The sequence below is a fragment of the Ptychodera flava genome, chromosome 12, assembly GCF_041260155.1.
Source record: "Ptychodera flava strain L36383 chromosome 12, AS_Pfla_20210202, whole genome shotgun sequence".
Lineage (NCBI taxonomy): Eukaryota > Metazoa > Hemichordata > Enteropneusta > Ptychoderidae > Ptychodera > Ptychodera flava.
This window is the reverse complement of record NC_091939.1, coordinates 39523014-39595102: the sequence shown is the minus strand read 5'-3', so window position 1 is coordinate 39595102 and position 72089 is coordinate 39523014. Positions and strand designations below refer to the sequence as shown.

The 72089-nt window shown below is 37.4% G+C and overlaps 1 protein-coding gene across 1 annotated transcript; it reads left to right on the top strand.

Moving 5' to 3' along the window:
* The first annotated feature begins 12321 nt into the window (after positions 1-12321).
* Positions 12322-51777, top strand: LOC139146365 (uncharacterized). Its single transcript, XM_070717757.1, has 5 exons — positions 12322-12719; positions 13407-13617; positions 19231-19525; positions 45074-45248; positions 51610-51777. The coding sequence occupies exons 1-3, from the start codon at positions 12628-12630 to the stop codon at positions 19252-19254; spliced, it is 327 nt and encodes a 108-aa protein (XP_070573858.1). The 5' UTR covers positions 12322-12627; the 3' UTR covers positions 19255-19525; positions 45074-45248; positions 51610-51777.
* The last annotated feature ends 20312 nt before the right edge of the window (positions 51778-72089 follow it).

Genomic DNA, 72089 nt, shown 5'->3' with positions numbered 1-72089 from the left:
CCTGGGATTGCCTTTGTTGTTATGGAGGTGTGATAGCTTTTTGTTTTCCATTGAAATTGTCATCTGGTGGGTAAGGGGTTGCCCATTTGGTTTCGGGGGGGAGGGGGGATTTTCAAAAATAAAACTGTTGCTGGCCAAATGTTGGAAAAAATTTCTCTGCAGAAAGAAAAGAAAAAAAATTGCTTCAAGGAAGGCTGCAAAAAATTTGCTGTTATGCACCCCAGGGTGGGAAAACAGCATTCAAGGTTTCTGGCAGTTTTGAACAAGAATATTTGAAAACAGAATTATATTGTTTTTGGAGCTGCCGCCTATGGTGCCATTTTTGAATTTCTATCTATAGAAGCAGAAACCTCTTCTCAGTAGCATGAATCACAATCACTCTGTGTGGAGTGACCGTGCATACAGAGTGACCATACATAGATGTATACTTGTATTCTGCTGCTGCACTCCCTACTGTACCGTGCAATTAATGCAATGCTGCCATTGTTAGAATAAACATGAGAATGTTTGTCAAGTCTATAAAAGTGATTGAAATCAATAAACAAATCCCATCATAAAGCTGTAACTCTTTATTAATAGATGTATGTCTATTAAAGTTTAACATTTGTCTCAAATTTTACTAGAAAACAAAAAACCTGGTGAATGTCAATGTCATGTTTTATGCCATCTGATCAGATATTTCATGATGAAGAAAAGTATATAGATCTGCCAATCATGTCTCAGTAAATATGTATGATTAGTCATATTCATTTGGTGTGTAATTGCTTCAACTTAGTCTTCAGTCGTATACTATTTGTTGACATTGCCTTGGTGGTGTACTTAAAAAAAATGACTGGAAATGTACAGATAAGATTTGTAATCTTCCTGATATGATCAAAATACTGAAGAAAACAAAACTAAAGAAAACGACAAAATAATGAAAAATAGACATTGCAAGATATCAGCTCAAAAGTAAGCAACACATATAAGGTCTAGCTAATATACCATTCACATGTGGCACCTAATTTGCATAACAATAAGGCAATCTTTATGGTAATGGCGCTATTGTTTACCAAAAATTAAAAATTAAATATTAAAAAAGGCTCAATCTTGCCCAAATTATCTTGTAATTCGAAAAACAAATTTGCTTTGACTCTACTCGTAAAAGCTTGCTTTGAAGCAACCTCTTGAAAAAAAGTTTGCTGCCACTGTGCCAGGGTTGGTAAAAAACAAAATTGTCGCCATAGGCCTACCCATTTCCTCCAGCTCCCCTCCCCAGAAATCAAATCGGCCACCCCTAAATTTTCTGAAGAGACAATCTGTTTACAGACGGACAGATGGACAGACATTTTAGCGACACGGGATACCGTATTGGCCTCTAGTCGACAATCGAAAAGGGGGCAGCATGCCACTTGCGATACTTCATTCATGTGCCCTGTGCCTGCCCCACACAAAATACGTAATACATACAGGCAAGCAGACATAGAAACTTAACGCATTCGTATCGGGTATTCGTATACAATCACTAAGATAGACGGTAATAAACTCACTTCTACTATTAAGATTAAAAGGAACTCCCTCAGCAACACAAGCTGAAAAAAGTTGGCGCGTTTGCATTTCGCGGCACAGATGTCATGGTGGCAATGCTATTGTCAGTGACGTACGTGAAATACGACGTATGTTAGGTAGATATCGTCCGCGAGCATATCGACAAATGAACGTGACCCACACTTGGTAAATGACAAATGCTATTTCTGCAAAGGGTTTCAACGATTGAAAGGGTCGCTTACCTCAATGTTGTCATGTTTCCGACGATAGTCTGTTTTGAATTTCGCGGGCCGTATAATCAGTCCGGGTCAGCTCCAAAATTGGAGCGCTATACCATAATATTTTCCCCCTCTCATTAGCCAATCAGCGGCCAGCGCGCCATCAGTAAAAATTGTATTTCCTGGCAACCTCCACATGCGTCCTTCGTTACGTACGCCATACTGTGTCGAACTCCCGCGCCGTATTCTGTCATAATGTCGAACAGTTGTGTGGCCACTCTGTCAAAACACAATTTCAAAATCGCGTACCAGTTTTATTCTGGCTAAGACAACCAAACCCCATATATCGCTGTGATTCCTAGACTCTGGCTTGAAGTCCTGCGAAATATAAATCGTGTACCTTCACAGATCGTTCAGAATACCCCATTTGTGTCGGAGATGGCATGGCAGCGATACAAATTCTACCGTATGGGGAACAGTTGTGTGGCCACTCTGTCAACACATTTTCAAAATCGCGTACCATTTTTAGTCTGCGTTTGACAACTACAAAACAGGTATCGTTTTAAAGCTCTGACATTGCTCTTCTTTCTTGCAAAATGTTATACGCGTACCTACACAAATAACCTTTATAACAGTATTTCTAATAGAGATGACGAACATCCACAAAATGATTCTCGGTACTTGAGCGAAATCGATAAACTTGGGGTAGAAATGAATCGTCCATATTTCGAATATTTGTTCACTAATCGGACTCCTTGTTGGACATGACCTTCTGCAGAGAACATGGATTATGTTGACTGTCGAAATTCGTCGAAATTCACAAGACAGGGGCTTAATAAGCGGCCCAAAACTGCCGATCACACTTGGTGGGTAATTTGTGACCCAGCGTGACCTGTACTTTATTAATGATGTAATCTGGTCGATGATTGGCTGAATGCCGGAATACATTATCATAATGAGTCTCCAATTTTGGAGCTGACCCGGCGTGATAATCTTTGTTACGCACAGAATGCCATTTTGAAGCACCCTATCTTTGCCAAAAAATGTACAGGTATCCCCAGGGACAAGATCGCGTGCATTACAGTGCATGCCCACAAGGAACAGAGTAATTTCGGTGTTTAATGGTCACATGTTGTCGTTTTTGTAGACGATTTATGCTGTTTAGTGTAGTTAAATTGAAGATCCCAAGTTTTTTCTTTACGGTGATTTATTTGCTGTCTTATCCCACAATCGCTTGTTTGCGCTAAATCCGTTTTGCTCCTTCACGCCCCATAGATGTGTGATATACCGCCATGCACTACACCGTTACGTGTATATACATACGTCTATGAGGCGCGTAGGCGCAGGGAGGAATTGGAGCAAACGAGCGACTGTGGTTAAGCTTTTAAATAAGTGAAACAAGAAATTTATAAGCTGCCAAAGCTTTGAGATGACAAGATGATAGGAGTGCAGCGTCGTGTTCGTTCCTCTGGGGTCTACAGACAGCACCGGTGTCTATCCCTTCATGTCTACACACACAGTCGGTGTGTAGGCCTATATAGGCCTATATCCTGTAGGCCTATAGAAAAGAATTTACCGGCAAGAGAGACATCGTGTAAAATTTTAGCAATCTACTTGCTCTAGCGAGCCAAATGGCTACGTTTCCAAATCAAGTATTAGAAATGTCATTCATGCAATTCTCCAAGCGAGTTGCCCAATTTAGATCGCCTTGGCTGTAAATTGAGGAACCTTCTGATGAGATGTAAACCATACAAAGAATGATGTCACTGGGCTGATTAAAAGCTTCTTTTTTAAACAAAAGAAAAAGCACCATCAACATTACAAATTTTCTCAGCATTATACTAACGCCCCCCCCCCCTGAAAATTTACCAACATTTACAGTGCGCTTTTGAAATGTTGAGAAGATGTGATATCCGGGGAGAAACGAAACAAAGTCTGGCATAGAGGTTGCGAATGTTTCACAGATACCAACTATATCAAAACTCCACCATCTGAAATTTTTAAAGACCATTTGCATTCCAAGAAACTGTCGACAATGATGCATTTGCTTCTTTTGAACGCCCATTGCTTGGCAAACCTGTTGTGGGCCGGCCGAATTCTTAGATATTTACAAGAAATATAGATAGTTTCATCTAACTTAAACCCTTCCCCCTCAATGAGAAGAGTGTCGTATATCAATGTTGCCGTCTTGTTCTCTTCTTTCGCTCGCTGCAAATACGGAAAAAGATATCATAGCTTTTTACGTACCAATGTCGAAAAATCTTCTGTAACTTTGAATCCAGAGTCTTTCAGCAAACTTCTTTGCTCTCTGCAGGATGACAAAACGAATTTTGTACGATAAAAACTTGACAATCACCCTCCTTGGCTTGTTAGGCCTATTTGTAGTTCTGTCCGGTGATCTGCGGGCTCGCTCGTCATCAGCATTTTCCATGTTCAGTTTTTCTTTCAAAAAGTTTCCTACTTTCAGTTCATACTCATGCCAGGATTCGCTTCCATTCTCGTTTTCCGGATTCCTTGTATAAGCTGAATTAAATTGTTTCTTCCACTCTGTCCCCGTAGTTTGGCGCACTAATCCACAAGCTGTCCTAATGTTTTACGTAACTGACTATTGTCCTCAAGATTCTTCTGGTCATTTTCTTGAAGATTAATGACGGATTCATTGCGATTACCGATATCACTTTTAACCATTGTCAGCTCCGACGGCCTTTATTTATAGATCTCTTCTAATTTTCTTTTTGTGTGTCCTTCAGTATTGCCATTGTCGATTCTCTACGACAGTTTCATCAACTTGGCTGAGAGCGGCAGGAGGTATACGGCAGATTGCTTGCCTTCTTGGTCCTGGATTAAGTTCCACGTCACCACTTACTTGAAGGAGACGAGATATGTAGGGATTCGAAAAAGTTATAACTTGATAAATCGTGATGCTGTCTACATTTCGGTATGAAACTTGTCATGAGGTGTAGAAATCGAGTCGACAGCAGAGACAAAATTCAGTGTTGGTGAGAACCATCCTCTCGAATCTGCACACTGCACACACTGATTGAACCCAGCAATGCATACGTGGAAAGTATGACATAGCTGATCACCGTGCAGGAGAAAGTACGCCTGTACAAGTGTTCATTGAACGACGAAGACATGTTGTACGCGACTGTAATGATCAGGTGGTTCTGAAAGCCTGCCTAGCCTGCTTGATCTTTGCAGGTGCACTAAATATCTACTATTTACATGAGAAACGTGTTGCTTATAACAAACCTACGCTGTTGTTAATGAACAATTCCCACAAAGATGAAAAATGGAGATGTGTACATGTATTCAGTGACTGTTAGTGATGATCGGCTTGGCTAATTGAATATCTGGTTTGGCGAATAATTTTTTAGGGCTTCTAGCCAAAGCTTACACTGCCGCCCCACGAGACTCTATTTAATCTTCACTGGAAAATATGGTTCTAAAACAGCAGCCCATATTTTGGCCTTAGTTTGTAAATTGTCAATTTGACACTGTTACATGTGTGTCGGTCTAGAGCACACCGTATGCGAAACGTCGCTTCACGATCGGTGCCGGTCTGTTTCTATCAGTGGTCATGAGAGTATCGCTGGGTGTCGCGACACGTCGCCGTTTCAATTTTACAATCAGTGAATCTGTCGAGTATCGCCTCAGTCGTTTATTTTAAGTCATGAAGAATCGCTTTTACGTGTAACTGAAGTTGATTTTGGTTTCGAAAGCGAAATAGCGCACGAAAAACCCGGTATCATTCCTGATGGTGAGCAAAAAGACTGCAGCAGATCACATGTGAAAACTACAAAAACAAGTGCGACTTACTCGCATTCCTTTAACTTTTCAACTACAAAATGTTTTAGAGCATCGAGAGTTGGTCGTCTCGTATTCGAAAGCAAGCAAGCAAGTGGCGTCCTGTACTATAGGCACAAAAATCGGCGCTAAAAGACCTGTAAACCATTCCGGCTGTATTTTTTAAAGCTTTTCTAGTCTTGTAACCAGACTCTAACCGTTACCAAACAGTGTACCGTTAATATGATCGATTATAAGCTAGATACGTATTTGACAAACAGATTATGCCCTGAATTATCTTTCTAGTGTTTATCTTGTAAGTAGTACCCACCGCTTACGCTGACCAGCCTCACGTTTCTACGCACAATTTTCATCATTTTTAGGTGAATTAATGTTCAGGACTTGTCAGAAATTATCCAATCTGATGCCCAATATTTAACCTAGACCCAGATCGAATGAATATTTTTTAAAGGCACAAAAATCTGACTTTTTCGGCCATTTTGTGTGAAAAATGGGACGTTTACACAAATCGTCGATTTTCTCAGTTCCGATTGTTGCTATGTATGCGCACCTTCAAATGAGTGTAAGTCGGCGACGCGTGCGGATTTCCCCAATTCTTCGCATGCTAACACTTCATGATTAGACCTGAAAAACCGAGTTTTAGATTTTTGATAACCCCCCCCCCCTGAAGTGACGATAACTTGACAAACGTGAACAACAGACGACAATTTATGCGAAAATCCGACAGTTCACACTTCGAAGGCTCACTGTGCGGGAACAAAAGTGAATTTCAAAAATCCCCTAGTATATCCAGCTGTCTAGTGCCGTTAACAGATCACTCCAGGGGTCTTGCCAATTCTTACTTATACTTTTTTAAGTGAAAAAACTCAAAATCACACGTTTTTGACTTATACAAACATACGGATGCATGTTTTGACAACTTAACAAAATTTTTACCTTCTTCAAATATAGACCTAACAGAAAATGTACCACATGTTAGGTGTGAGACCCCGTTTTTTATGTAAAACTGTTGATTGAAAATATGTGTCCACGAACCTGAGTCACTACCATTTGAAAAATGAACGGAATGAGTGTATGTGTATATATTGTTACATGTTGTATATCAAGCATTTTACTCAGTGCGAAGGCTCCCTAAGTGAACTGTATACCATGTAAACGGTACGGCGAGAAAACGATGGTCGCGTGTCAAGTCGCATGCCAATGATGAAACGTTGACCTTAAATGAACTGTGCATGTCGTTCACTGCAAACAATACCAGCCGAAGCTTCTTCGCTTGTTTGAAGGGCTCTTCAAACTGGACCATGCGTACGGATATGGAAGTTGTCCGAAGAGCAGATATTCATGAAATTCCAGCGCTAACTTTGTACTTTTTGTCTATCAATTCTTAAGTTCTGCCATTATCATGACGATATTTTGAAGGGAGAGGGTTGCAGAAAATTGAAGAAGTAAGTTAGTACTTATCAGATAAACGTCGTTAACCTTGTTTCGGAAAACTAAACACAGCCACTACGCGACGATGGTCAGTGATTGCACTGGTGATCAAAAAAACTGTGTCAAGTCGTTGAACAATGTCTAGGTCAGTCTCGTACATCAATTCCATTGTCAATGCTAGATGAGCCTTTCGAATTAGCAAACTCGCTCGTTTCTCTTCGGATTGCGTGAAGTCTGTAAGTTTGAACTTGGGTCATACACCAGATGAGTAGAGCTGGTTATCTACATGCATTATTCACTGATCTCTGACTTGATGCCAGTGCGCATGCGTCGATTTGACTCATTCGTACCTCCTGCTCTTGACGAGGTTACAATGTCATCGTTCATCGCCTTCGTCTACCTGTTGCTCGGACCAAATTCCCTCAAAGATTTTGAGGCAGACTCATCTCGTGCGAGTTTTGTTACGTACTTGACGGTGTCGCTCCAGCAGACTTCAGACATGTACCTGTCAAGCCTCTTCTCAGGAAAACATCCTTGAATCATGACATTCTCAAAAAATTGTCCTGTGTAAAATTTGTTGTTTTTAATAAAGGTATTGGAATTGGATAACATTGTTGGTAGTAGGTTGGCAAATCATGTTAGCCTTTCATTGGGTGATCCATCACAATTTGCAGATAGAGACGGCTACAATTGACACTAGCACTGGACGCAAAACATAATGTTTTCCTAGTAGTTTTACTTGATCTTTACAGCGTTTGATACTGTGAATCACACTATTCTACTAATTTCGTCTAAGGGACCGTCTAAGTATTTCAGGTAATGCTCTCAGCTGGTTTCAATCGATCTTATCTTTCAAATCGCACCCAGTGTGTTGTTGTTAATTCTACCAAACCATCGTTCTAGTCACTTGATACTGGAGTACCCCGAGGATCAGTTCTTGGTCCAATGATTGTCAATGTGTACCCATTTTGAAATGTTTACACTTTTATATTCTTTCCTTTAGCTGTTCTGTACTTGTGAACATTTCTCATTGTACTTGCGTCTTTTGCATTATACATGTATACATGGAGCCCACAATTGAATTGTGACAAGTATGGTCATTCTGTACTGAGACTATACACTTCGGCCAAAACCCGATGTTTTGCGGCCTAAACCCAATAGTGATTGAGGACCAGCTTGCAGGGCATGGACGTGAACACATTAAATTTTATGAACGTGGTGTGACCCAGCAGCATCATCTGTTATTCTCTCTCTCTCTCTCTCTCTCTCTCTCTCTCTCTCTCTCTCTCTCTCTCTCTCTCATCACTGAGACGGAAGCTGGGTTGTTGTTTATTATTACACCTCATGTATTATCTAGGTACTGTGATTAGCTGAGCATCACTCTCGTGAAGTAGAACAAAAAATGATAGAACATGACTTAGGTGATATAGCCCTGTCGCGTGCACTGATATAGCCGGCTACCACGTTTTGGAATACCGCGCGTCCTTTCTGCGCGTACCACATCATATTTATAGTTTAAACAGTCATGTGTTTTAATGAAATTGTTGACTTGTCAGTTTTAAGATAGGAATTTCAAAGTGTCAATTTTAAAGTTTGAATGAGCTATGAATGTATTTCACACCTTCTATGTTTAACCAGATGTTCAGAACTGTTGTACAGAAATGGATGTTAATAATTAATATCAAAGAGGAAAATGCAGTAAATCAAAAACTTTTGATTGGTTTTTTGACTTGCAAGCCATCCAATTAAATCTCCTGAGAAGCCATAGAGAGCTATTTTACCAAATCTGATGTGTGCAGTGTCTGAGAGGACCTTTTAACATTGAAACCATAAAAGCACAGCTTATAATGGCGAAAACTGCCTTTGGCGAACTGTTATTTTAGTCATTAAAAAGCATCTTTTTTATTTGTGCATGTTGCTTTCTCATACTGAATTCTCATAGAGAAAACAGAAAAGTATCAGGAATTTGCCATGCTTTCCATATGAACTGCAGATTTTATAATAGTACTCTTTCACTTAGCAAACATCGAGATATCTCTGACATATATCTCTGATTTATATGTATGATGGCGTCCGAAGGGCGCGCCGAAAAATGTGAAACATCTTGATATCTCTGATATGGGCCTATATGTCTGATATATTAAAGTCATGCACCGGAAGGGCGTGCTGAAAAATGTCTGATATGATAAAGTAATGCGCTCGAAGAGCGCACTGAAAATTATTGAACATACATATATCTCTGATATATGTGTGACTGATATACTTAAAACCAGAGCTTCTATCTGCCTAGCAATTATTTCAGACTGATAACTGTTGCTGCAGGTAAGCGGCATCGAACACTGCGCCATTTATGTTGCAACCTGTAGTTTTGGTCGTAGCCTAAGTAAATTTACGCAATCGCACAGTAGCTGCAATAATTGTCGCCTACAGACAGTGCGCCGGCATTTCTGCCGTGTTGGCTGTTTACCGCCGGCCCGTACCAAAGGCCGGCGCAACACAAATTAATTTGCGAAAAACCGAGGCATTGCCCGTGGGTTACAATATTGCAGCTAATTAAAAGAGTTGTGTTTTCGAAGTTGCGTTATTTCACAAAATTTAATTTAAGGGAGCCGTCATTATTTACGGTCTGGGTCGGAGGAATGTGGGGGGGGGGGAAGAGGTCACTCAAAATTTAAAAAAACTTGAAGGGAGGTTGTTCAAAATGTAGAAAGGAAGAAGGTGGTACTCATTTTTCATGCGAAATAAATTGAACACCTCTGAGATTGCACCACTTCACACATCAATTTCTCAAAATTTTCGTGCTCTCCTCTTGGGGTGTTCTAACAGTTTTACTACTTCAAAGGACAATTTGAAGACACCTCTAAGATTGCACCAGAGTGCAGCATTGCACACATCAGTCTCTCAATTTTTTCACAGGGTCAAGGAAAAAAATAACTGTTGAATTCATCCTTCATTATCACAGAAACATATACTTCAGTTCAATAACCATTTCGACAACTAACCATACCCTATTCAGGCTTTAGAAGTTGGCTGCTGGAGAAATAACACAAGGAGGTCACAGATTTTTCATTCCTGCATATTCTTTTGTCTTCAATCTCTGGAAAAGTGAGAACTGTTTTTCACAAAATGTGTTGTCATTGTTTGGTAGTTGAGTATTGTGACTCAAACACTGATTATGCAAAAAACGTGACCAACAATTTTAGTGTTCAATGTAATTTACAGAGTGCAAAATAAATTGACACACCTTTCAGACTGCACCATTACACATTTCAATTTCTCAAAATTTTCATTACCAGAGGGGGAAATCACCCTCTCGTGCTCTCCCCTTTGGATGTTTTAGCAATTTTACTGAGGAAAAAAAGTAAAAACACCTCTCAGATTGCAACATACTGCAGCACTGCACATATCAATTTCTCAACATTGTCCATGCAAGATAAGGACAGCCCCCTCTGACGCTTCCCCCCTCAGCATCTCGCATGTTCTCCCTCTGCTGGTTTTATTTTTGTAAATTTTACAAATACATGTGTTGGTATTTAACTTTTCTAAGGGACTGGTCAGTTTCTTTGGCCTTGGGGGCGGTGGATTATTTTTTGCCGACGTCAAAAAGTGGCTGACCCTCCTATTCCAAATTTTGAAAACAGGGGGTCCCCCTGCGTGCGACAACGGTAAAACAATATATATATATATATATATATATATATATATATATATATATATATATATATATATATATATATATATATATATATATATATATATATATATATATTTTACATACATTCATACTTTAACGGTCATTCTGTGTTTTAATGAAATTGTTGACATGTCAGTTGTAAGATAGGAATTTCAAAGTGTCAATCTTAAAGTTTGAATACAGTACATTTTGAATGAGCTGTGAATGTATTTCACACTTTCTATGCTTAACCAGATGTCCTGAACTGTTGTCCAGAAATGGATGTCAATCATTAATATCAAAGAGGAAAAAGCAGTAAATCAAAAATTTTCACTTGCCAGCCATCTAATTAAATCTCCTGAGAAGCCATAGAGAGCTATTTCAGCCAAATCTGATGTGTGCAGTGTCTGAGAGGACCTTTTCTTGTAACATTGAAACCATAAAAGCAATGACGAAATAATGACGAAAACTGCCTTTTTTAACCGTTATTTTATCCATAAAAAGCATCTTTTTAGAGAAAACCTGAGACACAAAGGAAAATAGTTGCATCAATAAGAACGAAAGATATCTTGTCATTTTTCTCTCTAAAATAAGTCACTGTATCAAATATATATATTGTGAAATATTTGTGCATAATATGCTTTCTCATACTGAATTCTCATCATAGAGACTACAGAAAAGTATCAGAAATTTGTCGTGCTTTCCATATGAACTGTAGATTTCATAATGGTACACTTTCACTTAGCAAACATCGAGATATCTCTGACATATATCTCTGATTTATTAAAGTATGGCGCCCGAAGAACGCACCGAAAATATGAAACATCCTGATATCCCTGATTTATATGTCTTTCATATTAAAGTCATGCACCGGAAGGGCGTGCTGAATTATGTCTGATATAGGCCCTATTAAAGTAATGCGCTTGAAGAGCACACTGAAAAATATTGAACAAACAGATATCTCTGATATATGTGTGCCTGTTATGTTAAAGTCGGGTGTGCTGAAAAATATCTCTGATTATTAAAGTTACGCGCCCGAAGGGCGCGATGAAAAATGCAACTGAATGATATGTGGCTGACGCAATGCATTTTAGGCAATGATGAGCCTGTGTCAAAATTCAAAACCCACTGACCCCCCCCCCCCCATTGGGCATTTCAAAAACATGGTGACCCCCCTATCACCAAAGTCAAAAACAGGGTGACACCCCCATGAATCCACCGCCCCCCGGCGAAGAAACTGACCAGTCCCTAATGCGCCCGAAGAGCCCATTGTAAAATATTGAATATACAATATCTCTGATATATGTAGGTCTGAAAAATATGTCTGATTATTAAAGTAACACGCCCCAAGGGCGCACCGAAAAATGCAACTGAATGATGAAATTTGCTGCTGACACGATGCATTTTAGAAAAGTATGGGCCCGTGTGGAAATTCAAAAACACTCTGACCTCTATTGGGCGTTTCAAAGACATGGTGACCCCAACACCAAAGTAAAAAAAGGGTGACCCCCCCATGAATTCACCGCTCCCAGGCGAAAGAAACTGACCAGTTCCTCAGTTCCTACTGGTACACAGGACGACTGCATTCATACGGCGAGATGCACTTTCGTTAAGATATAGAGGGCGCTAAAGAATACCATTGGTGTAAATTTTTCCAAGGCGTCAGACATAGTAATTACCGTCCACAAGCAAAACTTACGCGATGTATGGCCCTAGGGCTCGATGTGAACGTCGTTTATCTTTCAGAGTCAGTGATTACTGTTAAGTTGGAACGTATCACTGAAAGTATCCACGGAACATTTCTCTGTGAAGGATAATTGTTTTCTGAGCCAGAGACTTGCAAGGAACTGACGAAAACTGCAGGCTTCATCAGATCCACTGCCGGGCTACCTCTGTACTGTGAGTGACGGACAAGATGGCGGTGCATATTGACGATATTCAAGTGTATATACAGTGCACTGCGTTTCGGATATGGCTAGGAACGATCCAAGTTACCTCCCGAACATATTTCATTTAATGTGGAATCATTTTAGATATATCGTGCGACCAAACAGGAGTCGAAGGTGAGTCACAATAACAGTTTCCTGTGTGGCAATATAATGGCATGCTCAGTTTAAAATTAATATCTGGGCCATCGCTCTCAGAGTTAGACACTGAGACAGTAAAATTTCACAGCAGATGCTCCTGACGCAGCCGCTTATCGGCTAGTTAGTCTACTCCCCTCAAACGCGTACTCTGTGCTTTAGGCTTTAAAGTAATATTTAGTTAGGACAGAGGGCAGAATACCGAGTTCAAGATCGATTGATGGAGCAGACGATCAATCAAGCAGACTTCCATACCCACAGAGTAGCTATGGTTCCTCGGCGTATGCTTGTTGAGAATACTGCAGCTCGCCTTAGCACTCCAGTTATACTGAATACAGCTTACTGACGGCCGTGCTTAGCTTGGACTCCAATCATTCTGCACAGCTGACTGATGGGAAATTGTAAGCTGCAACAAAGTAGAGTCAGAAGTGATAAATGAATGAAAATGTGTTTTTTAATAGTTATAAAAAATATGAGAGAAAAATATCTGTAAGATGCTGTAAATGGTAATTATTGCATTCTTCTACTTCATGTATGCTTTTTTTCTTTATTAATTCTGTTTTGTTTTTGACTTTATACTGATTTTGCCTGTCTCTTACCTAGGCTTAAAACTCCTCATTTTCCAATGCCAAATTAAATTTCATACATTTAATTTCTGTTTGATAGGAGTTGCACCAGACCATTCTATGACAGCAATCAACCCTTACATTGTATAACATGTACTGACTTTGTGAAGAACTCAACCTCTCAACAGAGAGCTGAGACTTTGAAACGTGACCTTGACGATCTGATGCAGAGTTGGACTAAAGTCATCTCACCAGTCAAAGAAATGAAAGACACACTGGACAAATCTGTGGATGATGTCAAACAATGGCAGGTAAGAGGTTTAACCCTTTCACAGCCACATACATTAGCTATGGTAAAAGATGGGAAATACATAACACCTCAGGAGTGATAAACTATTCCAAGTATATGTGCAGGGTTATTATATATCATTGAGTTTGTCTATTCATGCCCCTTCATAATATGTAGTAAAGCCCCCCAAAATATGCAAATGTATGCAAAATATTTGCAAATATTTATGCAAATCATTCCAAAATGGCCACCATTTTTACCTGAATTTTGGAAAAAGACATTTTTACACATTTTCTACATGTTATTTCAATCAAAAGTGATCTATGATAAAATTTATGCAGATCACGAAATAATTCGGAGAAAATTTGAGAAGAAACTGTTAAATAAAGTAAAAGTTACAGGTAATTTTTGAAACATATAAAAGCAGGGCAAAAGTGGATGTCGAGCATTCTTGGCCAACTGCGACATGTTTTTGACAAGACAGTTTGCTTTTTTCTGTGACATAGTGCCCCATTTGAATAATTTATCATAAAAAATTTCTCAAGAGTTGTATTTGTTTCACATTCTGTCCTTTTAATATGCACTTTAAATTATTCTATGCAAATTATATGCAAATTTGTTTTGCACTCTTTGAGGAATAGGTTGGGATGCAGTCGCCCTTTCCACGAGAGCATCTCGATATCAAAGAGTATAGGTTTTGTTTGTTTAGGCAAATGCTTATATGACATCACAAAAATTTAAGCACAGTTATGTCAACTCACAAACCCTATAAATACACAAAAAACATTTGTACATATACATGTACACATATATACATACACAGACTATGGTATACATTTTATAAACGGAGAAAGATAAGTTTAATCAGGGATTACCCTGGCTCAAGAACGGCATGAGATAAAATCGCACATGAAAAAAAACAGTGGGAGAATATCAAAGTCTGTGGGAACCGGACCCAACTTTCCCTGATTTTCTGCATACTGGAGCGATTTCATTCAAAACTTGGTACAAATATTACTTTATATGTCATACAGATGCACTTTGATTTGTTTTGTGGTATGATCCAATATGGCTGCCAGGTGGCCATTTAATTACGATTTTTTCATGTACAGACAGGGCTTGACAATTTTTTTTCCAGTTCACTTGTCCATCGGACAAGTGGATTTTCAATTTCACTTGTCCTCTCAAAAATTTTACTTGTCCTCCATTTGTAATAATCAAGACCAAAATGCTTGCGACGAAGTCCGTAGCGGCTTTCAGGGCTTTCTTATCTTGGTAATTTTCGCCGATGTTGACGCCGATTTTTTTCAAAAGTTTACATTGAAATAGGCCTGCGTACGGTCTGTGTGTTTCCGGCGTCATACGGCCTCCACCACAAGAGGCCGTATAACGCCGGGAACTCACAGACCTGTACGCAGAGCTAACATTGAATTTGAAGGTACATATCATACATCGGCTTCCCGTTTTTGACAAGCATAAATGCCGTCGTAAAAAGATTGGTCAGTTTCTATCGCTGGTCGTCGTCATTCGGTTCACGCATTGCGAGTGCATGCGATCGGATTGTTGGCAAGTGAAACCGTACTATCGGGCTCAGCGGGACCCAAAAAATTTCCACAATCATTGTCCCTGTCACGATCTCATCTGCGATGCGCCAAACAGTCCAAATACGGTTGACTAAACTCGTGAGACCTTATCGATTCAACGCGAAACATGTCGTATCTGTCAAGAAAAGCATTTCGCTTGGTTTGGTCATGGAGGTAGTCTCTTCCTACTTCCATGCTTTGGCAATGGTGGGGTATTTGAGACACGACGTACTGAACACTTTGGAACCGTCATATTTCAACCAAGGCCACTGTGCTTTCCAAATTCCATTTCAGGAGATAACGTCTACGGCGTTTTTCCTCATCATAACGATTATGTTAAGATCTTTTGTCAGAAACATCGATCATCACATCGAGTCGTCGATTCTCAGACGATCCCACTCACGCTGGCCCTCGTGGCGCCGTCGTAAATCATCACAATGTCGTTTCTCAGAGTTACACAATGCCCATCGTCGTAAACTACGTGCCTCTTTACGGCAACAACTTTGCTTGGTTTTGCGTAGGTCTGCGGAGCGGAAATTACGCTCTGGCTCGCGAAAATGCACAATGCCTTGTTTGCATTAGTGGAAATATTACCGTAAAATACTCATATTTACAGCGATCACTCCACAAACTATCTGCCAACAATGTTCGTCTACCTCGCGAGGCCGCATAAATAATTTTGAAGTACTGCACGGTCGATTGCAAATAAGCACTATGGCATTGGGTTTTGCAATTTTTTACCTAATTTGTTGGGGCGGAGCAGTCAGCATACAACAAAGAAATGCTGTTTACGCCAAGTTTTAAGCAACTTTTTAATTGGACGATGAAACAATTTCATGTCGATCATCGAAAAATTGCAACATTGTGTGAGTCGGCAAATGAATCGCAGAAGAACGTCACAATTGTATCTAAAAAAGTCAGTGATTGACATTTATTTTGTGTGAACGACAACGCAAATCGGGCGACACCGCAACTTAGGTTCGCGTTGATTGTGCAAGAAGTTGTATAAACAACTTGTCCGGCGGGCGACCAGATTTTATTTTTGACTTGCCCGAACGTAAATTTCACTTGTCCCGGGCGTCGGGCGATAGGAATTGTCAAGCCCTGTACAGAGCCATAACTCAGGCATATCTCAACTGAATTTATTCAAAGTTGATACAAGGACATTGACCTATGTCATAGCTATGCACATCAATTTGTTTTGTGATACAATCCGATATGGTCGCTGTGCGGCCATTTTGTTACAATTTTTTCATGTACGGAGCCATAACTCAGGCATATCTCAACCGATTTTAATCAAAGTCTGTACAAGGACATTGACCTATGTCATATGCACATTGATTTGTTTTGTGATACGATCCAATATGGCTGCCGTGTGGCCATTTTATTACGATTTTTTCATGTCCTTAACCAGTGATCGAAATAATCGGTGGCAATGGTGGCATTTGCCACCAAAAACTGTCAATCTGCCACCAAAATTTTTTTCTGGTGGTATTTTTCTGCCACTAAATTTTGGGTCATCATGTCATCGATCCTACGGCTTGAATGAAGGAACACTGAAGGAACACGCATTGTCTGACGGCGGAAAAACTCACTAGCCAAAAAAAACCCAAACTAATTGCGACATTTTGGCATGTATGAAAACACAGCGTGAATCCAAACTTGTGATTGGCTAATCTCCATATCGATGACAGCAGCTTTTGTACACTTGACATGTTGTTGCCCTCTGTGATAGCCGCATATGCAGTCATAAGGCACAAGATAAAAGCATGTTGTGACATTTTGAAAACAAAGCCAAACTGCAGCCTACATGAATTAAATAACAATAAATACTTGCAATTCATTAGCCAGTACAGGGCTCAAAAATTCCTATCGCCCGACGCCCGTGGCCGTGGCTAGTGAATTTTGCGTTCGGGCAAGTAAAATCAATATGCTTCCCGTCCGACGGGCAAGTGCACCAGCGGTTGAATTACTAAGCTCTGGACAATTCAAGCTTGAAAACCTATTCATTAGGTCTGTACACGCCTACAATCATTGTAAGTCCTTCAACTCTCAGAAGTTTTTTTTCTGAAAACCCTTGAAAATCCGCCCGACATCGCAAAATAATCGTTCTTGCTGTTGTAAACACAAAAAGTTGTAAAAATAGAGTTTTGAGACATGTTCTCTCCGACGGCACGGAGTGAACTCACTGTTTTGTATGTGTGCCGTAAAGTTGTATGCTCTTGACAGTGGTTGCCATTCTCTTTGTGCAAGTGTATGAGTCGTATGACAGTCGATCGGCTTCACGCGATAGTGTAATTGCACCATGTGCTTGGTAAATGGATGTAAACTTATTCGAAGCCATGCATGGATCTCGGCAATGCTTACTGTTCAACGTAAATCAACCCCCAGTTGAAAAAGTACAAGTTTACATCATAGTCGAAACGGGCTCAGTCGAGTCGTTGCAGCTACGTATTGCGTGAGATGCAGACAGTTTCAAATTTCGTGACCTTGGTTGTTAGGGATCGGCTCTCACTTACAGAAAACAAATCTGCACTGAAGAGTAACGAAAACGAAACTTGAATCTGCTCTCTTGACGAATACATTTATCAAAATAAAACTTTGAAAGACGGCTGTGCTCAGTGAGTAAACATGTAAACTTTAACAGTACATGTGCGTATGCATTGGCAGATAAACACTAGCAGAGCAGTTGTTTGTGATCTCAGCTTGATAATAAAGAGCAGCAGCCAGCCATGCACATTGTAAATCACACAATCTTATTAATCTTATGCAAAAATTTTAATTTGGATTAGGTTGTGGAAAAATTCCAAATTCAAAGATGTTTTCTAGATGGCCAAATCTACAGAAAAAAAACTAAAGTATTCTCACATTTCTTCTGTGACATTTCAGATTTGGTAATAGTCCTTCATTTTAACAAGAATGTAGTTCATGTTTGAATCTGTTTTTCCCTCTTTGAATTCACTTCATATGGCCAAACTCTTGCTCTCTGTTACAAATTACTAGTACAGTTATTAGAAATTTAGGGCAAGTAATTTTTCCTCTCGGGCAAGTAAAAATGAAATTCACGTGTCCCACGGTTAGTAAGTTTGAAAAATTTTTTTCGAGGCCTGCAGTATGGGTTGATTATTTGTGACGTGTACTCACCATATTTTCAAGAATTTATAAATTAGAATGAGTATGTGGCAATGACAAAATGTTGTATTATACCGATCACATGATGTGTTAAACTGCCACCAGATTTTTCATAATTGCCACCTGATTTTATATCTGGTGGCAAACTTTTGCCACGAGAAATAAAAAAGTATTTCTATCCCTGTCCTTAACTACAACTCAGACATGTATCAAGCAAATTTATTCAAAAGTATTTTTATCGCAGACCTAATGAAGAGGACTCTATCCTCTCTGAGGACCTGTAATCAAAGTACCCATTTACAAGTGGGGACTATTTGTACAGGATTGGAAAAAGTTGAAGATGGGACTTGCAAAAAACATTAACATAGGGGTAATCTTCTTTGAGATGAAATATCCAATATGTCGCCGGGTGTAATTTAAATGTGTCAAAGCTAAAACTGCAGTCACGTTGTCCATGATACACATGGCACCATTCTGTGTTGATGTTTCATTAAGTTTTTGAATACATGTACACTGCGACCAGGTTCATGCTGTGGTGTACACATTGTATATTGTACTTATCCAGACCTGTGGTTCATGTTCTATGTTTTTAACATACATTGATCTCTGTCAATACCCATGCAATTGTAAAATATTTTGAAGAAACCTCAATCTATACTTCTTGGTTGTTACTGATTAACAACTATCACCCTGAGATATGACGCACTGACTGCAAAAGGGGCACACAAATTTGATTTACACTTCGTCTTGCTCTGAACTTCATGAAAGTCTTTTCAACCATTTTCAGAGTATGTTATCAATAACAGAATATCAACTTAATGAAAGAATTGCAAAATCTGTTTTTTTGTTTTAAAACTAAATGTAAATTTGCTGTGTACAATCGACTTTCATATTCATAAGTTCCATATACTTATTTTCAGATGAAAATGCCAACTACAACTTAAATACCAGTAAGATTTAAGGGGAAATCCTGTGACGACTAATCCATCTCTAACACGTGGTGGACCCTAACACAGCTAATACTAAGTATGATTTAAGGGGATATCCTGTGACTAATCCATCTCTAACACGTGGTGGACCCTAACACCAGTTGTGAACCAAAGCTTGGATATCTCAAAGATGTTGATAAAAGGACGTATAACTGCATCATCCACATTGCATTGAGAAGTTAGAGAACTCATGGAGATTCACTTCCTACAGATGTATTTGCTGAAGGTAAGAATTAATCTGAATGTGCTTGAAGCAAAAATTCGAATTCCAAAAAATTGTGTTTGACATTACAAAGGTCTAGGAGATTTGGGTGTTGACCTTTGTCAGATTTAAAATAATTTTCATTAATTATAAGTCATTTAAAACCGAGGTACCCAACTGATCACAGATCACTAGATATTCACGACTGTATCACAATTCACTGTGACATAGATGACTGTGATACAGTCTCTAGGACAATGACTTCATAGTTACAGTTTTCCTGTCTTCAATGACAGGATCTCGGGAAATTTGAATTCATTGCTGTCAATGGAGTAGCCACTATAGTGTTCTTGCAACAGAACGTCTTTTGTTAAAGTACAAGTTGTTGATTCTGGTCTTGGTTTGTCTTATATGCTGTGAACATTTAGGGTATTCTGTTATGTAAGTGTTTAGGTGTTCATTTCATTAACCCTTTGAATGCTGTAATTTTTCCCACCAAAATTTATTGTAACATTTTTCCAATTTTTATTATTTTTTCTGTCATATTTTGATAATTTTGGACCAAGTATATATCACATTTCATTGTCTACAGTTTTTTATCAAAATTTTGGCAAAAATCTGCAAAAAATTGACTGTGGTATATTTTATAAAGGCAACAAATATTGACTTTGGTGCTCAAAGGATTAAAATGGATGGTGTTGAGAGCCTTTACTCAGTGTAATGTTTAATCATGTCTAACAACCTAAGTAAATTCAACATAACCCAATTTCTCTTACAGAAACATAATGTATGTGTTCAGTGTTCTCACCAGAAAAAAAATTTTGTGGGACATTTTGTCCCGCTGACCAAAAAAAAGCGGGACAACGGATGATTTTTGTGAGACAATATATAAATATGTTAAAAAAGTCAAACTGCAAATACGAACCTTATTCTATGCATGGAAAAAATAAAGGACTCAACAACTCATTCAACTTAACAACTTTTTTGTAAACATTCGGTGAAAATATCAACTGATATTGAATATCAGTGCCTTTTAATGACAAGTCTATGGGACTTTCGTTCTTTCCAGTGTGAAAGAATCCATTTCGGGGCCCTCTACAATAACAGTAGTTGCTGGAGTGTCCAGTCGTTCAGCTCCCAGTTGATTCCTGTCATGAGTTACTTTTTTTTCGCACACTAAACCCCCTTTCACAACCAGCAGAAGGAATAGGCCAAGTCAGCATTTATTTAGATCAGGAAACATATCCCTATGATGTTTGTAACAATCATCAACTTTTGACGTGAAATTTTGGTCGCCAGCCAAGGCTACAAATTTCGTCAATTGATTGAAGCATGGAAAAAGACGCCCATGTTCTCACGTATAAGTTCGCCTGGAATAATATACTTATCACATGCGCAAGCCAAGAATTGATAATTGTTTGCATAATAAGAGAACTTTCCTCCAACTATTCCACATTTAAACCTCGGAACTACTTTTGGAATAATATCATCAATCGGCAGTGGGCCAGTTGTCGATCATTTCCAGTCGTAGGTACTAGGTCACGTGGGCGAGGAACGGAGCAAATGCCTGATAACATCACACAACACGTATCTCCCGCGAAGTTTATACATGATTCCAAAGATAGCAAAGACCTAAAAATTATCTCAGCAAAGTTGCGTTATTTTTCGAGAACAAAAATTCACTGAATCTCAACGGCACGAACACTATAACGTCGTTCCCGTCAAGACCCTGGTTGCCATGCGGAACTCACAGTATAATGCTACCAGTTCGAGTTCGTTGTTTTCGAAAAATGTTCATGTAATTCCTTAGGGATATACAAGCTTTACATTCTTGTGTTTTCATAGTTCGGATTATCGTTGTCGTAGCCTATGAAAATATTTATCGTGCCCATGACGCCTCCAGCTTCCGCGAATTCCGTGGACATGTACCGGTATGCATGCAAGGCGAACACCACGTCCAGTGCGTCAGACTACCACAGTCTCGTGTGGTTCAATACACGACGGCCGCTGTGTGGTATACGTAATGATAATGCATCCACACATCGGCCATCATGTATCGAATCACAAGTGACTGTGGCTTAAGTACGCCCTCTGACGGGTATTGCCTCCAGATTGCCTCGGTTTCAACCAGGAAGTGTAATTACTCGCGTCAATCATTTACGTCCATGTTGAGAAGTATTGGCTGTATGATACGGCCGGCCGCGCCGTACGGCTGGCATCACGAAAGTTTATAATTTCAAAGGCGCGCCACTATTGGCGCGCACGCCCAAGAAATCCGCGACAAAACAGAAAAAATACGCGAGAATGTCGCGGAATCGCGGCCTGGTGAGAACGCTGTGTGTTTATACTGCTCTGATCAGTGTTTATGTGTAATTTTGAATTGAAATCCAACTAGTCAACAGTGGAGTTATAATACTGCAAATATTTGAGATTAGCAACAACCATTTACAACATCTCAATGCCAGTGTAGTACCTTCAATCTCCAAATAGAAGTTGAAGTGCTATAGAGGGCGCCCTTCAATGAAAATTGGCAAGAGAAAATGCTGTTTCAATAATGTGTACTGTTTGAAAATTCAGTTTGTTTACAAGAAGTTTCTATGGTATTCTGAAGTGTAATGACATGGTTATTGTAACTATATAGCATTTAAAAAACTAGTACTTTCAATCTCCAAGTAGAAGTTTGCTGAAGTGCTATATTTCTTCAAAGAAATTGGCAAGAGAAAATGCTATATTTCAATAGTGTCTAGTGTTTTGTTTGATAGTTTTCAGAAACAAGTGGAAGATATTTGCCAACAATATTCAAAGTTTATACATTTAACAGAATCTCTTGCACCAACACAGGTACACCACATGCAACTACCAAAATAACAATTATGATAGCAGGAATCTGTACAGCCTTGATGTCATGGTTACTAGCATAATTATGATGGCTTTCTACAAGACAACAAAATCTGGCGAATTGTAATTGGTGTACAATTTTACAGCCATCACATATTTCCCATGATTTGGCTAGATATTATAAATCAATGTCTATATGTAACGTAATAGTGCAACAAATTCACCCAACAGACCAAAAAAATAAAAAATTGTTTCCAGTCTGCATGTGTATCTCTTCAAAACCCCTGCATTAACTCCCATTAGGGTGTTTCCAAAGGTTCAAAGTTTACCAGCAGTTCCATTAAACCAATTTCCAAAAATATTAGTTGGATACTTTGTGCAACTCATTGCACACCAAGGAGAGGGTACTGCCACAGCAAGGGTATGTGATTTTGTAAAGCAGATTTGAAACTCCACTTTTTTCATCATGTAGCTTACAGGGATAGAAATACTTTTTTATTTCTCGTGGCAAAAGTTTGCCACCAGATATAAAATCAGGTGGCAATTATGAAAAATCTGGTGGCAGTTTAACACATCATGTGATCGGTATAATACAACATTTTGTCATTGCCACATACTCATTCTAATTTATAAATTCTTGAAAATATGGTGAGTACACGTCACAAAAAATCAACCCATACTGCAGGCCTCGAAAAAAATTTTTCAAACTTACTAACCGTGGGACACGTGAATTTCATTTTTACTTGCCCGAGAGGAAAAATTACTTGCCCTAAATTTCTAATAACTGTACTAGTAATTTGTAACAGAGAGCAAGAGTTTGGCCATATGAAGTGAATTCAAAGAGGGAAAAACAGATTCAAACATGAACTACATTCTTGTTAAAATGAAGGACTATTACCAAATCTGAAATGTCACAGAAGAAATGTGAGAATACTTTAGTTTTTTCTGTAGATTTGGCCATCTAGAAAACATCTTTGAATTTGGAATTTTTCCACAACCTAATCCAAATTAAAATTTTTGCATAAGATTAATAAGATTGTGTGATTTACAATGTGCATGGCTGGCTGCTGCTCTTTATTATCAAGCTGAGATCACAAACAACTGCTCTGCTAGTGTTTATCTGCCAATGCATACGCACATGTACTGTTAAAGTTTACATGTTTACTCACTGAGCACAGCCGTCTTTCAAAGTTTTATTTTGATAAATGTATTCGTCAAGAGAGCAGATTCAAGTTTCGTTTTCGTTACTCTTCAGTGCAGATTTGTTTTCTGTAAGTGAGAGCCGATCCCTAACAACCAAGGTCACGAAATTTGAAACTGTCTGCATCTCACGCAATACGTAGCTGCAACGACTCGACTGAGCCCGTTTCGACTATGATGTAAACTTGTACTTTTTCAACTGGGGGTTGATTTACGTTGAACAGTAAGCATTGCCGAGATCCATGCATGGCTTCGAATAAGTTTACATCCATTTACCAAGCACATGGTGCAATTACACTATCGCGTGAAGCCGATCGACTGTCATACGACTCATACACTTGCACAAAGAGAATGGCAACCACTGTCAAGAGCATACAACTTTACGGCACACATACAAAACAGTGAGTTCACTCCGTGCCGTCGGAGAGAACATGTCTCAAAACTCTATTTTTACGACTTTTTGTGTTTTACAACAGCAAGAACGATTATTTTGCGATGTCGGGCGGATTTTCAAGGGTTTTCAGAAAAAAAACTTCTGAGAGTTGAAGGACTTACAATGATTGTAGGCGTGTACAGACCTAATGAAATAGGTTTTCAAGCTTGAATTGTCCAGAGCTTAGTTAATTCAACCGCTGGTGCACTTGCCCGTCGGACGGGAAGCATATTGATTTTACTTGCCCGAACGCAAAATTCACTAGCCACGGGCGGGCGTCGGGCGATAGGAATTTTTGAGCCCTGTACTGGCTAATGAATTGCAAGTATTTATTGTTATTTAATTCATGTAGGCTGCAGTTTGGCTTTGTTTTCAAAATGTCACAACATGCTTTTATCTTGTGCCTTATGACTGCATATGCGGCTATCACAGAGGGCAACAACATGTCAAGTGTACAAAAGCTGCTGTCATCGATATGGAGATTAGCCAATCACAAGTTTGGATTCACGCTGTGTTTTCATACATGCCAAAATGTCGCAATTAGTTTGGGTTTTTTTTTGGCTAATGAGTTTTTCCGCCGTCAGACAATGCGTGTTCCTTCAGTGTTCCTTCATTCAAGCCGTAGGATCGATGACATGATGACCCAAAATTTAGTGGCAGAAAAATACCACCAGAAAAAAATTTTGGTGGCAGATTGACAGTTTTTGGTGGCAAATGCCACCATTGCCACCGATTATTTCGATCACTGATGTAGGTAGACTTATTGACCAAGGAAATGTTGATAAAATGCTGACTTTTGACCCCTATTATTCCTCAAGGATGATGTTGACCAAAAATTTTGTAGAAAATGTAAAGTTATATTGCCAGTATTTGGACTTTTAAGTAGACTTTTACCCAAGACTTAAAGTAGAACATGCCTCAGGCACAGATATTCAGGCTCTCAAACTTTTACATTTCTTTTCTGATCTACCACTGGGGGTGGTGGGGGGCCTCTTTTTAAAGCTCTTGGTGTAAGAAAATGTTTCAGTGTCTTAGATTTTCGAAAATTGATAATTTTATTTTTCTCCATAGAGTTAACACAGGGATGTTGGCCATTTTGAATTTGAAACGTTGATAAATTTAGGTAATTTGTTTATGTGATACCAAACTTTGCACGGTGACCCCTGATTTTTATTCTGGATTTGGTGAGAGAAAGGTCAAAAGTTTCATTGAAGAAAGTTTAAGCAAAAGTTTAAGTCTTTCACTTTTGAGGCACATACTACCTTAAAGAAAAGTTGAAGAGTTTGTGCTTCATAGTCCACTGGGCACACCTCTACCTGATTTCAAGGGTGGATGCCCTAACACCAGAATTGCACATTTGTTATTATAAGTGAAATTGTCTGCCCTAACATTACTCATGTGCCAAACTACAAGCAAAGTGTATACCTTCCCTCTTGAAAGCATTGCACATAATGGTGACCGTTTGCAACCTATCTAAACTAATTGCTGCAGGGTAAACATATAATCAGTAGCATGTAAAACAGCATGTAAAAAGTGCAGAGAGTGCTATGATGTCAGTGGTTTATGCTTGATACTGTATACTGGTATTAAAGGCCCATGAGCTACAACTCTGTTAAATTTGTCTAACCTGAAGGTACCTCCAACTTCCTCAGATATTTAGGGACTGGTCAGTTTCTTCGGCGGGGGGGGGGGGGGGGTGGGGGGGGTGTCACCCTTTAATATATCAGACATATATATATCTGAGATACCTGTATGTTTAAAATTTTTTGGCGCGCCCTTCAGGCACATTTCTTTAAAATATCAAACAATATTTTTCAGCATGCCCTTCAGCTGCATGACTTTCATATATCAGATATGTATATATATCAGATATACCTGGATGTTTAATATTTTTTGGCGCGCCCTTTGGCACAGTAAATTAATATATCAGAGATATATGTCAGATATATCTTATTGTCTGTAAATTGAAAGTCTGTTTTGCAAAGTGTACTAATCATTATGAAATCTGCAGTTCATATGAAAAGCATGACAAGTTCCTGATACTTTTCTGTTTCCTCCATGAGAATTCAGTATTAAAAAGCAACATGCACTAATATTTCACAATCACATTTTTCTTACAACAGTTCTGGACATCTGCTTATGCATAAAATGAGTGGAGTACATTCACAGCTCATTTAAAATACTGTATTCAAACTTTAGAATTGACACTTTTAAGTTCCTATCTTAAAACTGACATGGCAACAATTTCATTAAAACACAGAATGACTGAATGTTTAAATTATATATATATATATATATATATATATATATATATATATATATATATGCAAATTATCCTTAATTATGCAAGCCACGCCCACCATTTTCTTATCTAGATTTTTCTCTGAAGATGTCATATACAAAATAGCATCACATTTGGTTCACGTGTTATAAAGTAACAGCATCTAGTATTGTGCAATATGCAAGTTAGGCTACATTCACAAATAACGGGGGGGGGGGGGGGCTGGAGGAATCATGATTGAAATCTTATTTTTTTTCAGATCCCCCCCTCAATACCCTCAAAAAATTTCAAGTCCCCCCCCGTCTATATGATAAAATATTTTCAAGTCCCCCCCCCACCCCAGTTATCATCAATGTTCTTCCTAGGATTCTCTGGTAGAGTCGAGACTAATTTGCATAACAATAAATGTAATTGTAATGGTAATAAGTTTCTATCGTTTACCAAACATTAAAGAATGGTGGCCACCACTCTATAATTGCTCAGTGGTTAACACTGATCATATAGCTGCATACGTATTAGGGATGCACGCAAAGAAAATATAAACATCTATGGGGCAGTCCTGCTCGGAAATGTTCAACACTACCTGTTATTAGCAGTTTGTAGAGCCATATTCCCAGGCAAGTTCTTCAATTGATTCATTTTTAAAGACATCAGTGGACTTGTTTGATTTATCAGTCAAAGCCAACTTTAGTTCATCCAACTCGATCTGGCCACACCAATGGCACCTGCTGAATAGCACACAAAATAATGACCATGAAAGGGTATGCAAATTGTGAATTCCTGGCTACATTAAATGCTAGTTATAAGTTGTACAAAACTGACAATGTCAATAAGGAAGGATAAAATATTCCATCAAATAAATGTCTTAATTGTTGAAATTTTTGGTGAAATAATGGTAAATTTGGTAAAAATTAAAATAATTCCATCTTGTCACACATTTTTCATTTAAATTAGAGTCTTTACTGTACTAGTCAACATACAAAGTTGTACTTTTCAGTGTTATTTTACAATGAGAATATGAAAATTAAGTAAATCAATTGAATTTAATATTTGAAATATTGATTTAATTTAATATTTGAAATATTTGATTATTCTCATATGCTAGAATTCAAACATCCAATATAACTTTCAAGTCTCTTGGTCTTCCATGTGTTGCCCTCAGGCCTGATCCTGTGTACAAATATGTTTCACCGTCATGAGTGTCACATTACCTGAACCTACTACCTACCTTCAGCTACTTCATAGTCAGAGCTATCTCTGTCACTGCCAGTATGCAGTGACAGTGACACTGCCCTTAGACAGTAGCAGGGCAGTATCTGTATTAACTTTGATTATTTTGACAATAATTTTGTTCAGTTTATACAACTGCATTCTTGTTCTACTCCCTACAGTGTGTTGAACTATCCAGTATTCAGCTTTCCAACACAGCCTGTGAATATGTATCCCGCACTTGAATCATTTACAAATGACTTTCAGTCTGGACTCTGATTCAATTATCACTCAGTAATTTCATTGAATTTTAAACCAAACCTTGCAATCGTAAAAAACGGGAATAAAAAAATGTTCAAGTCCCCCCCACCTGTAGGTAGAGCAAAATTTTCAAGTCTCCTCCTCTACTGCCCTCAAAATTTTTGAATCCCCCCTGAATTCCTCCAGCACCCCCCCCCCCTAACTGCTTTTTGTGAACACAGCCTAAGAATACTTAAGGTTTGGTGCGCCTTTTATTTCTCACCAATAGATTTCAACTAAAATTTCTGGAATGACCAAGGACCCTATATAGATTTATATTGTCAACAAAAATTAGGGTGTCACCATGATTTTTTTTGAGATATCCAATCATTAAAATTTATGATTTTCATATTTCTGCATAGGGAAACAATGGACTGAATAATTAAGAAATAACATGGCAGAATTCAGTATTTCCTGCTGATAGATTTTGATGAAACTTTCTCAATCGAGGGATAAGTGACCAAAAAGTATATCAATAGAAAAAAAATGGGGGTCACCACCTTAGTTCTGTAGATATAGCCAAAAGTTCTAAAACCAAGAGACTTTGTTGTTGAAGTGCGCCCCCTGGAGGCAAAGATGAGAAATTATGTTTCATAATTTATGGCAATATTAACATGATATACTCCAAAATTGTGAAATTCTTGACAACTTACAACAATAAAATATGTGACATGACAAGTAAATAAATCAATAAAGCCTTTAAATCAAGTTCACTTCAGCTTTTGAATGTTACTCAACCGTGACAATCATGCATACAATGTTTTTTTGTATTAGTGCTGTGAGATTGCTGTAAAATTATTTGGACTGAATAATGATAAGATGTGGGTATCACTTTGCTTTAATATGTTGAATGGAAACATGTTCAAATACAATGGGGCATTAGTGAGGGTATTTTCCTATCTTGAACTCAAAAACTGCCAGACAACATTGGAAGACTGATATACCATCAGTTTTGTATAGGTGAATGAATGAAATTTTATTTATTTTGAAAAATAAACTACTAGACAAGTCTATAATGTGTAAGAAAAAGCTCTCTTTATTCAAAATACACTGTTATCATATTAGGTACCACTGAAGTGATCAAACAATGAATCAATAATTTTTTTGTTTTTAGTTACTCTTGGTTTGCTATTGACATTTTCACTCAAAACAGCAATTATACCATCACACCCATTTCTGTTGAATGACATTTGCAAATGATGATATTTTAATCCAGATGCTGCAATTTTCTCAGCCATAGACTTTGAAATAACTTTGTTGTGAGTACAGGAGAGAATTGAAAGTGTAGAGAGACATTGATTTTCAGACAATAGATACTGTATTGCTGCAGAGTATCCATTGAATGCACATCATAGGTAAACTTAGACAGGATACTCAGTGGCATGTTGGCCTTGCATACTATTTTTGACAGTGCAATCACATCTACTAGTGAGTTATGGACATCATATTTTTCTCCAACAATATCAGTAAACAGTGGCTCTTGAGAGTAGCTGTTTCTCCCTGGTATGAAATCCTTCAAAGCTCAGGTAGTGTGTCACCAAAATCACAAACAACATTTACAAATCTGCCAAACAGACCATACTTATATAGGGCTCTGATGAGATAATTATAATCAAATATACATGCATTGTGACCAATCAGTATGCATTTCATACACAGTTTGCTACCCCCTGTACAATTGATATCATTATTACTTACAGACTGTAACCAGTCTATAAATGATGCAATTGCTTCTTGTTCTGTTACAGTGGGTACTTCTTTCCCATTATAAAATAACTGATGATTTCCTCTCTTTGTCATAACAGTAAGTCCTGTAATTTTACCAATAATTCTACTTATATTGCCATTGGGCATTATGTACTTGTCAAATATCTTACTGCCGTCACTTGTTACAGCAGAAATTTGTACAATTTCAGCACTGTCCCCAGGGGTTGATGTTTCAAGGTCAAAGTACACAATTTGATCATATGATTGAATATTTTGAACCCTTTCCTTTTCTGGTCTTACAACAGGTGGTGATATGCATTCTAAGTTTTCATCATTGTGCAAACCTATGTCACTTTGGTACACAACTCCTTCTCTGGTTTCTTTACTAGTCATATCTGAAAGTCTGTGTCTTTTGAGTTCCCTTCTTCTTTTCTTTCCTTCTCTTGTTTGTGACTTCTGTACTGAGGACAACCTTCTGGTTGAACTTCATACAAAACCCCCAGGACTGAGTTCAAGTGTTCTTAAGACTTCAGATACGTAAATTCTCCCTGTGTTGTGTTGTACCACACCAGCAGCAACTCTAAAGTCATTAGATTCACTGCCCCCAAAGTGCAATGACTTTGGGGCTTTGCTTGCTATTGTGTGATTTAAAGATTCATTGGGCTGTGTAGAGCCGAGTGGGGCTAATTTCTCTGCATGATCAGAGAATGATTTCATCACTCCCTGAATTACTTGTCTTGTAAAATAAGGAGGCACCGTGGACCAGTGGTTAGGGCAACGGATTCACTATCAGAGGATGGTGGGTTCGAGACCCGGTTCAAGACCTGGTAGGTCCAGAGTAATGTACTCACTGTCGGAGGATGGTGAGTTCACGACTCTAGCACGGTGTTGTGCCCTTGAGCAAGGCACTTTACTCCTCAGTGCTCCATTAGGGGTTAGTGGGTTATGTGTATACCTCATCCTGTAATTGGGCTAACGCCTGTTGGATGCTGGAAAAAAAAAATTGTGTTTTCATCCTGTAGGTCTTTGCCACATGGTAAGCCTCTGTGTTTGTAGTTATCCCCATACTTATGATATACACCATTGTCCACACTGAGTGTGGTTGCCATAAGCATGCGGAACATTGTTGAGAATGGCTTTTTTCATACCATCAACATTGTTTTTATTCTGAGACAGTGCATATGCAAACATTCTTTGAAAATAATTTATGGTTGTTGTGGTCAGTTCCTTATGTGTTCCTTTGAGTTTGTACAGATGGTTTCCAAGGCTTTTTTGCACGTGGTTTATGTCTGACCATTTCCTAACATCATACTTCAAAGAGTCACAAATATTTCTCCATGTTTTGTGGAGTCCTCGTCCCCCACTAGGGTTCAATATCGGACATCATTTTCCATGGCTCTATTGAATAACTCAACTAGTGACTCCATTGATTTGCTGGATGAACTCCAGTTTTGCGACAGTCATATAGAGAACTAAGTGGCTCCCTTTGATTCCGTGTTGCGTGTTCACATACTTGGCATCTCTTATTGCAGGTACCGCGCCGTAGTCTAAAATTTTCTTTGACTTGACACTGATTACAGAACCATGACCTATGAAAAATGAACATTACCGATAACTGGTTAGTCCCTCACAAATAAAGTATAACAATTGTCTCAGTCTTTGAATAAACATGTAAATCTAAGTTTCAAAGCTCTGACATACTTAGATACATGAACATACAATGTGGTGTACTCTGTCACACTTCTGGACATTGCTACCAATATAATATAGTATACAGTAAGAAATAATAGATGTATTATAATATACAACAGAACTATGTGTACTGCTGTATACAGTGGAACCTCAAATATCTGTATTCATGATTGGGTTGTTTTGCACTGCATTTTCACTTGCTATGGTTATGAAAACATAGCCAGCATATTGACCAGATGCCAGTGTAGTTCAAGTATCGACATTTTCCTCTACAGCGGAAAATGTCAATACAAATTACACACTCTTCTAATCAATTTATTGGCTAGTTAAGGATGAGATACACCTTTAATTATACTTTTTGAATCCAGTATTTCTCAGTGAGGGTGATGTTTTGGACCCCATAAAGTATGTGTTATCTGTTAGTTCTATACCTGAAAATTAGAGATAACGTGTTTATTTTCCAAAATATTTGTGTTTGTTTGTCAAAAACATCACCTTCACTGAGAAATACTGGATTCAAAATAAGTATCATTAAAGGTTATCTCATTTTTAAAACATCACTACAGGGCAAAATCCAATCAGTTTTTCAAATATATTAGCAGTGTGCTAAACTTGGGTCATTGTGTTGTGGGGTGCTTTTATACTGCTATAGTGTACTTGTGCGATGTACCTGTGAGACTATTGTATTGTCGGCCAGTACCAAGTTTTTGCCAACCCATGTCATAGGAAACAGCTAAACTGGTTAATGATGAGTCCACATCATCACTATCTTTGTTCTTCTCCTCCTCAACTGCTGCTTTCTCTTCATTCACTGCCTCCTTGCATAGACGTTTTGCCACTCTTTCCAGATGTAACCCAGCCTAAATCCTTTGGACCACAGGGTTCAAAGGACTAAAAGCAGTTTTCTCCACTTTCTGAGACAACGCTACAATATTTATGGTTGAGATTTGTACCAAGAATAGCCTTTGTTATTCTCAAAAAGGTGTCTACGATTTCTCGAATCTATTTTAGTTTTAAAGATACAGTAAAACCTATCTAATTAACAGAACCCTTCAGGGACTGAGAAAATTGTTCAGTTTGGAGAGGTGTTTGGTTTATAAAGGTCCTTTTAATGTAGAGTTCTATTGGAAGTGGACTTTGAAAATTGACGGGTTTAGACAGGTTTCCAGCTGCCATTGTATCTGATCCAGTTTACACTGTAGGGTAATCAAGATTTATTTACTTCTCAAATCTTGTAAAGACATTTTGCAAATTTTGTGAAGGTGTGTCACTAATGTCTTATGACTTTTGTCAATTTACCAACAGGAAAACTACAGCCCCAAAGACAGTAGCAGTGATGCAATCAGCACATTGTTGTCTATTGTGTACGGCTGAGCAGCATGTCACCCAATTAGAAGGTGCAGATGCCAATCCTGCTGATTGTAACCTGTGTGATATCCAACACATGGATACCACAAACTGCAGTAAAATCCAGTAAAGGTATGTGGTATCTTTAAAAATATAAAATCTAGTATTTTGTGGATAACCTTATTGTCATGCTCTTCCCTCATTTGTACGGGAAAGTATTTGATGTCATGTATTGAACATGATGAGTAATAGAATGCTACACTGATCATTCGGAGCGTTATTACCTATCATTAGAAAGGGGTTCTAGAATTTTTGTTGAAAAAATGTATACATTGATATTACAGAGTTTTGCACTCACTTCTTTTCTCTGCAGGCAAAAGTTAATATTGCTGGTGTTTCAAATAAGGGACTGGTGAGTTTCTTCGGCCCTGGGGGGGGGTGGATTATTTTTTGCCGACGTCAAAAAGTGGCTGACCCCCCCTATTCCAAATTTTGAAAACAGGGTAACTCCCCATTCCAAATTTCGAAAATAGGGTGAAACCCCCCCCCCCCCCCCCCCCGGCGCGACAAAGGTAAAAAAAGGTGGACATAAATTTATATATATATATATATATAATATATATATATATATATTATATATATATATCAGTGTTGTCCTTATATTTAAAAGTAGCCGGGTAATTTAAGAAAGTAGACGGGTGGACTGCGAGGAAGCGAAGCGACCGAGCGGCGAGTGAGCGTAGCGAACGAGGGGGAGAGCGCGAGAGGGGTGTCCCCCCTCTCGCAAGGCGAAAAATGAAATTTTGGAGTGGAAATGGTGTTCTCTGGTGGCATCTGAGGTGACATTTAGCTGAGACTGAAACAGTACTTTTGTTGTGTGTCTTAGACGTGGCTCACATACAACAAAACAAACATGATTTTGTTTTGTTTGTATTATTTATGACACACTTATGGTTTTATTTGCAGTGAAGATGTAACATTTAATCTTAAATCACCCGCTGTCTGCTTATTTCATTGCTCATTTCCCATTCTTCATTATCACATAGTAGTTTCCCCAAAACCATCAAACTCAGTTCTAATCAAAACACATTCGCTTTTGTTAAGAAAAACATCAGTAAGATAATTCACTGTAACAGTGTTCGCATTTACGAAAAAAATGCGTATATAGCAAACTCATAACAATGAAAAAATGCGTAGAGAGTCGATCCAATGCGTAATTACGCATTGGATTGAGTCTCTACGCATTTTTTCATTGTTATGAGTTTTCTATACGCAAACGATAATAGTAAAATGTTTGCGAAAGCACTCTCCGCGACTTAGCTTAGGCGACAACCAGACGAGATGAGTGCCCGCTTATTATTAAATTTGTTGCAACATTTCTGCCAATCACTCATTTTGTGTGGAAAGTTTCGGATTCTCTGAGTGTAGTCTGAAAAGTCGGCATCGTCGAGTCAGAGGCACGTTACCATGTCAGCTGTGCCTACGAACTTACTACGTTGCTAATTTTCAGGCGAGCGATAGTTTCTGAAACTTATGACACAAAGTGAGTGATTGACAGGAATGTTGCAACAAATTAAATGCAAACCGCGCACGATCATTGAGTCTCGCTGTCCCCAAATTTGATCAAAGCAGATATGCAGTATTGCGTCGGAAGGAAACAACTCTATTTTCTTTCAAATTTGCTCCATGAGTCCGTGAAAAAATTATTCAGAGGGTCCGTCGAAATACACTATCGGGCAACCCAACATGGAGAACATGGAGAAGCGCGGTGAAATTGAACGCATGCCGGAATCCACGACGTACTGCCCTGTTGCCTATAAGCAACAGGGGATCAGCGCCACGGTGAAGCCATGAACCGTGACGATGATGTGCCGGTCGGCAACGGTCGGCAACACACATACCTGTGACCGTGGATTCTAGTACGTAAAAATAATCAATGAAAAAAAATACCCATTCAAATAAACAGTTGCTTCTAAAAAAATCAGTTCTAGCTCAGTTTTTTAAATCTAGAAAATGCGTCGGTATTGCTCTGAGAATAACTTGATTTGTTGAGAAGATCATACTCGTAGTGACCGTGAGGTTTGCAGCCAGCGCGGCGGCGGAAAGCTAGCTGCAGTCTCATGAACTCCGAATCGTCGATCAAAATCACATCTTTTCGGCGCTTTTTTCTCACAAATTCAGCGAAATTGAAGTTTTTCATACATAAACGAAATATATTTTTGGAATCAAGTATACCTTCGAACGGGCTTTCTTCGGGAAAAAATATTCCATCGGCAAGGTGCCGGTTGCCGACGCCACATTTCTTTTTGACGTCATCGTTAAAAATCATGACGTAAGATGACCTTCATACTAATCAAACCAATTACACTGCTCGTAACAAAGACAACACCATGGGCGCGTCCATCAGCCAATCACAATATTTAACAAATAAAAGATCTGGCTCAAAAAGCCACAAACGGGTATTTAGAAACTGTTTTATATTTGTGCAGTTCCATGCGGGGAAAGGGGTCGTGAAACTGCTAATCGTATGTGTGCCGTCTAACACAGCTGGCAGTGCAATCCCGAAAATACAGGTCTATAAAAATAATCTAATGACGTTAAAAGTAGCCGGGAAAAAATGCAAAACAGCCGGGTTATTTACCCGGCACCCGGCTTCTAAGGACAACACTGTACATATATACATATATATGTATTTTACATTTTACATGTATTTATATTTTAAATAGTCATTCTATGTTTTCATGAAATTGTTGACATGTCAGTTGTAAGATAGGAATTTCAAAGTGTCAATCTTAAAGTTTGAATACAGTACATTTTGAATGAGCTGTATTTTGAATGAGCTGTGAATGTATTTCACACTTTCTATTCTTAACCAGATGTCCTGAACTGTTGTACAGAAATGGATGTCAATCATTAATATCAAAGAGGAAAAAGCAGTGAATCAAAAACTTTTATGGGTGTTATGACTTGCCAACCATCCAATTAAATCTCCTGAGGAGCCATAGAGAGCTTTTTTAGCCAAATCTGATGTGTACAGTGTCTGAGAGGACCTTTTCTTGTAACATTGAAACTATAAAAGCACAGCTAATAATGACAAAAACTGCCTTTTTTAACTGCTATTTTGTTCATAAAAAAGCATCTTTCTACAGAAAACCTGTGTCACAAAGGAAAATAATTGCATCAATAAGAAGGAAAGATATCTTGTCATTTTTCTATCTCTAAAATAAGTCACTGTATCAAATATATATTGTGAAATATTTGTGCATGTTGCTTTCTCATACTGAATTCTCATAGAGAGAACAGAAAAGTATCAGGAATTTGTCATCCTTTTCATATGAAATGCAGATTTCATAATGGTACACTTTCACTTAGCAAACATCAAGATATCTCTGATTTATTAAAATATGGTGCCCGAAGGGTGCGCCGAAAAATATGAAACATCCTGATATCTCTGATATATATGCCTTGTATATTAAAATCATGCACCTGAAGGGCATGCTGAAAAATGTCTGATATATCAAAGTAATGAGCTCGAAGAGCACGCTGAAAAATATTGAACATACAGATATCTCTGATGTATGTATGCTTGAAGGGCGCGCCGAAAAATACAACTGAATGATGAAATTTGTGACTGACACTAGCATTTTAGGCAATGATGAGCCTGAAACACACTGACCCCCCCTATTGGACATTTCAAAAACATGGTGACCCCCCTATCACCAAAGTCAAAAACAGGGTGACCCCCCATGAATCCACTGCCCCCCCCCCCAGGCTGAAGAAACTGACCAGTCCCTAAAGTGCACTTTAACCAGATGAATTGAAAATAGTGGTTATGTTGGCAAAGCAGAAATAAAATGTGCATATGCTTATAGACATGTCAGTCCCAGAGATGCCTGTAGTGAGATTGTAGATGGTGTGCAACATCTTTAAAAAATGATCACAGTTACTATTACCAAGTACAAAGACAAATGGGAATCTGTGGTGTGTCATGGTGTGACTTCATTGTATATACTGATGAAGAATTGCTTGTTGAGAGAATTAAATTTGATGTTTCTTTCTGGGAGTCAATGATGAGAAAACTTGTGTATTTTATTAGTCCCCACGGACACCGTCCGGGGGGACTTATAGGTTTGGTCATGTCCGTGCGTGCGTGCGTCCGTCCGTCCGTTCACGCAGATATCTCAGAGATGCCTGGAGAGATTTCATTCAAACTTGGTACAAGGATTACTTCATACGTCATACAGATGCACGTTGATTTGTTTTGTGATGCGATCCAATATGGCTGCCAGGCGGCCATTTTATTACGATTTTTTCATGTACAGAGCCATAACTCAGGCGTGTTTCAACTGATTTTATTCAAAGTTGGTACAAGGACATTGACTAATGTCATAGATATGCACGTCAATTTTTTTTGTGATACGATCCAATATGGCCGCCAGGCGGCCATTTTATCATGATTTTTTCATGTACACAGCCATAACTCAGACATGTCTCAACCGATTTTATTCAAAGTTGGTACAAGGACATTGACCAATGCCATAGATATGCACGTCAATTTGTTTTGTGATACGATCCAATATGGCCCCAAGGCGGCCATTTTGTTACGATTTTTTCATGTAAAGAGCCATAACTCAGGCATAACTCAACCGATTTTATTAAAACTTGGTACAAGGATATTGACCTATGTCATGCACATGCACATTGATTTGTTATGTGATACAATCCAATATGGCTGCCGTGTGGCCATTTTATCACATTTTTTTCATGTCCAGAACCATAACTCAGACATGTATCAAGTGAATTTATTCAAAGTTGGTACAAGGAGATTCACCAATGTCATACATATGCACATTAATTTGTTTTGTGATACGATCCAATATGGCTGCTGTGCGGCCATTTTGTTATGATTTTTTCATGTACAAGCCATAACTCTGGCATATCTCAATCAATTTTAATCAAATTTGCTACAAGGACATTGACCTATGTCATACATATGCACATATATTTGTTTTGTGATACGATCCAATATGGCCACCTTGTGGCCATTTTATTATGATTTTTCCATGTCCTGAACTACAACTCACACATGTATCAAGCGAATTTATTCAGAAGTATTTTTATCACAGACCTAATGAAGAGGACTCTATCCTCTCTGGGGACCTGTAATCAAAGTACCCATTAACAAGTGGGGACTGTGTCATCAACGATGACTTGTTTTTTATGAGACACACTTTATCCCTGTGGCAATTTCACACACTAGTGATACAGATGTTGTTAAAATCTGAAATGATAGGTATTGTATTTGTAAATATGTAAATAATATGGATGTAAATAAAACTGTTATCAAAGAGAAAAATTAGTCCATATTATAGTTGCATTTCTTTGCCTTTATTTTGAAATCTTTCAAAATTAAAATATTATTTGGTAAATGAATACATTTTTAAAACATCAGTTAAAGTAAACATGATGAAAGGCATATTTTACTGAATTTGACAATAGGTTGTCAGACTGTATAACAAACACCAAAAAGGGGTCACAGAATGACCTTGAACTCAGAGAATTCATACACATCACAAATATCAGCAGTGAGTTTGCAGGAGAGTAGTAAAACTCAGCAACACTTTCAGATCATGGATTGCTCTCAACTATAAAATATATTTATCCATTGTTTTGTGTGTTAAACTTAAAGGCACAGTAGCTGTAACTTTTGATGATTCATTCAATTCATCTTCATTAACTGTACAACCCTGTATTCAACTTATCAAAATGGTCTCAGTAAACGTTATTAGCTTTGGCTTGTGAATTTTGCTCAGACTTAAGGATATATGCATGGAATTTGTCCCTTCCCATAGGATTACACTGAGAATTACTGGAAAAGCAACTTGTACCATTGTCATTTTCATGGAAATTTGCACATAGCTCAGTCAGAAAATAAATAATTGAGATAAAGTAATATTGTATGGTCACCGCACTTAATTTTTGAGATAGACAGCATTGAGTGAATTTGTCCACAGAGAGAGCACTGGTGAAAAAATGCTGACTCGGCATTTTGTTCTCATAAATGTTACAATTCATGGTCTTGTATCTCATAAATGACTGCGGCGACCCTCCTATATTTTATTACAAATTTTGATAATAGTTATAAAGAAGAATCTAAAAATTGGCAATTTAGAGAAATGACTATCAAATTTACCTCTCCAAATTCCTTAATTCGATACTTAACAACAGCACTTGAACTTAACATGTGTACACACTGTATGTACGGTCATTCTGAAAATTGGACATTTAAAAATCTTTTAGTGAGAAGGACAAGAAACAATAGCTGATATGAAGAACAGAATAAGTAACTGACAGTAAAATGATCATCAAAAGTGTTGCAGCTATGGTCCCTTTAATTGGGCACAGAAATGATTGGATTCTGAAAGAGGGTTAGTATTATATATTATAGCCCAAACATGGGACTATGTGCCCGAGGGTAGGTGACCATTTGCCCTACGTAAGGAGGGCAAATGGTCTCCTGCCCCGAGGGTACATAGTCCCTTGTTTGGGCTATAATATTTTTATTACATGCCTCTCTTACTCAGTTTGCACCAAAAATATTTACGTTTATTGGCAAATCATAGTCAAATGCTTTATTTTCATTTTAGACGAAAAACGGTTAAAAATAGAACGATTTTCATCATCAAATGGCGCATTGATATATTTAAACTACTGTTATGCGGTTTATCAATATTTTTATGCGAAATTTTCAAAACCGGATTTTCTGTGCAAAACATGCAATTTCAAGACTTTATGTCGAAAAGTTTTCAAATTGAAAATAGTTCCGGTTCACTTTCAGTCCAGTGATGACTATGCGGCCCGCGATGTCATCGGCGAGTTACCATTGAATCCTATGGAGCGCGCGACGTTCGATATACGAGGCATGTAATAATGCACACACTGTCCAAATCTGATTGATTGACCCTGTTAATGACATCGAGATCACTGAATCAAACATATGGAAATTTTTCACTTTGTTTATTGCTCTTTCCACATGTATTCTTTCTGCAGCAACCTGCCGAGTTTCAAAGACATCATCATCCGTCATTGCCCCTGTTGCCCAAGAAACGGTGGAATATTTGACTTTACATTTATTTGGTCTAGTAGATCTTGAATTTCAAAGCTTTTATCAGCCAATACTCGGTCCCCTGGGTCAAATGAATTTTTCAGGATGCCACTTTTGATGGTCAATTCACGATCTGAAATGCTGCCAGTTTACAGCTGGGAAACAAAGCTTATGTTGCCAGCAGGGGTTATTCCGATGAGTCCTTTCAGTGTGTTTGTCGATTTGTAATTGGAATGTGACTTAGATTTAACATTAATGATGATGGCATTTCAATTTTTATCTCAGTTGCATCAATGATAACACGAGTATCAGGATACTTATCTTTACAGGAATCTGGCATTGTGTTTATAACTACCTGCTTAGAAGGCCAAATATTTATGGAGCCAAGACGAAGATAAAGAAAATTTGACCAGGATACAACAGTATTGCTCACAGTAGTGACAGAAACTGAAAATCTGTATGATAGGTCACGCTCAAAAAGGCCTAATCGTACTCGACACAAAAGAAGGAAAAACTGGTTTTCAACTTAGAGCTTTCTTGGTCTCCCAATCTTTGTGCCTGTATTCTGGTGGGAACTTGATGTCTGATGAACATTTAAAAGGTTTTCACCATTGGGACCTGGATTTACATTATAACTTTAGGAGAGATTTAAAAACTTCTCTATTTGGAAAACCTGTATAAAAACAAACATCACAATCTTTCACATTTTCAATAGAAAACTCTGAATTGTGAAGGGCAGTCTCTAAACGATGGTTGTCAACAGCTAACAGTTTGATTTTGTTTTTCCTTTTTCAAATGTTCAAAACTTCAAGTACACGACGCTGTTTTTTTATCAGCCACTACATCTTTGGATGTCACACAAGTATCACCAGACTCACAATGTTCAGCAGAACTACTCTGGGCCATTGGTTTGCAAAATCTGGCGAGTTGAAATGCATTCAGTGGGCTACTTGGTTTTGGAATAGATTTTAAATGGGGTACACCTTCCCAACATTTAAAAATGCATGGCTCAGCACCAGGGTGAAGGGTTATAAACTGATGGAATTCCATATCCTCATCTTTAAAATGGAGAGAACAAACAACAGTATGATTTCCAACCTGAAACATAAACAAGTAATTAACCATATTAGTGAAGGGATTTAATGTGTCAATCAACATACTTATCAGAGTAGCGTTTATAAGATACAGTATACTGTGGCAGTGACCTTTCCTATTTTTAAAGCAACTACTGAACACAAATCCTATTTCATTCTAAAGACTATATTTTATCATTAAAGTAAGACTGTGCAGTTAGTTAATTTAAGATACAGCTTTCACATACATACCATGAAGGTCTTGTCTTCATCTCGCCTTATTTTTGCAAGCCATAGTTTTTTTATTTCCTCCTTTTGTGGAATTTTATGATAAGTCACATCTCCATGACCAGGTATTTCAATCTTGCCATAACTGGGGCAGAGTGGGACGGCACAATTTTTTTTGGTCTTCCCAGAATTCATTGAAGTTGAACAGAGAAGCTGAATTTAAAAAAAAAAATAAAAAAATGTCAGTGATCATATAGTATCATCATGTTATATTTGCAATCTCAGTTTATATTTACACTTTTTTTAAATGTTTCAGTCATCCTTGCCAACTTGGTGCTCTTCATTTAATTTTGATCAAAGTTTTAACTGCATGATTTATTTCTAAAAATTATCACATTCAGTTGCACAAATCTGCATAAGAAACAGAGTCCGTTTTAAGTTGTATTTTATCACAGCTTACAATCACAACACCACCACTGTCAGTGCCTTTGGGGAGTCATTAGACCTGCGGTCATTAGCCTGGTGATATGTCAACAAACTCCGCGGTGCGTGGTGACAGTGATATGACATTTATGGAATTTTGGTCTTTACTTTAAAATAACGGCAGATTTAACTTTAAAACGTATTTCCTGGCATTGACTGGGAAAAAGAAACTAAACTTACCATATTGGCAGCCATTTGGACATTCCAGGGTTGGCGGTAAACTCCTCAGCGTAGCAGTCGCCGGTTACATAACAAATTGTCTTCTGCATTCAAATGGAAGGTTCGTTGCCCCCCAAATGATGTCATTCATAAAAATGGCCGCTAGAGGGCGCTACTTATGAAAGGGGTATATAGCAGGCAGTTTCAGTGAATGCAAATATCATAATCTGACCTTCCTGCATTTAGCACATGCTGCTGTTGCTGCAAAGGATATTCTTGAAGGGAAAGGTCATTATAAGCTGATTTTGTCATATGTGTCTTATTTATAGGTTCAGTTAGTATAGGAAAGTCATTTTTATTGACAACAGTTAGTATAGGAAAGTCATTTTCATTGACAACAGTTAGTATAGGAAAGTCATTTTTATTGACAACAGTTAGTATAGGAAAGTCATTTTCATTGACAGCAGTTAGTATAGGAAAGTCATTTTCATTGACAACAGTTAGTATAGGAAAGTCATTTTCATTGACAACAGTTAGTATAGGAAAGTCATTTTCATTGACAACAAATTGCACGATTTCTCTAAAACAGAGGTGAAAAAGTTGATTGGTGAGCATTTGCAGGAAAGTTAAGTCTACCAACACCTCCCATTGTATTATTGGTGCGGCAACGAACATCAGTTTCAAGGAGGTCTTCTCCGACCATTCAACGGTTGGATTGTCTGAGGCTGTCGAGAAAAGCAGATCCAGGAGTCTTTCTAACCAACTGAGCAAATCTTCAACAGAGGGGCACACAAAGTATCAGAGCACAGTTTCATAACATCCCAGACCCCTTCCATTACAACCTCTCTATGATGGACGATCATAATTGAGCAACATCTGCCAAACTGGTTGTACTGTTTCAATCATTGTAAAAATAGTTATGACCACCTGGTCAACTAGCCAAAATGTGAGAATATAGTCGTTTGAGATTGTGAAATTAGGGAGTGTTCAGTTATCACAGATTCCTACGTAAGCGAATCAACAATGTTAAAATTCCAAAATCCAATTTCTTGCACAGATATCAACTTTTAACCATCCAAGTCTAAGTACTTTAAAATGAATTATCAACCGTCTATAAATATACAGAGTTAGCTTGTTGTGTATAGGGAAAAATTATTCATAGTTTCTTCATAGACTCCCATGTATAGTGGATGAACATTTTCAGTAAAAATTCCAAAATCAGATTTCTTGTACACATATTATGCACCTTTATTGTATTCTAATCAAGTACAATTATATATTCAACGTCTATATATGCACAAGTATAGCAAGTTTTTCATTGGAAAAAAATCATTCACAATTTTATCATAGACTTCCATGTATAGTGGATGAACATTTTGTGTGAAATTCTAAAGTCAATTTTTTTGTACACATACTAGTTGTAACAACCCTATTCCAATTATAAGTACATTTATGTCAATTATCAAATGTCTATAAATGCATCGATTTTGCTAGATTTGTACTGAAAAAGTATTACATAGTTTTCTAATAGACTACTATATACTGGTATAGTGAATCAACATTATCAACATCTGATTATCAATTAAATCCAAATATCAAAATTTTGAACGCACACACACTTGCGCAAAAATATTGCAATCCACCTGCAATTTCCGTCCAATCCCTTTGGGGGTATTTCAAAATACTGGCAAGTCAGAGGGGAAAATTTAAACATTAATACCCTGTGAGTTTGTGAGGGGGGTCATTTGAAAAAATCTGAGAATCTTTTTTTTGGGATTCCGCCCCCCCCCTCTCCAGAGGTGTTTGTGTGTGCAGCTTCACTCAAGCAATTGGGGGGGGGGGGGGGTCATGAAAATTGTGTCATCTTAAAAGGAGGGGTCATCAGTTTTTTGGTGCAATGAGTATGGGGGTTCACTTATTTGAACTGATGTGCAGGAAAAGTTTGCCAGCCCACCCCTGGCCATAATAACTGAATGCTCCCTTAGCAAGTTGTTGTCTTGTGTTGCTGACAGTGCCAGTAACAGTTTGAATATTGACAAAAATTGTGTGCATGTTTGTGAGAATGAGAGAGAGAAACAGCTAAGCTGGTCGTGCAAAAAGGTGTTCGTGCACAGTTTTTCAGCGGGCGAGCAAATTTCCAAGCTAATCAGCAGATGGGGAGAAAAAGTCAATATTTACTGCAGGCAGGGAAGAAATTTCATTATTTTCAGTGGATGGGGAGAAAATTATTGACAGTGGGTACCTGAAAATACGTAGAGGGAGGGGAAAGCCATGGTTGATGATAGAACGTGAGGGGTCCGAGATTAAGTGCCTAACTTAGAGGGGACCATTATAATGTTCCAAGGTACACTGCTAACTGCTGGCATGGTTTTGTGTTGATCTTGGTTGCCCAGTGGGCATAAGTTGGCAAGGGGGTATTAGCATAGCATTATACGAGCTTGAACTGTTGTGGGGAGAAGGAGGCGGGTAGACCATACTTGAGGGCAGATGGGCATCAAAATTCAGTAGGAGCTATACATTTTCAATGTAATATACTAGTATATGCCAGTGGGAGGGCAGTTACAAACAGCTCTACTTTCCCCTCCAAATTTTAGGTCAAAGTCAAAAATAAGTAAAATTGGTATACCAGCCTTCAAAACACGTTTTGTGATGATTTGGTGAAATTGATTAAATTTACCAGTTGGCAGCACCTTTAGAAACAGACAGACAGACAGATAGAGAGACAGACAGACATAATATCATACAGGTAGAGAGTGAAACAGCATACATACCGATTCTTTGCCATGTTGCTCTGAATCTGACATGTTCAACACTTACTGTGTTGATTTGATTTGATTCAAACAATGGATGTATGTAATCAAGCAGCTCATTTTTGTATGTAACCTATAACAGAGAGATTAAGATGTATGAACGGAGCGAGAACGTAATGTGGAACACCGTATGCATTATGTTCTCACTCTGTGTTGTCAAATTAAGTGATTAAGACGAGAATGTGACCTTTTGGTACGTCATAAAATGACACAGTGTAAAACTGTGTTTGATTGGTGTTGACTCTCGCTGTTATCCAATCATCACTAGCGTTACGGCATGATTTTGTTGCATCATTGTTTATAAACAGAGCTAGGAGAAGGTAAATGTCAGCTGTTGACACATTTTATTGCATACTTAATGGCGAGGATAAAATTTTGATTTTGATTGTGTAGGGTCCTTTAATGTGAATAAAGTTGAGGGAAGGTGGTCTTGCACAAAAATAACACCCTTGGAAGAAAAAGCAAAGCATATACATACAGGTTGCACATGGCTATAGAGTCATAGTAGGGATTCCCAAGCAGATCCGGTCAATCCAGTGTTCATTTCTCATCTCAAAAATGTTTAATTCTCACTTTTATGTGGCTTTTTGGAGTATCTGCAGTGAGTGATTGATACTTGTTCTTGGCAATAATTCCAATGAAGTGTTCTCGAGTTCACGCACGGGACACAAAAGTAAATAAATATTTGTGTAATTTTTGATTTGCAGATGTAGACGTGAAGAAATCACTGATTCCCCCCTCAGAAGTACTTTTGATATGGGAGGAAGATCAAGACGACATGGAAATATTGTTGATCGACACCTTCTCCAATGGGAGAAATTTGGATAATACACCTATTGATCTTGATTTATTTTCAGATGATGAGTGTCTCGGATTTTTCAGGTAGGCAAGAAAGATATAAATGTAAATGCATTATGGTTTACAAATATGTCATAATTGTCTTGCTTGTAATATCAATGTATGTGACATTTAAAGCAAGTTGGTTGTCTATTTTCATTTTTTGGTCTGATCGCTATGAAATTTCTTGTTAAAAACAGCAACAACAACAACAACAACAACAACAACACAATAACAATAATAATAATAAGAAGTATATTAATATAAAATGGTTGTTTAAAGTTGCAATATGGATCAGAATTGACCTTCATATTTCAAGATTTAACTTTATAGAAAAATCCACAACAATTTCATTTGCAGATTCGACCATTAACAGGAACACGGGGATGACTGTAATTTGAGTAAATTGATTTAATTACCGAATAAATTGCTGTTTTGGTACGTACTGTTTGCGAGATTAAAGCACAGAATTTGAAACGTCATTTTTACTATTTGAATATGTACGCATGCGTTTTTGATTCATGGTAACGGTTTATGAAGTTGCAACATCGTGTCAACATGCCTAGCTAGCCTTCCCACGGGCAAGCGGTCAGGTCTCTGACCGCGCCCTGGGTCTCTGCTGACTGATTCGGCCTTGCAAAAATGGAAGAAATTGGCCAAAATGTCGGCAAAATAAACACTTCTTGGTCAGATCGAAAGATGGAACCAGAAAATGAGTGACACGCGACTACTGCACCACGACGAGGAGGCAGACTCTGTCTACAGTTTCTCTCGAAAACACAACGTCGCCACTGAGTGATGATCAACTTCGCTAGCCAGCGGTGTTTCCTCGGGCAACACCGACCTACCAACACCGTGGCCGTGCGGACCCCACGATTTGTAATGTGAACCGGGCCATAGTCCCCCCGCAAGGAAATAACTTAGATCTGTTAGCATTCATTGATAATCTATATCCTTCAGGTCAAATATGCATTTTTCGGAAACAAAGAAAAACGGCAGTCTCCATCATTACATGTCATGGCATGGTCTCATTTACGACGCGTCGATCGACGCGCTGACATGGCCATGCAAGACCAGACTGAGGGGCAAGACAGTTGCCGAACTTCTGCAGTGGTGGATGATACTGAAGTGGGCAAAGCTTTCAAATAAATATAGCGTGCAGATACCTCGCCTTTTAACATGAAAAATATAACAACATGCAACGGGGAGAGGATTGCGGAAACGCTGTCAGGCACGCGGTGAACACAACCAGATCGGTGTACGTGGTCTGGACGATCGATCGAACGTACACAGTAGGTGCACACGGCGCGGCACTGACATACATGTATATGGGTGAGAAAAATCAATCACACGATCTTTTGTAGAGCTGTACTTTATCATATCGATATACTTATATTTCTGAAACATTGTGATGCTGTCAAAGTTAGGCAAACGCAAAGTCTGAGTCTGGCAGCTGTGGTGGTCAGACGTGTTCTACTGCTGCTCCTCGTTTAGTTCCGTCTAAACGTCCTTTTTTGGCCGATTTTCGCCGTGTTTTCCCTACTAGGAGCTACTAACTGCTTCAAGCAACCGTCCTATTTATCTGTGGATGATTTAGCATCTCCTGAACGACTTCTGAGAACATTTTATCTTCACCTACTCGCAACGGAGAAGTTAACGCGGATCAACACGTGTTTCTGTGTCTGCCATTGTATTCACACTGCCACGCATTCAAACGGACCTTGAGCGAACTTGGTTGAAAATTAGTCTTCAGCGAATGGTCTGCTATACATACAAGGTACTCTCATATACTTTCGTAGATAATGTCTACTGAGGAACTATTCTGTGACAATTGCCTGAAAAACATTTTGACGGATTCAACCATATTTCAGTGCACCGAGTGCATTGAATTTACCTGTGCGAAAACTGTTTCTACTCTACAAATACAGTGCCAAGCAGCAGTCCGACTCAAGGCGGCTACGGAGGCAAGTTAGTTTCAACAACAAAAAGTGGTCATACTGGTCCAGAACATTACTTCAAAATAATTACAGTTTTAATCTATTCACCATCCAGCAAATTGCCTAAAAGGTTCCATTAACTTTCTTGTGACTTCGCATTCCTGCCGACGTTATTTCTCTACTGTTTCACGTTTTGTTACGTCAAACTAATTTTTCATTCAACTAACGTCAAAATGGCTATACTCGGAGCAACGCTTACATTGTTGGCATTTTCTATCCTGAATATCGTGGTTGGCCAACATAGTCTATTTTCTCGTACTGATAACCGCAGGGCGGAAGAGCTACTAGCACCTGTTGATGTCTCGATGGTCGCACTATGCAAATCCATTGACATCAAATACCTATACCTGAACCACATGCACGTTTTCGATCTTAGCGAGCCTGCCAATTGTCAGAAAAATACTATTGCTTGCGGCCGCATAACTTCGTATCTTTTATTGCTGTCAATCGTCATGAGTGGAGATGTACAACTTAACCCGGGCCCAATAAAATGTCCATGTGGAGTGTGCGGGAAACCTGTCAAGTGTAACCAGCTTGGCATACAATGTGATGGTTGCGACATCTGGTATCACACTAAATGCATTGATATGCCCTGGTGTGAATACGACGATTTGTCAGTTTCATCTCAACAATGGTTCTGCCAATCATGTCAACTTCCACAGTTCAGTGATTCATACTTCAACGTCTCTACAGATAGCCGTGACACGGACAACAGTTCCATCTCCGATGACGGTGACTACCAATCATCTGCAAGTCATGTTAGTAATGTCAATAAACTGACTTTTCTTTACCTCAATGCCAGGAGTGTCAAAACTGTCCGTAGGAAAGACAGATTACATAAACTCAAAGACCTCGATGCCATACTAATCGGTGATCGGCACGATTGTATCTGTGTCACAGAACATGGTTAAATGAATCAGTTAAGGATTCAGAATTACAGGGGTCCGGTTATAATTTATTCCGTAAGGATAGAAAGCATGTTCACAAGGAAAAGGGGGGAGGCATTATGTGTTTGGTAAAATCATGTATTACGTCATTGCGTAGAACAGACCTTGAACCTGACAGTGAAATTATGGTAATCGAAATTTCGCCAGCTAAAAGCCATAAAATGGCAATTGTTTTGTGTTACCGTTCCCCTCAGAGTAATGCGGAGATTTTTGTTTCCGAGCTCAATGATACACTGCAGAAAGTTGTCAATTTTTATAATCATTTTCAAGTTATTGGTGACTTCAATTTCCCTAACATCAAAGGTTGTCAGGAACCAGTACTGCACGGTGTTTCGAAACATGAACAAGCTTTCTGCAATGTTATTCAAAAATTTTTCTTGGTGCAAATGAATAATATTCCATCACGCGAAAATTGCTTGAATATTCTTGATCTCATTTTCACTTCGATGCCCGACAAATTCGGAGATGCGGTAACCGTCTCTCCTGATTTTTTTCACACTGATCACAGACTATTGGAATTCCATGTACTTACCAAGTTTGATTATGTCAAACGCAAACCCTGTTTTATGTACAATTACAAAAAGGCGAATTTCGATCTTATTAGATCTACTTTGTCGAATACAAATTTTGATGATATTTTATCTTCAAATGATGTCAATTCAGCCTGGTCATTGTTAAAGAAACATATTTCTAAAGTTATGGATGCACATATTCCGAAAGTAAAGATCAAGGATATGTCTGCACCTGCTTGGATTGATGCTGATGTTAGGCATATGCAAAACAAAAAGACATCTGCCTGGAGACAAGCTAAGAAATCAAACTCTTCGAGTCACTGGGCAAAATTTCGCAAACTCCGTAATAAACTTAAAAACATGCTTACCTTGAAATTTCGCCTGTATATTGATGGACTTGGTAATACTATCATAGAAAATCCGAAGCGTTTTTGGTCCATTATTAGGCAAAAGACACGTTCTAAATCATTACCCAAGGTGCTTTTCGGTCAGAAGGGTTCAGTTACTACCGCTAAAGATAAGGCTACTCTTTTCAATAATTACTTTTATTCTGTTTTCACAAAGCCCAATTCCAATGTCATTTTGCCTGACATCTCCACCTTCAAGCATGGCTCTTTAGGTAATATTTCGGTCACTCAGGAGGAAATTTTGAATATTCTCATTGATCTCGACACTTCTAAAGCAATTGGCCCGGATGGTATTTCCCCACATTTTCTTAAACAATGTGCCAGGCAACTAGTTGAACCATTGTGTCATATCTTTAACTTATCACTTTCAACAGGTATATTGCCCGATGATTGGCTGACGGCAAATATAGTTCCGATACACAAGAAATCGGATAAACAACAAGTTGAAAACTACAGGCCGGTTTCTCTGTTATGTGTTTGTAGTAAAGTATTAGAGAGGTCTATATTTAATGTTATCTTTCAGAATATAATAGACCGCATCCATCAATTGCAACACGGCTTTGTTAAAGGGCGTTCGTCGTTGACTCAACTTTTGCAAATTTTCCATGACGTTGGTTCCATTTTGGACAAAGCTGGTCAGGTTGATATGGTGTATTTGGATTTTTCCAAAGCTTTCGACAGTGTTCCCCATAATTTGTTAATTCATAAACTAAAATCCTTTGGCATCCATTCTCAGTTATTAACTTGGTTAGAGGCTTACCTGACTAGGAGAAAGCAAAGAGTTGTTGTCGAAGGACTACACTCTGAGTGGCTCCGGTAATTTCGGGGGTTCCACAAGGTTCCATATTAGGACCGCTGCTATTTCTCTTGTACATCAATGACATGCCCAGCGTTGTCCAACACTCAACTGTTGCTTTATTTGCTGACGACTCAAAGTGTTACAAAATTATCAATAATATTGATGACTGTGAGTGTCTTCAGAATGATATCAATTCTTTGCTAAGGTGGAGTGAAGCATGGTATCTCCGTTTTCATCCAATTAAATGTCAAATTATTACAATTTCTCGCAGTAAACATCCACTTATCTATAATTACAACATGTCAAGCACGATCCTTGGTCGGGTTAATTCAATTACAGACCTAGGAGTGGATATTTCTTCCACTTTGGTTTGGAACAATCATATACAAAGACTTATAAAGAAGTCCAATATTAAACTTGGTTTGATAAAGCGGATTTTAGGTTTCGATGCTCCACAAAATGTAAGTAAGACCTTGTACACAGTCTTGGTAAGGAGTGGCTTGGAATATTGTTGTAGTTTGTGGGCGGGTACTACCAAACAAAACATTAAGGCTTTGGAAGGGGTGCAAAGAAGGGCCACACAGTTTATACTTCATTATCCCGATTCTGATTACAAAGAAAGGCTTACAGAACTTAATATTATGCCTCTCACATACAGAAGAGAAATGTCAGATTTGATATTTTTCATTAAGTGTATTCATGGATATTATGATGTAAATTTAAATGACTTTGTTCACTTTTACTCAGCCAATTCGAGTTATCCCAATACGAGATCAATTGATGACTATTTAAAACTTAAACCACAGTCTTGCCACACAGAATCATTTACACGTTTTTACTTTAATAGAATTGTACCACTATGGAATCATTTACACTCAGATATTAGAATGTCGGGGAGCGTCTCTCTTTTTAAATCAAGAGTAACTTCATTTTATCAGCAGAAATTTGTAAATATTTTCAATTGTACTGATACTTGTACATGGGTTTCAGCTTGTCGCTGTCATAATTGTCGTCCAATTTAATTATTTCCGGTCTTTTCACTGTTCCACAGCTGCCGACTTTGTTTTTTACTGTATGTTAAATTGTTTTTTTTGTGCATTTTGTTATGTGCCTTGTTGTTTTTATTTTCAATTTTTTAATGTGTGGTGGGGCAGTTATAGAGGTGCTCGTCACCTGTTTGTCTCAACCTTTCACTGGCGGCCACTTTATTCTTATGTTGAGTGCCACTCCTGGTGAGCTAGTTGTTTGTCATTGTGTCTTCTTTGTCTTTGTATGCCAGTGATGAAGTTAATAAATAAATAAATAAATAAATAAAAAAATTATCATCATGTATGTCAAGTTCTGTCAGCGTAACACACATCGCCCCTCCAACGTGCACTCCAGTGCGACGTCATCACTCTTGGTTGTACTTGTCACGTGCACAGCAGAAAACGCCAATGTTTTTGTTTTGAAAGTTGTTTACAAAACAGCTTTTCTAGGCGGGCCGCAACGTATCAAAATGAACGTATTTGTGTGTCGGGATTGGTAAGAGGCTTAGCTAAGAGGAGTACTTCAACGTAGTATGGTCTATTTGCTTTAGTTTTACGAAAAAAAATCGACAATTTTGATCCATATTGCAACTTTAAATAATTTTCTGATCAATTAACAACAGTGAACTTATCGATCTGAGTTAATTTGTCACAGTGAAGATCTATACAATATACTTGTGCTCACTTATAAAGTCTGTTTTTTTCAATAATTACAGGTTTGCTAAAAATGACCTGATCTGCTTGATGCTCTATATCTTCCAGAGAAGATAATTGGGTAAAATGGCACCACAGCAACAAGCATGGAAGCACTCCTTATTCTCCTGCAGTGGCTGTCATATCCCAAACGCTGGTGTGACTTGATACAGTTTTTTCAGAGAGAGAAAGCCAGAACTGAGTATTATTTTCAATACAGTATGTAATTTTGCATATAAAATATAAAATAATAATGCATTTTTTATGTACTAATATGATTAGTTCCTGCAAAAAGGTGGTAGCTCCAAATATCATTATAGATTCTAGACTCTCATTTCAGGTAATTTAATACTTTTTGTAACTTTTTTCCTGAGAAGAGTGTGGCAATGGTTTGTTTTCCACTTGCAAGTTTCACATCAATTTTTCATTATATTTTTACTGGTCAACATTTTGTTTTCAAAAATTCCCCAATTGAGGTCCCCCCCTCCAAAATCAAATTAGTCATCCCATCAAGCATAAAAGAATTGAACTTTTGCATTTTTTGTCAAGGTGACTTGACATACTTACTGAAATCTGTTTTGTTTGTTCTTTTATGCAGATAGTAGAATTATTACATCCACGGAGAATATGACCACCTTCTAACAAACTTAGACATGGCATGGCTTGATTCAGTGAGATTTCCTGCAGTAATCCATGATAAGGGAGCCCTGCTGGATAATTGCTTGGAATTTACAGATGGGACTGCCAGACCCATATCAAGACCATGTTGTGGCCAAGCAGTAACTGTCGTGTTCTCTGGCCATAAAAGAAGTCACTGTCTTATATTCCAGGTAAGAATGCCCATTTCTCTATCCAGGTAGTATTTGACCGTTTGTATGTAATATTTCACAGTTGGAAAATTTTGTTTTCCATCAACTCAAACTGTACAAGGTATGTGGAGAAGTGGTTAAAACACATTGACACATTTATTACCTTCAAGGTTTACCTTTCAGAACATCCCCTGTTTAACATTTTTTTGTCAAAACTTTGGAACCATATTTTACACAATTGATCAAAATTATCTGTGTTGTTGTAGTTGTAAGATTTTCCCTTTGGAGAATCAAAACAGGAAATATCTTTTTTTTGGTTTCATAATTGATGACATATTAAATATCAAAACAGGAACTATTTTTTTTTTTGTCTTTATAATTTATGACTTTATGAATACATACTGAGGGATAGTTCTGTTCAAATATGCTCTGTTTCTAAATAAATCCTAAAAAAATGTGCACATGGAGATTAATTAAACTATGACCAAGTATATGCTTGACATGAGTCAAGGGCTGATTATAGTTTCATTCATGACTGAAAAAAAGTTTGTCTTTAATTACTTTGCAGTCAATTCTAACCCCTAACAGACTTGTCGCCCATATGTATGGTCCTACAGAGGGAAGTCGACACGATGCCTTCATGCTGGGGGAGGGTGGTCCTGATTTTTGCCACAGTTGGAGCAGATCCAAGACCATAGTAAAGTGCTGTGTGTACATGTATATGGAGATACAGCAAATATCCTCTTCGTCTTGAATTAATGGGACCATTTAAGGGGGCAAATTGAAATGAGCAACAGAAGAATTTAATAAAGCTCTGTCAGAAGTACGTGTTTGTGTTGAATGGGGGTTTGGTAAAATAGTATTTTTGTTTGTGTTTATTGATTTTAAGAAAAATCAGAAACTTTATTTACAACCAGTGGGTGTATTTCCTTGTTGCAGCCATTTTATCCAATTGCCACACATGTCTATATGGAAGTGAAACAGGTAATTTCTTTGACCTTGAACCTCCTACTCTTGAAAATTATCTTGGTAACCATTAAAATATCAGATGTCCTTTGAGGTCATGGGGAGGATGTGTATTTTGGAAGATTTTAAGAAATTTTGATAAAAATAAGTTTAAAGATTTTTAAATTAGAGTGCCATTGAAGATTTCTCTTTATGTCTGTTATAAGATACTAGTGTAGATTTCAATTCATTGGGAGGCAAATTCTCTGTCAATTAAATAAGAAATGTATAAAGAAGTTTACAAGTAAATTTATTTTGGTCAAAACAATATTTGGAATGTTTGTCAGAATTTATATTTTGTAGAAAATTGTGTTGGTTTAGATTGAGTGACCATAGTTAATACATTGTAGTAAAATGAATTTAAAACAAATTTATAATTTGTCATCTTTTTTGCATGAATACTGGTAAGTCTGTCCATCTGTCTGTCTGTCTGTCTGCCTAAGGGAAATGGTCAGGTTATTTGACAGCGGTTGGTTAGTGGGTGGAGGTATTTATCAAAAAGTGACTAATCCCCCATTCCTAGCAATCAAAAACACACTGACACCCCCAGAGCATTTCCAACACACAGTGACCCCCCCTCCACCACCAATATTGAAAACAGGGAAACAGGGTGACCCCATGAATCCGACACCCCTCTACCACCCACAACAATGGAACTGACCAGTCCCTAAATATGTGTTTTGGTTAAGGGTGTAATGGAACTGACCAGTCCCTAAATATGTGTTTTGGTTATGGGGTGTTATGTAATGATCAGCACTTGTACAAAAGCTTTTAGGCTGCAGTAACCATTTTTTCAGTACTAATATTTTTTATCCTGTGTATTCAATACAGTGTGATAGGCATGTTCAGTTGTCAGTGATTCAACAAGGTCTATATCTACTCTGTCAGTTGTTATTGTTGACAAGTGAATTCAAGTCTGGACTTGAATGCACATTTCTCCAATGAAAATTGTGATTTTGATAAGGGTTGTGTTGAGAAACCAACTGTTGGATATTTTGACAAATATCCAGTAGTTGGTTTCTCAACACAACCACAATTGAGACCCAAAACAAAAGTACTGAGAATATGGCCCAAAATGGGAGTTACAGTGGCTTTAAATAGCCAATGACCTTTATATGACCTTACTGATATTTCCATGTAGATTCACCTGTGGTTGATAATATGGGCTGTGTTGAGATTCTAAGGACTGGGCATTTCATCATTCTTTGGGGACAGGACAGTTGGATAAAAATACTAAGAAAATAATTTAAAAAATCAGTTACTAGGCATTAAAATAGTTGAACAAAAACAAAAGACAGTTGTTCATTCAATAACTTTAAAAAAGATTTTTTTAAAATTGAAAGCAAACAAAGCATGGATATGCCAACAATTATAAATATTAAATAGGTAAGATATCTTTAAATTTCAATATAATTAACAGCATTTGTATTAAAATTTCAAATGACACCAAAATTTAATTCCTTTCAGCCAACTGTTCAAGCATTTTCATTTGAAGTTCCAGTTGTTTTTCTTGTAGAGCAAGTCGACATTTCTTGTTCTCCAAGGCGTCCTGCTTGTATTTCAGTTCTGTGTCATGCTTTGTCTTCAGGTAACTAATCAAATCTACCTTTGATGTACGTGACTGACGGCACTTCTTGTCAGCATAAGATGTTGACCCTGCAAGTAATCAGCACAAAAATTGTATATTCATATTAAAATGTTCAAGTAAAGGGCGCACCATTTAATTTATTAGGGGGATGGAGGAAATGGGGTATGGCAACCATTTTTTCGAGTCATTGTGACAGCAATTTTTATTTCTATTGTCAGTCACATGTCAACTTATTTTTTCTATATGCAGAGGCAATGCCAATTTCTTTCCTCAGTAACCTGAAGTGCACCACCAATGATGACGCTATATTTTCAATATTCTGTCAGCACGTCCTATTTTTGACAACTCAGAGAGATCAAGAGTACAGCAATTTCAAGATTAGTCAGCTGATGGATTTTTACCAGATATTTTATTGTCCCCAGTCTGGTTTGCACAAAACATGGGACTTGCTAACAAAGTTTTGGTGAATGCAAATGGTAAAGTCCTATTCAAAAACACTATATGTGTTTTTTATTAAATTATCCAAAAACCTACATGAATATTTATGCAAAACAAAGAGTTTACTTACTTTTGTCTAACAATTCAATTAACCAAAATAAATGACAGTTTCAAAATTTCTGGCATTTCCATTCATTACCAAACAGTAATATCAACTGAAAAATTAAAGACTGATCAGATTTACATCTATTTGCAATGTTAATTACCTTACAGTCTTTGCTGATACCTTAATGAATAATAATGAAACTGAAATGCTGAAAACAGCAACAGTGCATTATGGTTATCAGTACATGTACCTTCATTCTCATCATCATTGTCCAGTGTGGTCATCCTATTCATAGCAGCTTCTCTGACAGCTGTGGCCTGTTTTTGCTGCTTGAACTTCTCCTTGAAGCCACAACATAGTTACTTCTTAGAGCAGAATTACTCTGTATATGATGTCACCTCCTGACACAACTGATGAATTTCATCATACTGTTCTTCTGTACCAGACCTATAAATTCAATGAGAAATGTGCACACAATATACTAAGCATGACTGCATCTATCATATCAGTGTTAGTTTAAAGGACAATCATAACATCTGACTATTTCCAGTATTGTTTTTTCTCTTTGTTAAAGACAGTTTACATATCTCATTCCAACAACATATACAAGTATCCAGTGTTTTGCTTCTTGGCATATGTAATGACCATTACCATAGGCTATTGACAAATGAGATCCAGTTTTGAAGTGAATCATTAAATTTCAACAAAAACGATGCTAGCTTTCAACATGCACAAAAACAAAAACTGCCGGTGAAAAATAATACAGGCAATTTTATTTGCTTTGTTCTTCGCTCATATAATATTTAAATTTGCTTTTTTTATGTCATCTTTGATCAGACTGACCTCTACCACATAGGTTAGACTGATCCTAAACACAGAGTGTGACAAATTTCTTAAACAGTATACTGTAATTCCGACAGGGTTTCAATGAAAGTATACCAGTAAGGGGTGGAACATTTGATATAAGGGGGAGGGGGTTCTAGAAGATGGGATGAGGTGGCATTATTTTTTTCACATGAGCTCCACTGGATTTTTTTTCAACTTTTCATTGTTTTTATGTCAAGCCATCTGCGGCTGATATTTTTAAATTCCTGTCTACTGGGAATATTTTTTTCCAAAATCTAGCAGACCCCCTCCAAGGATATCAAATGGTCCACCCCTGATACAATTGTCAAACATTTTTTCATTCTAATGATTCACTTACCTTTTTAGTGCTTTATCATTTTCTTTGTATTTCTGTAGCAGAAGTTCCGTGTGATCTCTAACTGCTCTAGCTGTGATATGTCTTTCACCAGTCAACCCCCAGTGTGCCATCAAGTGGCTGGCGATTACCATCCACTCACCTGTTGTCTCCGGTCTATTGGCCACAACCTCCCTCAGCAAATCAACACCCTGTTGAACTGTCTAGCGGTTGACTGTCCTTTTTCCATTCATTATTTCTTCCTTGAGTTAGCTTAACTGGGAGAAGTGTAATGAATTATTTTTATTCATGATTTATATCTTCTTTGTAATTGTCTTTTGTGTCAGTTGTGTAATGTTTGTCTGTAATTTTTATGTATTTTCTATATTTTGCGGAGCCTGTAATTGGGAATCTACTCCTGTTGCTTATCTTCCCTCTTCACAATCCTACCTATCTTATTGTTACATACCTATTTTATTGTTACATAAAGTTAAGTCGACAAGTGATATCCTTTTGGCACATCTTTAAATTTTGATAGTCCTTGCCCCTGCAGTACTTTCAGCCCATCATAATAAAGCAATTCATTGTTGTGATGAAACGCACAGGTGTAATGGCTACCATTCAAAAATGTGCTGCCATGGAATTGGTATCTGTGTGGATAAAACAGAATATAAATCATTTTTTTAGATTTCAATCTAGGTGTGATTCACCAAGTTACATTGTCAAGTATCTCTATGGTCAATTGTGAACAGTATTAACAAGGTATATTTCATTTGAATATCACCTTTTGTTGACAAACCAAATGCTGGGCATTTCAAACTACCGGTATATTGACTACAAGAAACTTTCTGTCACAAGAAAACAAAAAAGCAATCACCAAAACTTCCATCTGCTTTACCTTTAATAACTAAAGTTACTAAAAGATTGATGGAACTCAATGGACTAATTGACATCCACCACACTGGCATCTTATGGAAAATGCCTCCTGTAGATTTGAATATTATATGTCCAACAGTACAGCCTAATACGGGAACAGAAGGAAATGAAGAAGTGGTGGAATCAGAGACTGATCTTTTCACAACCAATGACAGTCCGTCCGTCACTCCTGGTTCTGTAAACAATTCTGAACAGATGATTCATATAAATGAGACAAATCAGAAAAAAGACATGTCAGCAATGAGTTTCCCTCCTCGTATGATGACGTATATATCAACATCAGAAGATTCAAGTAGCACATTTTCATGCACATCTGACACATCTTCCTCTGAAACATGGTCTTCTTGCTCCTCAGTAGCTTCCTATAGTTTTGAAAATTGACTATTTGGGTTTCCTGGCTTCCCTTTCTATTGCGTGGTGAAATGCCTACATTCACCCTACCAAACATCATGCATATCTCATGATTTACAATTGATTTTGACAAGCTGAGAAGCTGTTTGCAAAATATTTTGAAATTTGCATATTTGTGCTTTTAGGGCAATTTTTGCCCTTTTATGATCAAAACATCTATTTCTCTGTAGCAGCATGTCCAAATTGATTGGATGTGTATAGATGCTGTGAAAGCTTAATATTTGTCGTTTTAGGGCAATTTATGCCATTTATGGTCAAAAAATCTGTATTATCTGAAAAGGCTTGTCCAATTTCTTTGAAATTTGCTAAATAAGTCCCTTAAGCTTTGTTTAAATCATGCTCTTTTTTGTGGTGGAAAAATTCTTCAGATAATTGTCATTCAGCATTTGCTACACACAAACGATTATTCATGCAGATTTATTCAGTATTTGCTATAGAGAACCCTTCAAAGTTCAACCTTTTTGTGTGTTTTTGTGTTGGGATTTGTTGGATAGATGGCATTCTACGTAGTGTAGTGTTGAATGTTAAAAAATGTGTTGCTGTTGTTTTTAAGGCTGTTTTTTTGAGAAAAAAGAACTGAAAATGCCTTTCTAAAAGCAAAATAATACATAATGACTTAATATGTTGTTTTATCATTATTGACGTGTTTCTACTTGTTCACCCATTCTTGCATTCATCATTGCAATAAAATGCTGTGAAAAAAATGAAACTGATGTGGCCTGCATCTGTTCACCTTGATCTTAAGAGGCAAATATAACTATCTGTCTTGACAACCATACCATAGTTTCAATGTTTTACCTAGTGTACCTGCTTGGTTTGTACGCAGGAAACAAGTAGAAAACAGGCTCTATAATTTTATGATTTTCAAGTGATCAGAATACAAAAGTCCTGAAAAGATATGATGATCACAACTTCCAGTATAAGGGATACAGTCACTCTAAATGTATACAATAAAATTAAAAATGTGCCTGGAGGATGTACTAAAAATACAGAAAGCTGCTTCCTGTCAGTAAAATCTAAAAAAATTCAAGATTTTAAAGACTTTTGCAGATTTTTTTATGCATTTGTCTTCTTATATATTTTTTTTTAATTTTGCAAACTAGTTTGAAATTTTTTTTCCTAACTTTCTGCTCTGAAATTTTGTTTTGTTTTTGACCACCCCCTCCCAAGATCTAATGGTCCGTTCCTTAGAAAAAAGCCTTAACGGAATCAATAAGGCCATTGAAAGACAATTCTTTGTTTGCCATCCTGGGATTTTTGGAAGACCTACCAGCCAGTCAGGTGAAAAAGCAAACACAGAGAAAAAATAAGAGTGTTTTAACATAAGCGCATTTGTTTTGTTCTTTTGGAAAAATAATTCTACATTTTCATTTTGAATCGTGTTAAAGCCCCATCAGCTGTACAGTTTAAATTAGTTGACATGAAAATGTAGTACTATTGTCTCTGGTAAAATCTGGTAATATTACAAAGAAAACAGGACATAAATTGTCACAATGGAAAACTTTAAGCCCTTTGTATTACATTGGACTTACTCTGTGCTGTTTCTGTGAAAATTTCGGTGCATATATGCACCTTGTCCACTTGTTTAATTTATTAACCGGGGGGGGGGGGGGGGGGTTGTGTGGGGGGGGGGGGGGGGGGGGGGGGGGGGGGTTGCCAATTTATGAGTGGGTACTCATTTAGGTTTTAGCTTATTCAAAATTGCTCATGCATCCCAGTGGATAGTTAATAATATTGTATACAAACCCCTCCATGAGTACATTCTTAATCTCACTGAACTTATTTTAGTTTGAAAATAAATGATGAAAATAGTGCAAAAAGATACAGCTAGTGGGGCTTTAAACATTGTCTTTGTTTTCTTCATTTTCTCTGAAAACCTAACCAGTACGCGGACGGCAAACAAGGAATTTTATTTAAGATGCCCAACCCAATCTATCCAGGTTTTATTTATGAAGCCTTATGAAATTTCAGACTTAAATTGTCCCATGATTATAATATTCAACCAGTGAATTCCTATGAGTCCATCATATTCATGGCAGTGTAATTTTTATAATGCAATGTTCTCCCTGAAGCCAATAAGCAGTATGTGTATGAAAAGAATCAAAACTCATTCACATTACTATTAAATCTGTTTTATGCAAATTATACATAACATAGTAGAAATTCCCGGGTATAACACTAATGTTTCTCAAAAATTCTTGATGGCCTATTGTAAGGCAGGGGACACAGTGACCCATGTTTTGGAGAAGCCGGCTGCAACACTGCAATATTGGACAAATGTACAATTCAATGTCCTTTTACAACTCAAACATTGTATGTTAACTGAATCAATACCCCATGTAAAGGATAAAAGAAAAAATCTTTTTTGTACTCTAGTTGTTTTGATAATCCACTTTTCAAGCTTTGTATATGGTTGCTATGGCAAAATTTTAAAATTAATAAAAATGCAATAGAAACAATAGTAGAACAGATGCTATCATTATTCACAGCTCTTGTGATGTGCATGGAATGTTTTGAGATTAAATACACACTGACATGTTCTGGTTGTGGTGCTTATCTTTCACATTGACTTAGCATGGACTGAGGAACTATATCACTTTACATTGACAAATAACTGTTTCTAAAAAATCCATGGTTTTTGGAAGGCTATCCTGTTTACATTCAACCATAGGGGCCTCAGGCTCCGATGATGATGATCAGATGGTGATGATGATGATGATTAAATATTTAAAATTGAAGAAAAATAAAAATATATTTGGACTCAGTAAAGTTGTTGTTATTGTTGTTGTTGATAGTATTTGTAGACAAGAACAAAGTATGGGTTGCAAATTCAATACAGCCAAACTATACACATGCACTGCAAAATTCAATACATACTTTATACTATACACATGCGCTGCAAAATTCAATACAGCCTGGGAATTTTGCAGCGCATGTGTATAGCATGGAGGTAGCTTACCTCCATATGTACAGTAAGGCTGTATTGAATTTTGCAGTGCATAATTTGTTCTTTGCTGCAAATACTATCAAGTACAACAATAACAACAACAACAACAACTTTACTGAGTCCAAATATATTTTTATTTTTCTTCATTTTTAATGTTTAATTATCATCATCATCACCATCTGATCATCTTCATCGGAGCCTGAGGCCCCTATGATTCAACTTCTTACCTTGTAGTGCCGGGCAAGAGTAATAATAATTTATACCACGCAAACTATACTTTGAAAGATTTTCTACAGCCAAGGCATTTAGCATTCTATGAATCAGTTTTTAAAGAAAAACTGAATTATATTACTTTTGGGCAACAAAATCACCACAATGTGTCCTATTTACTTTGTTCAAGAAGTGACAGTGGGAACTTTAGGTACTGAAGCATCAGAAATATGGGCTACTATGCATGTTGTACACACGAATACACAGCTGCTTGTAAGAATGCAGGTGAATACACAGACCAACCAAATGACAAACAGATACAAAAGCAAACACACACACATACACAAACAAACATCCTTTAATTTTGCATTGTTTGCCACTGGGTCCAAAGAATACTTTCCAGCATACGGTATATTATGTTGAGATACCATTTTCATATTTATTGAGTGGTACAATAGTCTGTGTTTCAATATCATACACTAGGTGGTACTTGAATGTATTCACAGCTTTTCTAAAATTGCTGAAATAATCATCTGGAATCTTGAGCTGGCGTCTCAAATAACAACACACCCTTTGGATAGCATGTGTGAAAATAAAAATATTTTGAGTGTGATAGGATAGTCTTAATAGACAGATAAAACAAGTGTTGGTCAACAATAGTTGGTGACATTTCAAATGTCACAATACTTGTTGCCAAAGACAGAAATTAGTACATTATTACTACAGCATACATTCAAACAAACACCATATAGTGAGCAGAAGTGGGAATCTCATTTGTAAGTTTTCTGTCATTTATGAACTACCTTTTGAGAGGAACAATAAGGTATGGCACTTAAATGTTGTAATAATGTCTTCAAGTGACCTAGGAGGGCCTCAATCATATGTTTCCTATCAACAGTCAACTGAGACGAATGTAAATATGGAAACAAAGCCTCTACCTGAAAGATGTCTTCTTTAATAATTTTGACAAAGTCCACAGCTCATTTTATTCCAATGCCATGAAAAGATGGTAATCACATCCTGCTATGATACATATGTACATGAACTTCAAGGAAGACCAATTATCCAAACCAAGGCAGAGGTGGAACTCATTTGCCTCAACCAAAAATGCTCTACGTACCATCATCAATACTGGTATTCCTAAGAATCTGAACAAAAATCCATCAGAAAATTAATGATGATTAATGGTTGGTTTGCAATATTAAAACAACTGAATAGGTAGGTGGACTGCAAACTATTGTCTACTCCCTATAGCATCCTCAAATCCCTGTAGTGTTCTGCTTGTCTGTACAGCCTGTATACATGTGTGATGAACATTTCATTATTGCCAATTGAATTCTAGTCCAGACTTGAATTCACTTTTCAGGAATATTAGCTGATTGTACCCATACAGGTTGTATTGACAAGCCAAATACTGGGTATTTCATCATGCTTCAGGTATTCAAACTAGAAACTAAAGTTGATAACAAAAAACCCCAAAAATATTGAAAAAATAACTAAAGTTACGGATAATGGGGCTTTAACTCAGCATGGTTTATGAATATTACACAATACATAGAATAGCAACAGCCAAAAATGTGTTTCCATCAATTCAGCCTTGCCAAAGACTGTAGTCCACTGCAACAAATGAACCATTTTGTTGCAAGAAACTACACTTCTACAACATGATAATTTTTTCAGATAGACAATTCCAATGTATTACAATACCACACACCAATACCACAACAATCACAGACTACAGTACCTTTATAACTGCTTGAATCATTTCTTCTGTTATGTTCACTCCTGCTATAAAATGTACCATGGCTTCCTTGTACTTATACTGTGACCACAGAGCAATTCCCCTTTCAACATGTATGGTCCATTGCCAAACATATACAAAAAAATTTACATGTTTTGGATTGGTAAATTGCCACTACTTGCATATCTCTTGTCATACTTTGCACCTGGATTCTACTTTGAATTCACTTATGTTTCATACAAAGTCAAAGATAAGCATCAAAATATCAAAAGTGAATGTCGTCATATGGAAAACTAGTTAGGGCCGAACCGTTATTCACAGTATAAAATAAAATCAGATTTTATTTTAGCGTTATCTATAGTTTCGCTTTGTTTGAAGTCAGTAAAATGAGGAGAAACTATACAATGGATTACGTAGTAAGCCAAGGGTACATACTTTGGATACATCATGCAATCGAAGTAAAAATTGCCGGATTTCTTACCTTTGTGAACGGTAAATGAGCGTATCCCCATCACGCTCCGCATCGATGGGAACCTGTTGACTGCACAACTGAAAATTTTGTGTAAAGACAGCACCAAAAAAATACCCAATCTGCTTTGCCTGGTGTCTTCCCAGCCCCCCCCCCCACCCCTTCAGTAGGAACCAGCGTAGCCCTACGAGTATAATAATAATAATAATAATAATAATAATAATCTTTATTACCCTTAATCATAATAATATTACAATTCAATGATGAATGTATATCTGAGTTGTGCTGTGATAAAGGGTAAATGGAAACGGAAAATAGCAAATGCTAGTCTAGTCCGTTCCCAAAGCCATTTGATGTTAAAGCAAGGAAACGAAGAAGAAAAAAGAAAACTGAAGTATATCGAGGGTAGTGTACATGAAAGTAGTGGGATTGCAAAGTAACCTAATTGTAACAAAGTAACTAAGTGAATAAAAGAACAACTACAAAAGTAAATATATAACTAGATACATTACGAGTAAGTAGAAATGCGTAAAAAAGAAAACGATAAGAGAGAGAGAGAAAAAAAAAAAAAAAACGTATATAAAATATATATATATTTAAATATGATATACATATATGTAAAGTTGAATATAACTCTTCATCACTAAAAAAAAAAAAAAAAAAAAACAAACCAAAAAACAATCGTGTAAAAGTAGACTTGAAAGTGCTAAGTAACTAACTAAGTAAATAAGAACAACTACAAAAAATACATTACGAATAAGTAGAAAATATGTAAAATAAAATAAAAATTTATATATTTATGATATACATATTTGTAAAGTTGAATATAACTCTTCGACATGTAAAACACTAACCGTGTATGAGGAGACTTGAAAGGGAGTGTCTGAACGAACTGAATGAACGAACGAATGGCGAGAGTGTCGGCTTTGGCTACGCCGCCTCCCACTAGCAAAAGCCGGACACTCTCGCCATACTCGTAGGGCTAGAACCAGCGCAGCGCGACATGGTAGAGATCTAAAACTTTCAACGAATCAGTACGAAGCTGACAATAACAGGACGTGTCGATTTTCTTACGAGGACAGCCGGCATCGACAATCAGCATGCCCAGGATAAATCCTGCCCATCCCCACCCCCAAACGGCGAACCAGTCCAGTGATCCGAGAATACACAAAAACCATATACCTTCTTTCAATAATATTTAATTTGGAAAAGGGAAGGATTTGACACGGTTCTACCCTCTGGCACACCATATTCCATACAGTATGACTTTCACGGTCATAATACTTACTCCTAATCAATAGGCGACCAAAATTGTGACCTTAGATGGCTTCAATGCATACGATACCTAAAACTCTGCCTAAAACTACCTTCTTGTTCATGCATGGCCGTCCACGCGGTTTGAACCACAGCCGCCAAGTGCGTCAAGTGCATACCACTTTCAGGTCAAGGCGCGTGGCCGGCCTGCGCTCACATACATTAAGTTAACACTATTTTAAATACGCCTCACAAGCGTAAATTAGTGTTAACTAACACGGACTGTGAAGCAGTACCCAACTGGTCTGTCACTGTCCCTCTATTATGAAAAACTCAAAACAATACAAGATTGCTACCGTGAAAGTGACACAGCTTCATTTTCTTTACATTTTTACCATGAGCGTATATTCTTAAATCTTCATCGACTTTAAGATTCTCTAGGGTATTTTCTTGCCATTTCGTAGGTTTTCTTTCAAATATGACATGATCAACTGTTCAACTTGGGAACATCTCTTGCAGAAGTGCTACTGCTACTAGCCTGTAGCGTCGGTCACTTCATCACTGCATTGTGATACAAAGCTATGTCAGCCCGACAATACCATACGTGATTGCCACTTATCGACGCACAAGATCTGTTCCAATGTTATTGAACGGCAGATTTCTCTGTGCATAGAGTAATTATTTGTATCGGCAAAATTAAATGGTATTTCCACAGTGGGCGGAGGGACTAGTTATTTCGAGCCCAAAGTGAGCACATCACAGTCAATGACAGGCGTTGAGGCGGCAGCAGTCGCCCTTGTCTTCAAGACACTAGTGAAGCAAACAATGTGGAGTGACAAGTGATTTGTCAAAATCAAAGACAGCCCCGCAAACACACAGAAAAAAATAAACACTTTTTGCTCAGTTCTGCTCGCAGATGTCGGACACTACCTGTTATCAGCAGTTTGTAGAGCTATATTCCCAAGGCAAGTTCTTAAATTGGTTCATTTTAAATACATCAGTTGACTTTGGATTTATCAGTCTAAGCCGATTTGAGTTAATCCAACTCTGGCAAGGTCTATGGCACCTGCTGAAGAGCGTACAAAATGACGATCAGAGAGTATGCAAAATTGTGAATTTCTGACTACCTCTTGCCAATGGTGAAAACATGACGAGTACAGTGACCTACCAAACAATATTTTTTTCAAAAGTACAAGATATATATGCACTCAGATGCTAGTTATAAAATGTTTATAGAATTGAAAACACTTGAGGGTAACAATATTCCATCAAATAAACGTGTTATTCTCTGAAATGTATGGTAAAAAATAAACATTTCCATTTAGTCACACATTTGTTCATTTACTTTTGTATCATTGTACGATGAGAATGTAAACATTTCATTCACTGCATTAACTCGAGTGGTTTTATGTTTTTATTTTAGGTGATTTTCGTAAAAAGCAGTGACCTTTTATCTTACTTGTGGAAAATCAAGCATGGAGACCCCGTCTTTTTTTTTAATATTTTATTTTCTGATATGTCAGAATTCAAAAATCCCTGATAACTGTCAAGTCTCCTGGTCTTCCATGTGTTGCTCTCTGGCCTGATACTATGTACAAGTATGTTTCACTGTCATAGGCATCATTTGACAAAAACTTTTCTTCAAGTACATCGGAGTCAGAGCTATCACTGTCACTGCCGGTATGCAGTGAAAGTGGCACTGCCCGTAGGCAGTGGCACAGTAGTAGATTAACTCTGATTACTTTGACGTTATTTTTTTCAGTTTATACAAATGTTCTTGTTCTACTCCCTGCAGCATGTTGAACTGTCCAGTATTCAGCTTGCCAAAAAGCCTGTGTATTTGTACTGTGCATTTGTAAAATTGACAAATGACTTGCAGTCTGGACTCTAATTCAATTATCACCAATAGAGTTTACATACACAAGCTTTGTGAGACAGCACGAAACTGTATTTGACACAATGACATTGCATAGAAATATTGAAGAAAAATTTATAAACAGTAGCAGCTCCTGCCCCATTAGAGGCCTACAATGGCAATCAAGTTTAAATATTTTAAAAAAATTTTCGAGATAAAAGTCATGAAATGCGACAAAATGGTTCTAGATTTTGTTTAACTATTACTAGCGTTGGGTAACATAAAAATGTATAATTATTTATCTTTAATTGCATTGCCTACCAAACCTTGGAATCGAAAAATGTAAAAAAAATAAAAGGGAACTTAAAAGTTTTTAGGTCCCCCCTTATAGGCAGAACAAAACTTTCAAGTCCCCCTCCACTACCCCAAACATTTTTAATGCCCCCCCAATACCAGTGTTTGTGAATGCAGCCCTAAGGAATCATAGGAAGCTACAATCGTCAAGGGAATAAGCATAGAAACCGCGGTGTAGTCTGGGTGGTAAGCGGTCAAATTTATTATAAGTCAATGTTAAACATCTAAAATTCCGGCAAAGGGATGGAAAAGGCGTTACACTATCCCACCCATTTGATAACCAGCATCCTCACTAGTCAAAACGAATAACGTTGTATAAAGAAAGCGGAAAGATTCGATCTACATAAAAGAGAAAAAAACATAAATAGAAGGCAATGTAATTAAAAGTGACTGAAAATACATAACAAACAGTGTTGTCATTTTTTAATAAAAATATTGTCATTTAATAATCTACGTGTAAAATAAGTCACAAGTCTAATAATATACTGTTATAAAAGTGAATAAAGTACAACGGAAAAATACTAACTTTATAATATCTTTGATAATACCTAGAATAAACTTTAACTTCTACTAGCCAAATGAAACTTTTCTCAAATCATTACAATTACTACACAACATCCATAATATGATGAGTGTAACTTGAGAACTGAAAGGTGATGGGTGATTTCTCTGGAAGGTTTACAAGACCATGACCATTGAGTAGTGTATAGGCATCATTTGCGTAGGGTCGTCATAACAACGACCGCTAGTCATCTATAGACTGCAGCAATAGCAACTTCTAAGCTAAAATATAAGGCTCTTTCTCAAAAAAATCTCCACCCAAAACGAAACAACAACAGCAACAAACCATCAACATCTAAAATATCATGACCAAAGAACTCCAAACAAACACCAAAAAATCTCTATATCGCTATCTGTATCATTTCCTCAGGCCATTCGGTCAAACAAGACGAAGGTATCAAATACGTATCAGTAGCTCTCAGTGACATAGCTAGTCAACTGAGGAGAGAAACAACAAACAACCATAACTTCTGTATAGGTACCTCATCATATAACAACAAAAATACAACAAACTTCACCAATAAACTACACAACAAGAGAGAGAGAGAGAGAGAGAGAGAGAGAGAGAGAGATGCCTTGTCTGCATACAAGTCCAGAGTATTAGCCTGTGTGGAGAGGATGATTTCTGAAACAACAGTAAATGATTCACCAAAAACAGAAAGTTGCACCCTTTGTTCGTGTGTGTCTGATTCTATGAACCTATAATCGATACTGGATTTGTCTTTCAAACTTTGCAAAGACGCTTCATGAAGATTTTCTTCCGGTTCCCATTTGTAATGTTCAGCATCGTATCCATGCCATTTTATCCAAGAATTCACGCTTTCCATTTCGATATCGACATTTCTCAATTTTCAACTACTCCGAAATATTGGTTCTTATCATCGTCCTTACATTTGCTATTGTGTATGAATTACTATAGAGTCTGTAGAGTCGGCTTAAGCTCTTTTCGGCACGCTTATGAACCTCGAGGCAAAGTTGTATGTTACTTCGATTACTATCTAATCACTCAATGAATATTTTACTCGCACGAAAGTGAATTTCGGTATCAGATTCTAAATAATAGACAGTGGTATCTTCATTCTGTCTTACTAGAATGTTTCGTACGTAATCGTCTGTCTTACTTCATCAGCGCTGTTTTGGGTCGACAGTGGTTCTAAAAATCGGTCTTGTCGAAGATACCGCCGTCCATTTTCTATATCTTCTGATTGGTAATTTACCGGCAAAACTTATCCTGTTCGATCCGTGATATGGATGGGCGAACTTGGACTCTTTTCAGCTGTCAGTGCTGGAGTGTACAAAATTAAATAAACTATCGTCCTCACATTCGCTATTAGTGTATGAATTACGTATATAGCAGCTGAAGTTACAAGAAGTGCTTGCACATTGTTGGACCCTTGGTGCAGATTTCTTTTGTTGAAGCTTCTAAGACAGTTGAACCATCAACTTCGCAAGGTCGCATAGCTATTCGCTTAATTCATAAAAATAATGACCGTGAACTTTTAAACATTTGGGTGTCAATCAGTCTCCTAAACAGACTATAAAATATTAGCCCTAGCACTTACTTGCAGACTACAAATTATCTTACGACATATAATTGACAAAGGTCAAACTGCTACATCATTGAAGGTCTTTATATTGGACAAAATATTTGCTAAAAAAATATATCATTGATTATGCAGACGAAAAAGATATGGTCGGCACGATTTTGTTCCTCGACTTCTCAAAAGTCATCAATTGACTCGACTGGAATTTCTTATTTCAAGTACATACCACGTTTGGTTTCGGGCCACAGTTTGTTAAATAATAATAAAACCATTTATAATCATTGTCGTTGTGAATACAGTATTGTCAATAATAATAAAAGCATTTATAATCATTATCGTTGTGAATACAGCATTGTCAATAACGGAAGGAAGTCGCCATATTTTAAATTACACAGAGGCATCCGTCAAGGATGTCCTCTTTCCGCCCTTTTGTTTCTTCTTGTATCAGTTTAAAATTATGGCTTGCAACATTAAACTGAAGTCTGATATTCATGGTATTAGTGTTGGGCCTATTGGAGTCGGAAAATATCCCTGTAGAACTGAAATTAAAATTTCTCAAGTCACTGATGATAGTTTACGACACTCTTTGTGTCAGATGAATCATCAATACGAGTAACTTTTGCAGTAGCCTGGACCTCTGTCTCCGCTTTTGGCCTTCGTTGGACGACTGGGGTCAAGGCTACTATTGCAGTAGTAAAACACTTTGGGAACTTATCAGGACTACGATTAAATGTCACCAAATCAGAAGGTCTGTGGTTTGGCAAATGTAAATATCGAAATGATAAATTCTCAGAGCTAACTCGGGTGTCAGATCTCATGAAATCCTTAGGCATGTTCATGCAAAGTTAGTCCTTATAAACTGGGAGAAAAAGATAGACAGACAAATCAATTCTAGGAATGTGGAGAAGTAGGAATTTAATACTGCACGTTAAAATTACTATTGTGAAATCCCTAGCAATTCCACAATCTTATTTACCATGACAACGCTTAGATGTCCAGATACTTATATCCTAAACAAATCAGTTGATTATTTTATACTTTTTTATGGCAAAGCGGCATTGACAAAATCAAAAGAAGAACGATCATCGGAGAGTACCAAAATGGAGGACTGAACATGCCTGATATTTATATTTTACAAAGGTCTTTTATGCATCTTGGCTACGTAGGTTATTTACCAGTGACGATGCTACCAGTGCTAAATGGAAAGCTGTACCGTTTAAAACATAGAAACTTTTCGGGTCAGATCTCATTCCATTTTCTTTAATTATCAAAATACCGTTGTATTTTCACATATCCAGTATTGCAAATTAGAATTATACAGAAATATTGTTCAGGTTTGGTACGAGGCTGGAGAGGGATATATGATCCTTCCATATCCTAGCCAACTAGACATAAGAAATCAAGTTATTTGTGGAAACGAAAATATTTTGTGCAATGGTCATGGCCTATACTTTCAGAACTTGATCGACTCAGTCATCGTTTTGGTCAATAATATCCCAGACAGAGATACAGGTTCTATTGATGAAAGATTATATTCTACGCAAGTTGAAAGATAAAAGAAATTGGATTTCTGAAATGACTATCGTCAGATAAACAATACCTTCAAATTGGAAAAGAACACTTGCAGGAACACGGATCGATTTCAGTCAATATTCTCATAATTTTCTTAATTTTCAAGATTCTGTATTACACGAAACCTTACAAAATAAACTTCAAAACTAATATAATTCAACCCTCTCATCAAAACGTTTTCTTACATTCCTACAGAGAAGACATTTGCAATCAAAATATTAAAATTTTATACTCCTTCTCAATGGCATAAAATATGATTGATCAAACTATCGAAGTGAAGAACGACAGACAGCTTGCGGAGTTTAATTTAAAAATTATACACAATATCCTTCCAAATGGCATAAATTTTTTGGGTGGAATATTAAAACGGACAAAAAGTGTAAAGTCTGTAACCAGTAACTGGACTGATTCATACCAACGCGTTTCTAAATTGCAAATGGCTTGGTCTATTCTAGGAGCAGGTCAATTCTTTGCTGACAAAACTTGATATACTTTATATCCGTAGATTTCCAAATCATTGTATTAGGTTATAAACAATTTCATGAATCTTTGTTGATTAGATTTGTCAATTCGATCATCAGGCTAGCTTGCAAAATATTAATTTTTACTTCATGGGTCAATTTTAGAAAAGACAATTCATACCAAAAATCGGTGATATAGTATATGCATTTTCAAAACTACTTTCATTTTACTAATATGATGCAAAAAATATAATTATCTAAAGTTCTTTGTCTTTTGGAAAAGAATATGTATTTTTAGATAATATTGTAGAGGACAATAGATAGTGTAATACCAATGACTGTAGATATATGACACTATTATTCTTCTTGAACAACAGCAATGTAGAATCTTTGTGATAGAAATAAATAAAGTTAGAATAATTCAAAAAAAGTAATATCCTCTATCATGTTTTCCAGAAATATCTTCACCTTGTAGTCTCTAAAGTACGATTTTCACCTTGATGACAGCTTTATAATCATCATGAAGGATATAAAGTCGCACCGACTGAGGAACCACTAACTGTCTGACACATCCATCTTTCTTGGCAGCCTTGCCAGTCGCATTGCATAATTGTCGCTATCACATGGCATGTATCGCGCATGTTTGTCATCATTCGGCAACTTGCCTTTCTCGATAAGGCCAAAAAATAAATTGTGCTGTTCCGATAACATGGTTTTCAAAAATAGGGTAGGTAGGTCGGCATGATTTTTTTTCCAAAATATTTATATTTTTAAATATGCATTTTTCATCGGGTTTTTTCTTTCTTTTTCTTTACTTCCGTGTTTACGTAGCTTTAAAGGGTTTAGGGTCGGCAGGTGAAAAATAGGGTAGGTCGGGTTATCGAAATAGCACAATTGTTTTTGTTCGGCCTAAAATCAAACCAATGTACTAATTGAGGAGCTTTCTTCTGTAAACTCTTAATCGTCCACCCCTTCATCCTCTTCTACAACGTAACTGCATCAGTATTGCTCGAGTTGTCGTGGTTCATTTCAATATTTCTCTCAGTATAACAACCAGATCGC

Bases quoted from the DNA above. Each gene is read 5' to 3' on its own strand.
- LOC139146365 (XM_070717757.1), top strand. From the start codon at position 12,628: ATGGCTAGGAACGATCCAAGTTACCTCCCGAACATATTTCATTTAATG. The intron at 12,720-13,406 runs GTGAGTCACAAT...TCTGTTTGATAG, and splicing joins CGACCAAACAGGAGTCGAAG to GAGTTGCACCAGACCATTCT. The intron at 13,618-19,230 runs GTAAGAGGTTTA...ACTTATTTTCAG, and splicing joins ATGATGTCAAACAATGGCAG to ATGAAAATGCCAACTACAAC.